The sequence below is a fragment of the Numida meleagris genome, chromosome 3, assembly GCF_002078875.1.
Source record: "Numida meleagris isolate 19003 breed g44 Domestic line chromosome 3, NumMel1.0, whole genome shotgun sequence".
Classification (NCBI taxonomy): Eukaryota; Metazoa; Chordata; class Aves; order Galliformes; family Numididae; genus Numida; species Numida meleagris.
This window is the reverse complement of record NC_034411.1, coordinates 79,448,584-79,520,672: the sequence shown is the minus strand read 5'-3', so window position 1 is coordinate 79,520,672 and position 72,089 is coordinate 79,448,584. Positions and strand designations below refer to the sequence as shown.

Here is a 72,089-nt window from a genome sequence, read left to right as displayed (position 1 = left end):
AGCCCAGTTCTGCTAGCCTTTCAGGGGCTCTGGGGATGAACTGAGCCATCACGGCCCTGCTGGCCCCATTGTCACCCTCAGGGACTGAGTAACTGCATGTGGCAATGTATGTGGGGCAAATGCAAGCCAGGGGGTCATGATGGAGAACAGGTTGAACAGGAGTCAGTGATGGGCCCTGGCTGCAATGAAGGTCCTTTACATGCTGGATAGCATTAACAAGATGGTAGCCAGGAAGTCCAAGAAAGTGATTCTTAATCTGCACTGTTTTGAGACTGCATCTTAAGTGGTATGTCTGGTTTTTGGATCCCTGGTAGAAGAAAAACAAAAACCTGCAGTGAGTTCTTTAGAGGATCAGCAAAGAACTGGAACACACGACATAGAATGAAAAACTGAGGCAGCAGCCTTTCTCAGGAGAGAACGTGCTGATGTTTGCTGTTACGTACTGGGAGAGTATGGAGAAGATTGATCCAGACTCTTCCCCAAGGTGCCCGGTGTGAGAACGTGAGGCAGGCAGACACACATTACAACATGGGGGATTCTGACTAAATGTTAGGAAAAAATGGTTCACCACGATTGTGATCAAACAGAGGAAAAAACTGCCCAGAGAGGCTGTGGAATCTTTGTCCTTGGAGATATTCCAGTCTTTACTAGAAGCAGTCGTGGGCATCTCAGTCCAGCTGGCTATACTTGAACTTGTCTGATTGACGATGTCCAGAAGTCCCTTCCAAATTGTTTTACTGTGTGAGTCTGTGACTGTAAAATTGTGTGGCTGTATCCAAACTGCCAGTGCTCCTTAGCTTGTGTTGTCTCCCATATCATGCATGGAGATTGTTCAGGAGAGTGCTACCTGACTAAGGGGAGAGCCATGCCACTAGCCATGGCTACATTTTCACAATGTAGGAGACTGATATCCTGGACTCTCGAATAGTTTAAGTGAATAAACTGTTTCCAAAATTAGAGACATAAAATATAAATATTGAAAAGAAAATCTCATTTAAATAATGTTACCTTGTTAATTCCATTCATTTGCTTTGTGGCAATAGTCCCAGATGTGAAATCCTGATCCCACGCAGGCTGCACATTGTATACACCATAATGACTTTAAGCAAATGTATTTTTATTAGTAGTGGTATTTCATTTATACTTATGTAGACTGAAAACCCTTTTGAAAATGAAAAACTAAATATTGGAACCAAACCAAAGATTTCTTACAATATTTGACTGATATTCTATAATAATACATATACCTAATTAATTATTCCCTAGCTGTGTTAAGATCCCTTTGTATTAAGATTTATAGAACAAGATGGCAATAAAGATTGCCCAATTTTCTGCATACAGAAAAAAAGCATTTACTTCATACATACTTTTAAGCAGGTTTCTTGCAAACCCTGGAAAAAGAGTATTTTCTGTGCCTTCCAGGTTCACAGTGACAGTCCTAGAGGGAGAATATAATCCAAAGCAACTGCGAATGCCCTGAGATCAGGCTTTCTCTGTTTAATCTATTAGCCACTCAGCTGTATGATGTACTATCTGACACACAGTGATAATCAGCTTAGCTGTCCACAATCATATTAAATATGTTTAGTTTAGCCTAATTCTACATCATGAGGAGACACCCCGATGTCCATCTGGAACCCTTTTGAAATCAGCACAGCTCTGTATAGGTGTGGACACACCACCATGAACCTCATGGCTTTGGTGGAGAATATATTGTCCAGTTTCTCCTTCTTTGTTTAAAACCCTTTCTTCAGCTCCTGCTCATGCAGTTAAGAAATGCAACATTCGAGTGAGCCCATGCCCTAGAAAACAAAAATATCCCTGTAGCAAATCATCCAGAAGTTTGTAGGTTATAATGGAACTGCCTTGACGTCTTGTTTAATGAGATCTGCTGGAAAAACACATTTTAGAAAGAATTCCTACCCTGTAATTTTCCATATGTTAAAACCATTTCTTTTTAGTATTTTGTTAATAGTTCATTGGAATTTGACAATCACATCTACTCTCTGTAATCTCTCTTTAATGACTGGTAAAATTAACAGCACCTTGAATAATCAGATTTCTCTTCAGTCTGCTGAAAGCCTGAAAGACTCGACACTAAAACACAGGCGAGGAAGCAGCCACTGCCTCTTTCTGATACCTCTCTGAGGTCAAAGAGATCAAGACTCCGTAAGGACAGATCTTCTAATTCACCTCTCCACTGTGGCTGCAGCTGTTACTGGCATGGATGTGTCAACTCCTTTTGCTGTACAGGGAGCTCCATGTGCAGCTCAGTAAGCACAAGCTGAATTTTAATCAACAGATATAAATAGACTTTATGTGGATAGTAAATGTGGTAGTCATCCCTAGACAGTCACATTCAAGAAAACAGCAGTTATTTTTAAAAATCCCAAATATTTGGCTTTTTTTTTCTTTTTCTGTGAAGTGGGGACAAAATGAGTTGGAAAGGAACAGCTAAAGCAAAAATATAACTCCAATATAGTTTTATATGTCACCATTGATATCAACATCCGCTGAATGCAACAAACACAGGATTTTTTAAGTGTGGGTCTACTGGAATAGGTGGGTGATTTCGATAAAAGAATTGGTGTATACTGCTTGTGATAAGAAAAGAGGAACAAGCAAAATGCTCTACGTTTTTAGCTTGACTTTCTGTTCTATTCTTATTTTTTCATATTTTTAAGCATAATCACAGCCCTCAGCTCATCAGCTTCAAAACAGTCTGCTCAGGCTTCTCCTTAAAAATTCTAAAAATCACAGAAGTCTCTTTGAAGGGGATTTCTTGTACTTTTTTTGATGGCAAATTACATTTACCATTGGAGCTGAAGCTCTAAAGTTGTGACCTCTAACAATATGAGTTCCAGTGCTGAGAAAACTGAATAGACTTGTACCATTTCCACAGGGTTTAAATTTAACCTCGTTGCATGATTGGCTTACATTTCTAATCCGATATATCAGGCTAAATATATCCTTTGAAGACAATTTCTTTCCATGCAAATAAACACTTCAGGCTAAAAATGAGTAAAAATGTAAATTAAGAAAAATGTTAAATTAAATTGTAGAGAAACTCATCTTACTGGAATTAGACCTGAAACTGTACAAACAGAAGAAACCTGCAGAAGAGAGAAGGCAAAAGAGAAAAAATAAATGCAGAAATTAGAATGTTTGAATATATATTTATAGAGGAAGGTTTTCAGAGGCTGTCAGCAATTTCTATCAAAGATTTACCTTCAGAGGCATCACTGTTGGCTTTCAAACCTTTTGTGTTTTATTACTGCGTTTTAATCTCTAACTATAAATGGAATCCCTGGATGATACCAAGGAGCTATGAATCATTCATTATAACTAAAAATCTCTTCTCCCCCCTCCCTCCCCCCCATTAAAATATACAAATATTAAATATTTTCCAAAAAATCAAGACAGCAAAACCTTTAGGAAAAAAAATATGTTAGGAAATGCTATAAATCAATACTCCAAAAAAATACAAGGTCAGAGAAGGAACCATCAAGCAGGGAGCTGAGATTAAGACTGCGTGTAGATTTTTGTTTTCTCCTCAAGTCTCCTAAATTCCTGGAGAATGTGAGTATCATAAAACTTATTTAGTAGGCAGACATAATTCCAGTTTAGTAAGTCTGTGCTAGTATTTTGTATATAAGAGAGCTGCTCCTAGCAAGAACCAGCTCTGTGGCACTATAAACGTATTAGTGCAAGACGTAAATTTCCATGTGAGACACCAAAAAGATTTGCCTCACTTAACAAAGGTTCCTATCACTGTTGGAATTCAGTGAGGTCTAAACATAGAAGAAACATTATAACCCAGATCACTTGGTTTTATTTATTTGCAAATGTAACTTGTACCAAAAGGTATAAATAGCCCTTAGTTCCTAGGGAAGTTCATGGCACTGTTTTTGATAAGCCTCACAAGAAATTTGCTCTGTATCCCTAAGGGGTTTATTCTTAATACATGCACTCCAGCTTACAAGAGAAACTAAATCTTCAGGCATGGTCTTTGTTAAATCTAGGTCCCACAGAAATCAGTCTCAAGGGTACAACATCTAAACGCAGCTTTCAGATAAGCACATGAGACAACCCAGGTTTGGACGTGACAGCAACATGGAGATATCATGAAGACACCACTAGTAAAATGAAGTATGAGCAAGGTGGGGGTGTCTGTATGTGTGAAAACTGATTAACAATTATCTACTGCTTGTCATGCTTAATGGCTGCATCCCAGTGGCTGGCAAAATGGCAAGATGCCCCCCCAAAATACCGAGATACTATCTGTTAAAAATGCCTTTGAAAAAGTACAGACGCTATACACTAAGTTAGCTGCAAAACTCAGAACCGCCACAAGATTCTTGTCTCATAGGTTTGTAAGGCACTCACCAGTCATACACTGAAGAGAAGTCTGCCTTTTGAGTTTTATAAGGCCTTTGCTGGACCTTCCTACTCTCTGACTCAGTAGTGACCTAATGGATCCCTGACACTTGCCTCAATACAGCCTGTTTTGAAGTCCAAAAACTCCGAGAAAGGGTTTACTTCACAGCCTTTTATTTATATTTCTGTAAGAAATGTTGCAACTGATTAGGACACCAGCATATCCACAGTGGTGAGAATAATCCTTAGACTATCCCAGAATGCAGTCATCAATGTTAGAAAGTCAGTACCAAATCAAAGTTATTTCATGGCATTTTGAACAGAACTTTTTTTTTTTTTTTTTAAATTAAGTCTGTAGATTATACTGGGCATCATAGCTATTAACCTACTTAGGGTCTGAAATACCTTTGGTGACATATGTGTCCATTTGTAGGTAAAAGAGAACTTTTTTTATACAACTAAGAAAATCATCCATAATGACAAGTCTTTTAAAATTGTCACTCCTCTTTCAGAAGTTATTTAGAAGCAGTCTATGCAGACCATTAATGGCTAAATTAGGTCATGATTCCAACAGTTATGCTGTCTAAAACAGGCTTGTTTGCATGCATTCGTCTTTTAAGCTTTAAGATTTGGGATGAATTTCTGTCTGTTATCCAACTTCCTTAGTCATTTTCCTTTTTAAATTTTAGTCCAATCTTCAGCATTTTTACCTAGTCCAGGGTCAGATTCTGCTCTCAGACTCATCACTGAAAGCACCTGAGAGCAAAAGGTTGCTATTGGGTTTAGTAATATAACTGCTTGGCCATACTTTTATAATTTATTTTTTTATCAGCTATTCTGAAAGTGATTTTAGTTTAGTCCAGCTGCATTTAGAAAAGATCAGTTACAGCTTTGATGTGCTCACTCTTGTCATGTCATTATTGCAGCAGCAGGCCTGACCCTGCTGGCTGCACGATGGGTTTGTTGCTTAGTGAAACAGAAAGAGCATGTATCCTGGGAAGTCTGGTCTGTGTGCTTTGATGAATCAAGCAAATAATATTTATTGCAGTGAGATTTATTCATCTAACCTCTTGTAACTTCTCATTTGGCTTGCCATGTTTGTTTTATAGTTTTCCAAAGAAGACTAGTTGTGTTCTTTCCACCATCCATTTCCAATTAATTAAAAAAAAAAATGAGTTGAATTAGTTTTTGTTCTTGCTATCCAAGTCATGCTCTGAATAGCCTGGAAACTGTCCTAAGCTGTGCCTTCACTGACAAAAGTAATACAAACTCATTGTGTCAAAGTGCTAGTCCTCCCAGCAGAACAGGCATGGACACAAAGATGTCAGTCTTCCTGCAAAGAAGAGCAGGTAAGGTCAAATGTGACCATAGGTAACAGCACGGGGTTTTGTAGCTATCTTTTGGGAAGTGCTAGAATTGCCACTTAGCATTTTCACCAGTTTAGATTTTAGAACTGAACAACAGTTGCAGGTTAATTATTCCTCTATGGAAAATATTACTGCCCATCCACTGCCTCCCCAGCATCTTTATAGTAGCAGAAAATACATCTCAGATAGCTCTGAGACCAAACAGCAGCTGCACTGGCATTTGGAAAACATGGTTCAAGATCAGGGCATGAATACAGCAGTAAGGAAATGTAGAATATCACAAACATAACGCTCTGAAGACATACAACTCTGAAAGGAATAAATAAATATTACGAAATTCTGCAGGGTTACTGTACCAAAAAATTCAAAAGTGTATCCGCTTTGACAGGCAGGTGCAGAGTCAGCACAGAAGAGCCTGAGCCAAGATGAGCAAGATGCACGGAAGGGCAATGATTCGTGTATGCAGCTTTTAAGAAGCTGTATGACTTCTCATTTCTTGCTTGAAATGCAGTGCACACTTCATCTTTATCCTTAAATTTACGAGGGCTGCTCTGAAAGTAGTGTCTCCTATTTTATCACACTGGACCAGGATGTCAGAGGTGGATGTTGGTGGTATGGCAGTAGAGGTTGAACCTTCCCACCGATATTAAATTCCATTCTGTTGCCATGTGACAAATGGCGGCTGTTGTGTATTAGGCGTGTTACGAAGCACTCAGGCTGTAACGCGGAAGGCCCTTCCCCGTCTCACTCTCTATTGGGTGACTTACTTTACTTGAACCCGTGTCGTAAGATGGGGAGGCTGTACTTCTTTGTTTTCATAACAAGGTGTATAACTACCCCGTATATGGCCTTTCGGAAGTAAGAGGTCAGAAGCGGGAGATTCAGTATGATTGGCCAGAAGCCCGCATGAGCTTCTGGAACAGTCTAGTAAAAAGATAAGAAATACTATATAGTTCTGTAGCTTTTACCAATAAACGCCATTTTGCTGCTCATCATATTGATGTGCTTTGTGCAGCAGCTGATCAGGACCAGGTTTTGGTTCTCTGCGTGCAAGGATAATACGAAAAGGGTCGCCGGAGTTCGGTAACAGGCAGCGGGGGGCCATCTAACAAAATGGCATCTCACATGGAAATGCATATGAAGTGAAGGCGTGGAATAGAATTCCTCCATGTGGGAAAAATGGAACCCACTGACATTCATCCATGCTGGCTGAATGTTTGTGGAGACTGAAGAGTGGATGTGAGCACAGTGAGGCAGTGGGTGGTGTAATTCAGCAGTGGCAACAGCAATATGGAAGATAAAGCCATGTTCTGAATAGTCACGCAGATTTTTATAAGCGTGGCATGGAGGCTCTTGCTCTTCACAGGTGAAAATGCACAGCTAATGGTGGTGACTACAGTGAAAAAATAGTGTTTTGTAGCTGAAAATTTGCTCTGTCAAACAGTATTATTGTGCTCTTTGTAACTCTCGTAGTTCCCACATAAATAAATATGAGGCATTACTTTTGGAGCAACCTATTACCTTTCCAAGTTAGAGATTTTTTTCCTCTGTTCTGTGAAACATCTAAAGAATTCACAAGTACTGGAAAAATAATCACTATTCTTCATTTCTGTCATGCACAGTTGCCAGTTCTCATGTCTTTAGCTGCTTCTTATTCTCCACATAACTACTCATTATTTGCCTTTGTGTACATAAACATTATTGCTGATCCACTTCTCCCGCATGCTGGAAGAAGTGAATCTAGAGTGCCCTGCCAGAACAGAGCTGGAGCACTGCGGAAAACCAGCTGAAGAAAATGGTCAAATTGACTGCGGTGGTAGAAAGCTTTTCCGAGGGCTTGGCAGAAGGCTCCTCAGAACAGGGCTGGCAGGAGTGTAATGCTGTGTGACTGCTTCCTGAGTGCACTTTGCACCTAGAGGGCTTGCTAACTTAGGTTTTATTGGAAATGCTGACGAGGTTTATGTGGGCTTTAATTCCTTACCCCTCTGCAGTAATGTTGATTACTAAAGATTGTTCAAGTGAGCAGAGATCAGGACAAATCCTTTCACAAAGTTGTGAAGACAAAGAAAGCTGCTCAGAAGTTTGGTTTCACCAGGGACAGCAAGCCTGTTGGGATTCATATTGTCGGGCTTGATTTATTTGTGATGTCTTGGGCTGGAAATGTGTATGGGGCAGAAGGCAGGACACTGACTGGCACCTGCCTGGATTCCTGCTCCTCTGCTGGAGCCAATGACTCCAGGAGTAGTCAGATCTTCAAAGGAATGGATGCAAAGCAAACTAGCATTTTTGCAACAGTGGAGCTGTAAGCCTAAGGAATGATGAATGATTCAATACAGAAGACATTTTTACCTTCTGGATCAGTTACTGCAAGTAAGATGACTGGATTACATCAGATGATGACCTTTACAAGAAAATGTTTTTCTTTTCAAAGGTCCTTAGTATTATGGAAATCACAGAGAGAATAAAAGCAGCCACAAATAAGAGTCACACTTCATCTGAAGGGCAGAAGCTGAGAAGAATAAACTCTTAGCTTTGGAACTATCTAGCTATGTTTAGATTTAAATGGCATGGAAAAAGGTTTACTTGGCTATAGGTGGTTTGTTTTTTATTTGCTGTCAGTTATAAGGAGATGGCACAAAAATAATTCCAAAACCAAGAACAGCAATGTCTTTCTGCTTTCTTCAACATGCCATAGGTTTGCAAATGTTTTTTATTAATCAAATTTAAAACCTTTGTCAAAATTGTTTCAGGTCTATCTCCTTTCTAAGGTGCCTGTTATAATACCTGCAACTCTGTAGTAGCTTTCTGTGGTAAGAATATCTTCTGAGTAATTCAAGCCAAAAGAGAAAGATGTTATCTTAGGACAGTGTTAGTTCTGTTGATATTATCTCTAAAATTTGACTGTGGATAAAGCTGTGAAATGCTCTGAAACTGATTTTGCTATTGGGAGAATTTGGTGTGATTTACAAAACCTCAAAGCTATTTCTGAAAGGGACAGAGTGAACTTGACTGCTTGACCTGTTGTGGAGTCAGAACATTATGCACAATCCACATCTGCAGACATTAATGCACCACTTAGAAAATGTACCCTGGAGATTTTTTTCTGTGATTAAATTGGTACCTTAAAAATCCAGTGATTTCTAGGAAGTATGTTCAGAATCTGGCTCCAAACTGTCTTTATCTTGTATGCTTTTGAGCTGTATCTAGCTAGCATATTAAGTGCTATTTCTCCACTAATGGATCGATCATGTAATTATATCAGATTACCTCAGCCATTTTGTATCTTTTAGAGCCTTTTAAGTTACCTGCTTTCTCTTGGGATTGGCAGTGTGAGATCAGCTGATGATACTCTGCATCTCTGTTGCAGCTGGAGTACTGTTTTCTCTATTATTTCTCTTCTCTTGCTGCTTACTACAATGATGGGCATGTTTCTTCCAAGGACAATTGCTCAGGATTCTCAAAGCTTTTAATGACACTCTAAAGCAGGGTGGGTTTCTTTTTCAATATTTTGTGATACTTAGAATTCTTAGAAAGTACTAAAGATTTCTTTAAGAAAATTCAAATATGCAGATTATTGCAAAGCATATGTGAACATACTAATTCTTAACAAACTTTTCCAGGCTCCACAGAAATAAATGATAGGTACCAACAGTCTTCAGATCAGAAAACTTCTAAAATGTCCTAGACAAACAATCTGCCATCTTATCCCCTTATTCTGGCCTAAATATAATATTCAGTTTCTCCAGGATTTTTCTTCTGTGCCTGTTGCATCTTGCTAAATAAACAGTCTTTTATCTTTTTTTTTCATACATCTGCAATCTTTGGTTTGTGTGTTCTTTGTTACCTTAGTAGCAGTAAAGTTCTGGATAATCTTCCATGAAGGTCTGGCATAACAGTGAATCATTCTTACAATTAAAGTTTAGAAACTGCACCTCTCCACCATAAACTCAGATTTTCAACTCCAATCTTAAGATGTAGTGTTGCTGCACCTCCTATAAACATGGAAAACTGCTTATAAATCATTTTAATGTTGTTTTCGTTTAGCACATTTTTTATACTTACCTAAAAGTTTGTACAACTTGGTCTTCAAGTCTTTAGAACTGCATAGTAGAAATGAAGTTAAAACTGTGGTCTAAGGACATTTACCAACAACAGATGTAGAATTCTGTGGTCAGTCTTAACCTATACACCATTTTAAAGTGCAAAATATCATGTAGCAATATCTGATGGCTTTTACATTCCACAAAATAATAGTTCTCTGATTAAGACCCATGTAAAGTAAGATCTAATCTACAAGCTTTGAACCCTTTAACTTAGAAGTGTAGGTCTTCTTTTCCCTAACTTTCTGCATTACTTCCATGGCAGAACTATCTTCTTAGCATATGTGATCTATAATGAAACACTAACAAAAAAGAAATTGAAAAGTAGTATCTATAGTTCTGAATGTTTTCTCGCCCATGCCACATCACATTTGATCCTGAGAAATAACAGATTGTTCAGCCTGGAGAAGAGAAGGCTCCAGGGAGACCTCATCACTGCCTTCCAGTTCCTGTAAGGGGCTGATAAACAGGAGATAGGCCAACTTTTTACACAGACAGATAATAATAGGACAAGGGGGAATCGTTTTCAAGCAGAAGAGAGAAGATTTAGATGAGATATTAGGAGGATTTTTTTTTCTCAGAAGGTGATGTGGCACCAGCAGAGGTTGCCCAGAGAAGCTGAGGATGTCCCAACCCTGCAGGTGTTCAAGGCTGGGTTTGATGGGCCCTGGGAGTGTGATCTAGTGGGTGGCAACTCACGGCAGGGCAGCTGTAATGGGACGCACTTCAACGTCCTTTCCAACCTAAGCCATTCTATGATTCTATGAAAATCTGTTCCAAATGATGTTTGAAAGGATGTTTTGATAAAGCTGATCCACTCATGGTTAAGTAGAGTGGAAGCAGGCAGAATGCCCCCTTCCCTGTCTTAGATAGAGTCTATAAATAACTGTGGAATAAGGAATTGAAGTATTGGCTAAGCGTGTCAGATATGATGGATGGATGATCTTCATTAGCTTTGACACTTTAGCTCAACTTGGAATATAATACCTGGCCATGAGTTTGGCAGCTCAGATTCTGTTTTGAATCGGGGAACCTACTGACCTGAGAGCTGCAGGGAAAAAAGAGAGACTGTAGAACAGTATATTGGCTTGGGTGGCTTGGGTCAGTTTGGGGCATTCAAAATGGTGTAGTGGGTTTGCATGTTTCTGACAGGTGTTTGTTCCACTTTTTCCATAGCTTTTGAGAATTTATGCAGCTCAGTCATAGACTCACGCAGATTGAAATGAAAGTTGTTTGATTTCCAGGTGGGAAAGGAGACAATAGTTTATTCAGTTTCCAACAAGCATTCTCATGAAAGCAAAGTAATGCACAGTTACAAACCTTTTCAATGTTGGCACCTGAATTCTTGTTACAGGACAGCTCCAGAGGACAGTGGATCCAGTAGAAAGCTTTCATAATGACTTCTACAGGACATTAATTAAGCTCAAAATGAGCAACTGAGTGTCCTCATTATTCTGTATAGCTCTTGTTAGCTACATTCCGCAAAACAAGTCATATTTTGAAAAAAAAATACATAAATATTGATTTTATATATATAATTTATATATATACACAATTAAAATGTAAAGGAAGCTTTAAGAACATAGTTGGCACTCAGAGTTGTTTTAGTAGGAAACAAAAAGCTAAGTCATTGTCTGTGCTTAGCTCAGACAGTGGAAATTTACTGAGGCTGGTGACAGGGCAAAGATCTGGGAGACTCCACCATTAGGGTAAGATGGTGGAAAGAGAGAGTTTAATCGCAGGAAATGAGTAACCATCTGGCTGTATGTAGAGAATTAAGAGGATGAAGGTTACAACTATACTAACACATTTAAGTCTACCAACTATATGAGTCTGAGTCCTTAAATAAAGCCCTCACAGACCCCAAAGCTTAAGAAGGCCACAAGGTTAGAGGAAACCTTACTGATGAACTGACTGATAAAGAGCGATTTGGGGTTTTTCTGTTGATTAACAACATCTGTTCTGTCCCTGCCAGTACTTGACAGCTGTACGCCTGCACCAGTGAGTGAAAAGAGAAGATGGTGTTAACTTCTCTGGGGCATGCAGGTGTGCCCCACCTGCGCAGGAAGCTGCCCCATGTCCCACCACTCGCCCTGACACGAGCGCAGCGCTGAGGCCTGCTCACATGCGTGTTTTCCACCTCTTTGCTGCTGCAAATGGCGGACTGCGGAGCCAGACCTGGGCCTGCCAGGGCAGGAGGACCAGGAGCAGCCAGGTGGCCCACCATAAGGCCTTATCGACATAAGGTGGCCCACGCATTGAGGCTGTGTGACATAGCAGTGAGTGTAAACGTGCTGTGCACCATGCACTGGAGCTGACCCGCGCACTGTGCCCACGTGCAGCCAACACACAGGCAGGGCACTGAAACACGGCGCAAGCTGCGTGGCAGCCTTCACGCGCGGACTGCGGCGCTCGCCACCGCCGGCCGTGAGGGACGTTCAGTTAATCCCCCTAAAACGCAACAGCTCCTGCGTACCTCCATTTCCCTCACAAAGCACAACAAACGCTGGGCGTTCCCGAAGCCCCGGAGAACTACATTGCCCGTCGGGCGCTGCGCTCCGCCCCCACCTTTCCCGCCTCCCGCCGTTATCGCCTCTCAGCACCGAGCAGAGTGGCGCGGCGCGCCCGAGGGCTGCGAGCCGGGGAGGCGTTGCCGGCCGGGGCTGCCCGTGGGGGGCGGCGGTGGAACTGGGCGCTCCGTCCCGTCCTGTCCCGAGCGGCGGAGCGGCGTCCCCGCAGCGCGCTGCCCGTCGCACCGTCCCGTGGCCGCGGTGCGGCTCATGAGGTGAAGATGGTGATCCGCGTCTTCGTCGCCTCCTCCTCGGGCTCTGTGGCGGTGAGTGGGAGCGGGGCTCAGCTCGCGGGGCTGGGGCCGTGCGGGGGCTCGGGCGGAGCTGCCCCGGGGACGGCACCCGGCAGGTGCGGGCGGTGAGACAGGGGAGAGCCGGAGACAGGTGAGAGGGGAGCTTCGGGCAGGGAGAGCCTCTCCGAATGAGCGGTCCCCCTAGGGAAGGTACAGCTCCTGTCCAACTCTAAAACGCAGCACTGAGTCCCTCTGCTTGACTGAAGCTCTGAGAACATTAATTATGCCCGTGACCTATGGATGTCCATTTTTTCGTGTAAACTGACAGCTCTGGTTTCTGTGAAGGAAGTCTGAATGTAAGCTTTCAATTAAATTTGTTTTTCACTGAGAACCATGCGAAGGGTTCAGATACAAGTACTGTTCTCTGTGCGTCAGTAGTGAAGGCAGCAGCGTTTTTACATGAAGGAGAGATGCAGCACTGTGTTTGCCCATCCGAAAGCTTGCTGTGTGCTCCCTTCTTTTCAATGTGCACTGTTTGCTTGCTCTTCGGTGGCATGGTGACAGGTTTGTGTCCTGATATGTTTTGGCAGGAAGGGTTCCAAATGCTTAGTAATTACGTTACAGCTAATAACAACTCATTTTCCATTTCAATGACCAAACAAGTAAATACAGAGCATCTTCAGAATTCTAAGTTGTGTTCATGAGGCATCCCTAGCAGAAATGTCTCCTTCCCTGCACATGCAGGTGGTCCAGCACTGTGAGGTTTACTTTCTGTTTTGTGCTCCTGTATCAAACAATACTGCATGGTGTTATCATTTGTTTTTGTTGGGAGCTGTGGGAGGAATGGGGCTGCGTAATTAGCTCACCCATATCTCCTGATCTGACCACTCTGCAAATAGGTTATTCATTGGAGTTTTTGGTTCTGCCCTCCCCTTCCAAGACCTGCTTGCAAGATGTATATGCTATTGGTAGCAGCGCTGTAGCCCATCTGCCAACACACCAAAGCTGAGCATGAAAAGAAGTGCATATCAGTGCTGACTTCTTTCCCCTACAGCACAATGACATATAACAACAGTTTGCATACTGGTGATAATCAGCTCATTTCTGTATAGTCATAGTATGTCTGAGTGCAACCCAGCCAGAGAAGAATAGGTAACGGAGGGCTGGAAGGTACAGTTACCCAGGAGCAGAGCTGTGACATCTCTTTTCTGTCTGTTTTTCTTTCTTTTCATCAGTGTTGCCTTAATATTAGGAACCTTCACCATGGGTTTAGGTCCTGCTGTGCTCAGTGTTGCATCACAGGGGCTTTATTTCTGTGGGTTTTGTGCGGCTGTCTATAGACTGTGGCTTGCTGACCTAGAAAAATGGCAATGAAAAACTATTATCAGTGGGTTGTGTGGGAAACCACACCTGGAGAAAAAGGGGCAGTTGCTGTGTTTGTACATCTTAAAACAGGGACATTTTAAATATATTTTTATCCTCCTAAGCAGAAGAACTATAACCAAGCAGAAGTGAAGGGAAACAAAAAATCCTGTAATTCCTCATCTTCTACTTCAGCCTCCGACATAACTACAGCAGCTACTTTTTGGGATGCAGCTCACGAGACGCGATGGTTTCCCTGTCCAGAGAGATTAGTACTTCCGATAGATGCTACTCTGTCTTTTACAGAAAAGCAGCATCAGAATCCATGGTTTAACTTCTGCCTTTTGGTCAGGTTATATGTCAAACTGTAGGATAGGTGTTTGTGAGAGTGCATGTAATTGAGATTGTTATCTGAGACCTAAAAATTCCATATACAGTATTTGCTGATAAACTAAAAGCAATATCATAGTGACAGGATTTTTCTAATCTCAATAGAGAAGTTTTGTTAAATTACTCTTTATTTTAAAACAAAAAGCTCAGCTAGTCTCTAGTGCAAGCTTTTGGATTCCTTTGTTACCTGCAGCGTGCTGTTCAACCAGGGATATTTTTCTGTCCTTTTTCCTCTTCGTGCCTGGAATAGGTCTGCTTTGAATGTGTTTGCAAAAAGGGAGGGGTGAAGACAGTTGTATATTACTTTTATTTAAATAAACAACTATTTACTTATACAACTGGGGAAAGGGCTGATGTGAAGTAGTAAATATAATGAGATAAACCCTTTTAGTATGATTCCTTTTGAATACCCAGGTTGGATGATACGTGTCTAGCTGTGGCATTCCTGAGAAATATACCGGTCCTGGAATCAGCAAAGACTCCTGTTTCCATAAGTACTGCCTTTCTTGGCATCTTTGGTATGTTTATTGATCCTGTTGCTTGCTGCAGTTTGTTTCAAGCTAAAAACATATGTGATAGTTGCATCTAGTTCTGAGAGTTCAGTGCACAAAGAGGTTTGGGAGTGATTATGGAGAATGAGGAAGGGAAGTTATCAGAGTGGATGGGGAGGGACTGAGAACAATGTGAACTTTCCCTCCCTTTGGTCACGGCCTTCTCTCTGCAACACCTTCCTCACATCTGAAAGCTCTTAGATCACTGAGAGGTTAATATTATTAGCTTTACTTTTCAAGAAAACTTGCAAGTGTAAATTCCTCATGAGCTTAAAAGAGCCCATGAGTCACAAAACCTAGTTATCTAGTTTCTGCTTGAGTGGAGACACTCCTCTTCAGTGCTTTCTGAGGCAGGACTGTGGGTTTACCCGGTGGGGATGCTGTAGGCAAGTTCCTGAGATCTCGTGGGAAGGCAAGAGAGAAGTATGAGGCATCGTGTGTATGTGTACTCTTGTAAATAGCACCATGTTGTTTTAAGCATGCATTAGACAGATCCAGCTGAATCACAGTGGGAAGCTTTTGCTTAGGCAGACGGGCATGTTTTTACAAGCTTTACCATCTTCTGCTTTTTCTGACCTCAATTTCTATTTGTTGCTGGCCAGCTGGGTCTCAAATTCCAGGCACTTTGTAGGCTCTGGTGGCAGGCTTTGCTGCTCCTCCTTAATGAAAGCAATGAGCGTTATTTCATGTTTAGGAGAAAGGCTACTTTAAAATTAGTCTTTACTTTTCTTTCCCAACAGTGCTTCAATATTTTGAGGAAATAGTTTGTCCTTGTTTTTCACCAAATAATTCTAAGGTGACTGCAATTTAATCCACTTCACGTTTTCCATCTATCAGTAAAAATCCACAATGCAGTATGTATTGACTCAGCTAAATGGTTTTCAGTGTTTTAAAGTTAATCCACCTTGGACAGGAAGCTATAGCATGACCAAATTAACAAACTCTGCCTGGAATTCCTGCAGCTATCTGGAAATACTGAACCGGAGGGGACTTCAATCCTCTTGCAGTCAGAGCACTAAAGATCAGGCAAAAGGAATGTTGTTGAAGAGCTTTCAAATAATGGAGAAACCCCAAAACAACTGTCTCACTTGTACTTTCTTCTGTCTAGTAATAATTTATTGCCTTGGAACTCCCTTTAAAGTGAAAAGATACTCTGGGGGGAGTTACTGAAACCGTGGAACAGAGTGTAGAATCTCCTCTGACTAGTGAGAGTTGCAGAACACTTTCCCATCAAAATTTTTGTGTTTTCTTGAGATGCAAAAAGCAACAGATATCAGTTCCTTTTAGTGTGCAAGAGCAATCACTGCTCAGATGTGTTCTTCATGAGAACATGTTTAGGAGAACTGAAAGTTTGGAAAAATATAGCATGATACCTGGAAAAAAATGGACTTTAAAAAATTTTATAGGATTGAACTTTGACTCTTGCTACTGAAGAGAATTATGGATTTTTTTTTAACTAGGAAGCTTGATAAGTGTAGCTATAGTTACATTGTTTCTGTAGTAAATATTAGCTTTATGAGACTACAATTCTTTTGTTTGAGCATATTATGTGGATCAATGTATAAATGCAAACAAGTTAGAATTTTTTGCTTTCTGGAATGATTTTAAACTACAGTATAAAGCATCATAATGCCAAAGCAATCACAATCATGTTTGGTTGGCTGGATAATACAATTGGAGACAAATCAAAAGCTAACATTCTTAAAGTGAAGCTTATCTCCTAGCAGTAATGAGGACTTAAGTCTCCACCCTTGTTTGTACAGTCCTTGTAACTCAACATCATTACGCTTCTCAGGAAGAACGTGCTTCTTGTTCAGTGGCATGCAATATGTTAGCTTAGAATATATCACTTCTAGAGTATTTACCATCTCACCAGCCTTGTTTTTGCTTCTCTGCGTCCCCAAAAGCACAAATGGCTTCGCTGGCTTCTGTCAGCCCTGACTACAGGTTGCTGTAGCAGAGGGAGCCTGAGAGCTCATGACTGACTTCTGCCAGGTGGGGAGGTCAGTGCTGAAGGCTTTGTCTGGTCTTCACCTCAAGGACCTTCAGTGGATCTTGCTCAAGCCTGTATTGCAGAGAATCTAAGTTCCAGGTACATCCTCCTCCCCTATGATGAAGAGCACCAAGAACCTCCCAGCAATGGTTCAGAGAGCTGGAGGAATGTGTCTGGCAGGGAGCTCAGCAAGAGCCCTGGACACGAGTGCAGGTGGAATTCAGACCCTTTGTACGTGGATTTCAGAACCCGACTTTTGCACCATTCCTAGGCGCTCCAGTGCTTTTCAAATATTTACCTTTCTTCTAGGCAGATAGATTATGTCAGAAACAATGTTACCTGGTAGAACGCATTTGAAACTAACTACATAGTAACGTGAGCAGTAGGACTATCACTGACCTTTATTTACAATTGTAGCTGTTATAAAACTTCAAAGGATGTATTGTTCCAGCAGGGTTTCTAAGGTCTGGAGGGCGTGCTTTGGCTTGCCATATACTGATCTGCTTTGTGTAGACATATGTTTAAATGTCTTTAACTGCTATATAATGCCATTCTCATCAAGGACTTGGCCCACTGTTTTGAATATATTCAAATGGTCAGGAAACTAAAAACAAACAAACAAACAAAAGGTAATAAATTGTAACTTGTTTATTTTAAGATGCTTCCCTTCCCTCCCCCCCCCCCCTTTTTTTTTTTTTTTTAAAATAGAGCATAGTAGTGTGAAAGCGATGATGACCTGTTCTCCTTAATCTTCCAGCTATACCATCAAAGCCTGGAAAAGCATTTTTGTAACCCTGGTCATTGTACCATTGATCACAGGTGATTGCATGCAACTGAATTTGGTTACATTAATTAAGTTGAAGTAATTTAATTTATTGAAGTAATAACTAACTTACATGCAGTTTAGTGGTATGAATGAATATTTTGGAATATTTTATTTTCTGCATTGTTTTGGGAACCAAAAATCAATTTGTGCCGACAGCTCACCTGCCTGTATTCTGTAGAGCACAGCCCAGGAGGAGAGGCAGGGAATGAAGCATATGCCACTCTTCAGGCATCCTGCTTTTGTGATCTGGAGCTAGGACACCAGCTTAGAAACTGCCACATTTACAATTGTCATCATCGCGTTATTCTCTGCCAGCATTGCTCCTGCAGAGTCAAGCTCCAACGGAGGGGCAAGTCAGGCAGCTCTCGTGCTGTGAACACATTGGATCACTGCAACTGCTTGCTTCAGTGAAGCTGAGCTGGAGCTCTTGGTACCAGAAAACCTCATCTGGTGAATTCAGATTGAAAGCAGTGAGCTTTCTACATGCAGTTTACTACAGGCTCAGTGTTTGCCTTCTTGTTGCTACACAGGTCACTCAGCCAGGGGACAATCAATTGAAGTGGCACTGCAGAACTACTTTTTGTTTGTTCAGCCATTCTGTAAACCTAGGTCTGATGTCTGCTTCCTTTCTAGAAGTTCCTTGCAAGATAGCCTGCATGGAGAAGATATGCTAAGCACTACGGTGTCATTTTTTTTCCTTTTGGAGCTAAGTTTTGTTGTTGTTTTCTAAAAGAGGGTTAAAAAAAAACAATGTTGAATTAAAATCACTGCTGGACTAATGTGAAGCCTGTATTTTGCAAGTGTTTACTAGGATGTGGTGTCTAGTGCAGTAAATTGGTGTAAGATATGATCTAAAGCTTGTTGGTCAATGAAAATTTATTCACCTGGTCTTTTGTTGAAGTCAGGTGGCTTCCATAGTTACCATTAAGCCTAAATGGTATCTTGTGTGTATGAAAGCTCAGGACTCAGTGGTGTGTGTCATTCTAGTGTTTTTATTCATATATGTAAACTGCACACTGCTGTTGGCTCCAGCTTTGAATTGCTCTAATACCATCTGCAAACAATGTAGTGTCCTCCCCAGCACGAAGCAGAAATGAACCTCAGGATGTAATCTTCTGTTTAAGCTGAAAGAACTAGAGTGCTGGTGGGAAGGTTGTATTGGGCTACTGAGGCTCTGTCCATGTGCAAACCATAGCAAAAAGAAATGCTGATTGCATGATTTAAAGGCTGCTTTCTGGACGAGACCTTAATTTCCTGTAAAGTGCGTGTTCTGGTGGACTAGAAACAAATAACTGCAATTCTTGTGAAAACACATTTTCTGCATTCCTAAAGACTTCCCCACTTTTATTAGTTGAAGATTTGTAGGTAAAATTCAAGAAACACGGAGGGCGTACCAGTAAAGATAAAAGTGTGCAGCTGAAGTTAGTGGTAGTACCAAAGCTCAGAAAACAGAACTCCGCACTGGAAGACAACAAATTTGTTCAAAGTATCAAAGTATTCAAACCTTTCTTAGTACTTGTAAGTACTTTTAATTACTAAGAAAGTACTACCTAGTGTGTTTAAAAAAAAAAATAAATCCTTGCATTTTAATAGACATGTTGAATATTCTGGTTCTAGTATTCTTGTCAGAGGTGAAGTGAACTGCTGTGTAAGTCCATTTCACATGTTACATGAATACTATTGATTTTAATCAAAATCAAAGCAAAAATCAATTCTAGAATGCATTCTGTCTCTTGCCCTCACTTAGAGGGCACAATGTGTACAATGTGTTTTCCAGTTCGTTTATTTCAGACAGTTTATACTCATATTTACCCAAAGAGGAAAATGTAGAGAAATTAGGATTTGTGGAGAAATAATCAACATTTAAGAAACTTCTTTACTGCAGAAAATCAGGACCTCTTTTGTCTTCAGTAGGTTGGAGATATAGAGTTGTTACAAATCTGGTAACCTAGGCTGTATCGTTTAACCAGCAAATTCACTAAGGGCAGTGGTTTCCTCTGCTGCAGCCTCCAGTGCTGGCTCCTTAAGGGATCCATCTCAAATGAAATACTGCAATCTTTGTTTTGCACATGGTGAGAAAACTTGATAAGAAAAGTAACAAGCACAGAAATGTTGTAGTGCTTGGAAACTATCCCTAGTTAAAATCGACTATGTTTGTCCAAAACCACTGTCGTGTTTCAGGAGGTCAGCATTTTCTACCAGCTTAATGTTTAGCTAGTTTTCACAGAAGATGGTTAACATTTAGCAAGTCCCCAAAGCTGGCATGTTTCATTCTTGATGGGGTGAAGGGAAGCATAGAGGCAGTGGTGGTGTTTCCTCCCTGTGACTATTGATGAAATCAGCCTGCAATTATTTTTGACTCTTGTGTCTGAAAACAAAAATCAGATTAATTTCAGTGGGACTTATGTAGATGAGCAGCATGACCTGATTTTTCTTGAAATGCTGGCCAACTTCAAGTGCTTTGACTGGAGGCAGGGGTGACTGAAATACAAGAGCAGCAAGGGGAACTCACTGAACATGGTGCTTGTCTCATAGCGAGGTACCATGAGCACAAAGCAAGCTCTCTTGTCTTTTAGACCAGCATCTCGGTGTGAAATCTTTTGATTCTTGTCTTGTGAGGCTGTGGCTGTCCTTCCATTTGAGCGTGCTGCTGTAAGAGCTATTTGTCACCAGTCAGACTGAGCTGAGTCTAGAGCTTGTAATATCATACTTGTCAGGTGATAGGTGCTGTAGCGATGAGGAACCTTCCAAAAATGAGTTATTTCTATCTTCCTGGTAGTGACGGAAGAGAGAAACAACTAGATTTTAGATCAGTAAACAAGTGTATTTCACCTACATTTAATATTGTATGACACTGCAAAGTAACTGAATTTGGCACAGAGAAAAGGGTAGCTGTGCTGCTGGCTAATTTATGAGGAGAGGCTCTTTGGAAGCACAGGTTGTTCAGTGACTCATGCTAATCATCAATAACAGCATGCCCTTCTGTTGCTGCCCATCTCCCCTGGGTGGTAGTTGTTGTTGCTGGTAGTTTTGTTCTTTTACCTCAGGATAACTAATCTCCATCACTCCTGCTAAAAGAGTGTGGAAAACTGTAGGATGTTTCTCATTTCAGTGCAAGGAGTAAACTTGTCGAGGCTAATGCCTAGAGAAACCTCTGCAAGTCTACTGGTCTGCCTTTTGAGTATCTATACAGGAGTGTGGATTTCTGAATGCACACAAATTTATCTTGGAGTATGTAGTATGCATATTATGCACATATGTATCTGCATATAAATGTGTGTGTATATGCTTCTTGGAATTGCTGATAGATGCAACTTACTAAAATCTAAACACAGATTTTTACATCCTCAGAAGAGTAAAAAGAATAACATCGTTGTGCCTCATGTTGGTTGCCCAAAGATGCACCAGCATCTGTCTGGGCCCTGCCAAGAATGGCCGTTCCTTTATTTGAATAGCTAAACCTTACAGCATTGTAACTGTGGATGCATGTCTTCTGTGTAAACTACAGTGCTAAAGCTGAGATGCTCGCTCAGCTCTCTTATTCTGAGCGTCTGGCCTGCGCTTAAGAGCTTTCCTTATGTAACTTATTTCAGATAATGAGACATCTTCAAAATGTCATAATAGTTGCACAAGCTTAAGTAATTCGCCGATGTAATTGTAGTAGCTGATAGGGACCTATGGTGACATAACTATTTCCCTTCCTCCCTAATGAAAGGATACCTCAGCGTTCTGAAGAGCTCTGGCAGGGCTAGTAGTGGTGCTTTCAGGCCTTACTGCTGATAACTTCAAGGCTGTTCTTCTGCCTGTTGCAAAGCCTCTGGAGAGGAAAAAGTGCCTCTTTGCTTGCAGCCCCGTGTGTCTGCCTTTGTGGCTGTTGAAAATGGGCCAGTGACACTTTGGGCTGTGAAACTGAGCATCTGAGTACAAAGACATGTCCGGTTTTGCCACTGCTGCAGGGTAAGTGATAGCTGTTGGCAAGAGGGGAGTAGCAAGCTTCTGCTTGCAACAAAGCCTTCAACAACCACCGCATCTGGCTTTCTGAACATCCCATTTTAGGGACTGTTCTGTCTCAAACTCTGCTGGCAGGGTTACTGTTGGAGTTTTTGTTTGTGGGCAGAGCCCTGAAACTACAAACTTGTACGATGTGTCAAATCCAAATCAAAACACGTGATTGTGTATGTGTCCTTCACGCATGCTGATAAGTTTTTCCTGTTTGCTTTCAGCTTTTCAAGCTTCTATAAAGAGACCAGGTTTTTTTTTGCCTTTGCGTACAGGAGGTACAGCCCCCTGGGATTCTTTTTACCAGTCTTTTAACATGAGTCCTCTGAATTCACCAGACAGATCCCTCTGGGAGCAAGAGAACACGACAGGAAAAATATTCACAATTATTCACTGATTGAAGTTCCATCACAGCATTCACAAAATAGTTTACATTTTTTCTCAATATTTTCACACATTGCAGAGTATGGTATTTGGTATTATCTGTGCTTTCAAATTTTTTGAGTGATTATTTGAAACACTTTCAAACTCAACGCTTACAAATTAATTAAAGTCTGGTTTCTTAATCACTGAATTGAGTCTGTGTTTTTCAGACAAAGGCAAATGAATTTTCATATGCCAATTTGAAAGAAAGCTTTCTTTGCTCTGATGAACAATAAAGCATTATCATCCAAAACCTGTCTTTATGTCACTGTGGGGCTAGTGAAGTTATCACCCTTGTCTGACCTAAACAAACAAGTATGCATGAAAGCTTTCATCTGGATCTGCATCTCCTGAGGTCAGACAATCTTCCTGAAGCATCTGTGTTGGAGTGAGCTGATGCGTTCATATGGAAGCAGAGACAGGAGTGGCATTTGACAGAGTTAGATAGTATCAAATTCTTCAGGTGGAGCCTTGTAGGAAGCCAATGCTCACTAGAAAGGAGATACAGAGCTAGCCACTGATCAGAGAAGGCAGCTGCCTCGCGGCCCTGCTCTGCAGGCAGTCCTTCCTGCTCAGCAAGGCTGACTTGCCTGCGGCAAGGACTGGTTTCTTGGCAAAGGTGCCCTGCATCAGGCCCTGGGGGAATCTGAAAATATTTGGGTTGTACTGAGACAATACCTTTGGCTGTGCGGATGCGACTCTAGTTGGCCTCACAGGAGGTGTATCTGCAGTTTGCGGGATAGCAGTCAGGTGGCTGCTGTGCTGGGGGGATTGAGAATGGAGTCTGCAGACGTGTGAAAGAGAAAGTAACATGCACGTCCAGGAGCTGTAAGAAGACATAAGCTACGTGGGTACAGTTGTGTTTGTTAATAGAGGAAAAGCATTGACATTTGTTAATAAAGTTGGAAGCCTCATTCTGCCCTCAGTTGAAGCAGAGGTAATTTTGTTATTGATCTGAGTAATAGCAGTGGCAATCAGCTCTTGTTTAGAGACTGATATCAACAAAATCCATCATCCTAGCTTTGTGAAAGCATATTGCTGGAACTTTTCAGTAATGCAGTCCAATTTTATCTAAAACCTGACATTCATCTGCAGCAACTAATGCATTTTTTCTGTTACTATTCCACATACTGCTGGGAAAACCTGTCAATATCCTTAAAAACTTAGCTCAAGCGATGCCGAATGACTGGTGCTGCTGCTGCTGTCACTTTAAAGTGCATTATCAGGGGTGTGTGTATCTAGCTGGCAATGGCATGTCTGTGCTGTGCGGATAGTGGCTCTCAGAAGAGAAGGGCGGGAGTACTGACAGCTTCGTTGCACAAACTTGTTTTTCACATTCTTCAGAGGATTTTGGAGTCCTGATGTCTCTGATCCCTCAGGATCAGACAGCAAGTAAACACAAGCGTTGTCTTTCTGAGGGAAAGGTGAGATGTCTTTTCTAAATGTTTGAGGTGTCCTAGGCCCTTGAATGCACAGAGGAGGATTGGTGGCTGTGTGGGAGAAGTACGGATATTGATATTGGTATTGATGTGGGAACAGGGTTCTCTGTGAAACTGAACGTGTCCTGCTGGGCTGGGCAGTATTTCAGCCTGAACAGGCCCACTGGTCTTGCGGTCTCTTAATGTCTCTTTGAAACTCTTGGAGACTGTGAGGATGCTTCTGTTTGTGACATCATGTGTCTCCATACTCTGAGACAACAGCGAGCTGATGAACAAACAGCGAGAGCTGCAGCTGGCTGCTGCACTGAGAGTCCTGAGAGGCGACATCCGGAGACCCTGCCCTGGCAAAACAAAGCTAATTTAATTACTTGTTCCACCTCGGGAGCAGCTAGGTGCTTTTATGCATTCTAATAGATAAATATTCCTGCACCACTGGGTTTTGATGCTTAAAGTTGATGAGAAGGAAGAAACATGACCTACTTCTTGTTGTGTTCCAAAAAGTTTGCTTTTATATCTCGTCTACAGTACGTACAGAAAATACAGCTGGGAGTGCTTTCTCCATTGTTACAAAACAATGTGGCTGATAAATACATAGAACTAGTTCACAACACGTTCAGTGCTCTGCTGACTCACCATGTCACAAAAAAGAAGCGTGGAAAAAAAAGACAATTGTGTTTTTTCATCTTAAAAGTCTAGGTGATAAACATATTACATAACAGGAACTGTATGTGGGTTTGTTAGGGAATTCTTTTGTTTGTTTTTTAAGGTAAAAACTTTTAATTTTCTTTGCAGAATTTGAGTATTATAACACTTGCATACCTTCGAAAACTTGCTTATAAAAACTGCTCCCTTCAGTGCTTTTTCACTCTAAACAGCTACCAAATATTTAATACATTTTAAGAAAATAAACAAAACATAGCTATCATGTTTTATTTCCCACAAAATAATCATACTTCTACCAAGTAAGCATGGTTCACACCTCTAAAACGCTGCAGATTTTCAGCCATAGCAGTATAGGACTTCTGTGCACCAAACTACTACTTGCTTTACCAGCTGTGGGAGGCCCTGTGAGATTCAAAGATCACAAAGTTTTCTGTTCTGTGCTGTAAGGCTGAGAGCTGAGCTTACAATAGTTCCTAAGCTGGCAATTCTCAACTACCTTGCTGAACTGGGACTATACTGGGAAGAAAGGATATCCTTCAGAATCAACCTACAGAAATCAGAATAAATAAATGTATGAATAAACATGATATAATGCAAAGGTCAGAGAACAGCTTACATTTTTTTAGGAGGCAAACTCTCCTATCACTAACGAGAGGTGAATGGGTAAGGGTTTCAGTTGGCATACTTGCATTTATGCATACATTTTGAAAAGGAAGATAGATGTTGCTTGTTGGAGGAGTTTCTTTCACAATGCAAAAAACTTGCTATAAACATGCCAATTTGACAAAAGAGAATAGCACAAAGAGGAGCTTAGCGTAGAATGCTAAACAGGAGCTCTAAATTATTCTCTGGCAACTTTGAGAGATGTCTGTTGGAAAAATGCATGAAAATAGCACTTTCGTTTTATCCAGACTCTTGAATCACTGAAACATATGGTAAATCACGAACAAAACCATCTATCTATTGAAAGAAGTTAGCTGCCAGCCATGGTTTGAAGTGTTAGTGTTTTGAAATGATTCATTCTAGTCCTGCAGGTTGGTTCCAGCAGGACGATGGAGCTGAGAACATGCTTTATGAATCCCTGACACCTTGCAGGCTGCTCATAGAACCACAGAATCATTAAAGTTGGAGAAGACCTTTAAGATCATCAAGCCCAACCATCAGCCCATCCCCACCATGCCCACTAACCACTCATGGTGTCTTCTGTTCTGTGCTGGCCACCAGGACGCCAGTGTCATTGGGACTTCCAAGGTCTGGCTCAGTTCCTGTTGCGAAGTCTCCAGGTCTCACTTTGTTTTTGCCATTTCTGATTTCCACAAGCAATGCTATTGTTTGGTTTTGCATTGATGCAATAGAATACAGCTTCATGTCATTAACTGGAAGATAGATCCAGCTGATGGGAAGTAACAAGCCAAGATTTGGGTCTCATACCATCTAGTTTCATCTGCTCTGTCACAGATTTGCGTGTACATAGATTTTCAACACTGTAGGAACACATAGTTCCTACTGCAAGAAGAAAATTATGATAGAATCAGTTACTTCATTCATGTACATCACTGATAAGTCTTGTTTCCTCAAACAGGAGAAATCAAAAGAAGTAGACTTGGGAGTGACTTGGAAGGCTTTCTCAGTTGCATGCAGCTGAAAGGTACTCTGCATGGCTGTGCTGATAGTTGATATTTCTGATGTTTCTTTCCCCTTTCTGTTTGGTCTCTGTCTGTCTCTGCTTCTCCATTACAGACTCATTGAAATAATGAACCCCGCTGAGCAAATGCTCACCTGCAATCATTTTGAAGACTCCTTGTGTTACTTGAACAGAGAATAAAAGCTTCTTCCAAACCAAGAAAATGTCTTTTTCAACTTGTAGTAGAAATGTGTCTACACAAATAGATTTAAATGCATTTTATCACAGTTCCTCATCTATCAACACAAAGATGAGGCTAGCAGGCGTTGGGCATGGAGCAAACTTTACGGTCTGCTATGATTTTACAGAAAAAAAAATGGAAGAAGATGTTTTCCTTTGCTGACTGGTTGTGGTGAGGAATCTTAAAACCCAAACCTGGCTCAAACTGTAATTGCATTTTGGAAACGCTGGACCCTTTTGGAGGTAGCCTACCACAAACTGCGCAGATGTGGAAGTGTGCAGATTGCCTGGCAAAGCGGTGTTTCAGCAGCTCCCAGGGATCTGCAGACTTATTTTACATTAAGCTGAGCAGATTGCCCTCCCAGCTTCATAAGTATTTCATATGGTATGTCCTTAGTTATGTCTCTGTATGCAAGTAGCTGATTGCTGCTAATGTAGCCCAGGGCACTGGAGGCTGCGTGTGGCTGCTGCTCAGGGACTGCTCTATTTATTTTCAGGCTGAAAGGTTCTGGGGTCAATTTTTAGGGTTTTGAAATATGAAGATAGAGCTTTTCTTCAAGATGAATAGTTGAGCTATGTGGGGGGTCTCTTTTGAGGACGCTCTTCTAATATGTGCAATGCAGTTTGCTACAGCAGTTACCCGCTTACGTAAGTATTCCCAATTGCAAAGGAATGCTGACTTTCTGTCTTTTTTTTTTTTTCCTACCCTTCTCCATCAAGCCACAGTTTCTCCTCTCCTTTTTCCCCATGCATGAGGCTGGGCTCTATTTTCCTGTGCCAAAAACAATGAATTAATCGTATGAATCTTTGTGTCACAGCCCTGCCATCTCTCTGCAATAAAAATTGCCAGGGCCACTTGTGCTTTGCAGGCAGGCAGAGAAAGAGATATTCAGCAGAATGTCAGTTGCTGCATGTTGCAAATGCAATGGAACTGCAAGGGTCTGCATGTCAGTCTCAGAGCGCGTGAGGTGACACCGGCATTTCACAGTGCCACAATCCCTTTGGTTATATTTTTGTGACTTAAAAAGGCAAAGTCTCCACATCTGGTATTTTCAGCTGTGGCAGTGAGCTGGATCATGTGTTTGTGTTACAAAATACTGTTTTTTCAGTTTGTATTTCAGAGACCTGTAGCTTGTCATGCTCTAGCTTCTGCTGAGCCTTATTCTTGGGGTGTGGTTTTGCTGTTGATACAGACTGAGCAGATGGTGGTATGGGCATGACTGCCTCTCCCTCCCTTGTCCCATTGGTTCCTGCATTACGCTGGTGCAGGGGAAGCTGCAGGAGCTGCTTGACCGGAGGGAGCAATGTTGCACCACCTCTGTGACAGCCAGCAGTGAGATCTGCTTAGCTGCGTCATTGTGCTGCACGCTGAAGGTGCCCCTTTCCAATGTAGTGCGTTCCATTCTCAGCTGAGTCAGAGGGGGCAGTGGCTGTCGCAGCGCTGGGGTAAGGGCAAGGATCAAGAGAGAGTGAGCAGGCTTGAGGAGAAGGAAAAGAACAGCAGAGACCAGTGGCTCTGGGCAGCCTGGTCTAGTGGTTGGCAACCCTTCACTCAGCAGAGGGTTGAAACTCGATGATCTGTGAGGTCCTTTTCAACCCAGGCCATTCTATGACAACCTCTGTCTCAAGATATGCAGGTCTCAACGAACGTGTTTCAACTTTTTAAATGTCAGACTTCTAAAGCGTGTTTGTGGTCTCTCATCTAATTTTGCTGAATTTCTAGCCCGTTGGACATGGTTTGTAATGGTAACATCCTCATTTTGTTAATCTGCTGTCAAGGGAGTAATAGGTATTTTATTTTTACTGGAGGTCACTCTTCAGGTTAGCTGGGAGATGGTGAAGCAGTGACTTGAGCTCATTTAAGTTGTATGGGAAAGAGCAATCTTTTAAGTGAAGACAATTAATTAACTTTGGGGACAGTTTAAAAAAAAACTGGTAGGTTCTCTGTCATTAACAGTTCAGGAATGGAGCTTAAGGGAACATAATTTGCAAGAAACTTCCTTCTCCTAAGAGAAATTAATTCAGGGATGCTAAAGGTCAGACTGGATAATCCCAGTGGTCCCGTCTGGCCTGAGAATGCCTTTGAGGCATTTCTGCAAAGCAGATTGTGGTGTAGTCCCCTGTACCTGCTGCACATCAGCATGAAGAAGTGAAAGCTAGGGGAGAAGGCCTGCATGCATTAGTTGAGGTGGGTTTTCTTTGTAAATTGAGCTACTGAATTAGTGATTAACTCATTTCATCAGTTCTGTATATCAGAATGCATAGCCTATTATTGCTTTTTTTTAATCCATCTAAGCGAACTGTCTCCAGTGCTGGAATAAAATGGAGATGTCTTTGGGTGTTTCTTTCCTGTCTTGTGCTTGTGAATAGAAATGTAAGTTAAAAGCAAGACTAAATCCATGAAAACAGAAGTTCAGAAAACAATCAGCCTGCTTAAAACGCGGAAGACAGCCATTGGATTATAATAGCAGACTGTTATCTTAGAATTTTCTCTACAGTGCTAGAGAGAGAGTAGGATCACATCATGTAAAGAGATGCTGATTTTGTTTCAGAATCGGTGTTGCTGCTTAAAAAAAGAGATGATACAGCCCATTCCTGTTTGTACTTATGGATAATATAGTAACTTCGTGACTATAAGGGAATTAAAAAAACAAATCTATGTTGAATTGCATGCTTGAGATGAGATACATAGGTTGCATATGCAGTCTGGAGTCTCATGGAATACAGAATGAAGGGTGGAGGAGTTTGAGACTTCACAAGGGGTGTTCATTTTGATGGTTTAACTTTCAGCATCTTCTGATATGTTAAGATGTATTAAACACAAAATATTTTGGTGCTAAGGCAGTCTGTCATGTAAGAATACAAATGCTTTCACAAATTGGTGTATAAATAGCCATTAACTATCACTAGTTTTGTGATCACAGTATTTCTGATTGTATGCACACTTTTTTTCAGGTTTCTTTAAGTTGCATTGAGCTCCAGAAAGCTAAGAAGAAGCAAGGAGTTGCTTAGTTGTACCAAGAGGAGGAAAGCATGCACCTCAACAGCTTGTCACCTGAGGCTGCACTGATCTTCCCTGGGCTGTGGGCAGGAGCTCAGATCTTCTGTATAGACTAGTGAGGAAGGAGGAATTGACATTACCCTTTGGGGCATGTTGGCATGCTGAGGGCTTCATTTGGTTGAATGCTGGAGGTTTTTAGCTCAGAGTAATTGCAAATGAGAACTACAGGCGGGATTGTGAGGCTGACACGTGCCTGCGGCACAGATCCAGTTGTATGAGAGGACAAAGATCCCGTGGTTTTCTTGGAGAACAATCAGATGGCTTTGGTTGTGGCAGATGCTCTGGGCATCAATCTTAAACAACAAGGCACAATTTAATAGGATTTTTAATGTAAGTATTTCTCTTGCTTCAGTTTACAAACTTCAATCAAATCACTTGGGGGAGGAGATGATGTTGCTTTTCTGCCTAAAATTTTTCAGGGCACTTTGTTTCAATTTATACAGCTGGCACATCCACAGCTGATAACTCCTGCAGATGTCGTGCGCAGAATTGCAAAGCTTCTGGCTCAAAAACCCCCAACAATTTATTTCCCTTCAACATCTTAATTAGTTTTATAAAAATAAAAGGGAGAGATTAGGAAACGTGTGATTGTGGGAGAATTCTCATGGTGTGAAGGGTAAAATGTGAGGAAACTGCTTAAAGCTGCGCTGCAGTGAAACTTGTGCTCACTTTACAGGGTACTGGAAAGCAGCAGATGAAATGGTTACTTATACAGCAGTACGTGGCCTGGGCATGGGGAGCTTTGCCCAAGGCTGACTTAGTCTCACAAACAGCTTACGGCAGTGATTTGGATGTCACAGCGTGCCAGGGATTGTCCCCACTATACAGTCAGTGCACAGCCACTCTGAGAAGTGCAGGTGCAAAAGACTTGGCTAGGGCATGCTGCTGTGCACCAGGATGCTGCTCTGTCATTTGCTGGCTAGCCCAACCTGTGGAGCTGGTGAATGCCATAGGGTCAGAATTCAAGTTGGTTTTAGCAGTACTTCATTGCAAACAAATGGCCTCTCCACGCGTTGCTTCAGATGTCTCATTTTTATTTAAATAAATGCTTAATAATCACAGCATTAAAAAAATCTGTTTCTTTTTTGGGCCTCTCCTGAAGCTTTGCTTCTGCATTGACTGTAGATTTCCTTATCACAATTTTTAGGGAGGCAGTAGAAGCCATGTTTTGGTGCCAGCAGTGATGACAATGCATTTATTTACCTGCTGTTGATAAGGCATTACTTTCATGCAATTTTTGGAGTTGGCTTCTGTATGAAAGAGTGATTATTTCACAGTATGCCTAAAAACTAATAGAGCTTATGTAAGAAAGGGAGGAAAAAACACCAACAAAAGAAACTACAAGCCCACTTAGAAAGGCAGTAATCATTTAAGACTTTTGTCTTTTTGGTTTGTTGAGATGGTTACTACCTTAGTTTGAGTGAGCAATGATACCATCACTATCACCTCCAAAAGCTGTGTATTTTTGTGCTGCATTTAGGTGGATGGAATGGGCTGTGTGATGAGAGCAGCTAGCACGTGCACTTTAAAAATCCCGGTTTCGAAATAGTATTTGGGTCGTATGATGCCTGCAGGCATGATTCATCCACCTGGGCTTTATGCCAATCAGCAACTGTGTGGATACAACACTCCAGGAATACTGTAAAATTATTAAAGTGCTATTTTTTTCTTCAAATCATGCTATTGATTATAGCTATAAAAATACAGCATATAGCTTCCTTCTGAAGGAAATCTTTTCATTAAGTGGATGCAAAAAAAATACAAAATGAACTGAAGAGAATGCAGAGCAGATTGAGACAAATGAGTGCAGCCCTGCAGACTTTCTTTTCAAAGGCCTTGATAGCAAATCCTGTTTGAAGCAGAGGTAGTCTTCACCTGATGTATCTGCTTGAAGCCCTGCGAGAGAGCTGACCTTAGCTGCAATGAGCTAAAAACTGCCAGCGTTTTGCTTCTATTAGGCTTTTGTATAAAGATGATAATTACTTTGAATGGAATAAACCTCATACATTTAGTATGTACCTAATGCTTTTTTTGTGTGCTGAAATTAATTTTCAAGAGATGAAATCATGCTTATTTTTAGACATGTGCATTATGCAGACAGACACTCCTAATTAAAGATTCAGCATGCCTTGTTCAGGGAACCATGGAGCTGCATTTTTCAAAGATACCTAGGTGTGTGCAACTGAGGGGTTTTTTTCACATGTACCAATGTATCCGTCTCAGTGGTCACCTATAGGAGTGGACTCTTCTCGGACTTGTTGGGTTGCTTACCTTACATTTCTAGCTGCCTGTATGCTTCAAAATGTAGCCACTAATGGTTTTGAAAACAAAATATATCTTTTAATTTTTACTTTTTAGTCTCACACAGTTCATTCATTTATTTGTTTCAAAGCTTCATCTGGAGAGTAAAGGCTGAAAATTCCACAGTGGAACTCAAGAGACAGCCTTCTAAAAATGGGATGAGGAAGTATAACATTTATCAACATATACAGAAACAGCAGCATTTAACTTCTATGAACTTAAAACTGAAAAATGAAAGTTCTTCTCTGTCTTCCTGAGTTCTTGACTTTCTGTCATGTGAAAGTGGGACAGGAGAGAAGGAATGTACTCAGGTTTGTAAACGTATCTGGGTTATGGTTGACTTGCTCTGATGTATTGTGTTTTTGATTTTTCTTTCATCTAGATAAAGAAGAGGCAACAAGATGTGGTGAGGTTTCTGGAAGCCAATCGCATAGAGTTTGAAGAAGTTGATATCACAATGTCAGAGGAGAAAAGACAGTGGATGTACAAAAATATTCCTGAGGACAGACAGCCTGCACAAGGCAATCCATTGCCACCACAGATATTCAGTGATGATCGGTACTGTGGAGTAAGTAACTGCTACAGTTGTCAACAGACAGTGTAACAGTATACCATAATACTTTAGTATGTTAGAATCATAGGTTCGTTGATTGGCTTGAGTTGGAAGGGACCTTAAAGATTATCTAGTTCCAACCCTGCTGCCATGGGCAAGATTGCCAACCGCTAAATCAGGCACTAGAACATTTTGCCCAGAGCCCCTTCACCTGGACATAGAGCAGCTGACTACAACCCTGTGGCTTCAGCCATCCAACAAATTCTTTATCCACTGAATAGTAAACCTTCAAATCCATATCTCTCTGATTTAGAGATAAGAACATAGTGTGGGACCACATCAAGGATGTTGTATACCCTCTTAGCTATTTAAATAGGCAGAACTTGCTGTTGAGCTTCTTCAGTAGTACCTGGATTCATGTACAACATGTTGATGGTAAAATTCCCTTGTAAGACCACCAGAATCTGGTGATCTCTGGTTTTGCTACTTGAAGCTAGCTCAAGCATGAAAATTCAGAAGGAAATCTTTGGTACAGCAAATGAGAACATTGACTATATTTGAGTCATATTGTCTTTATAATTAAGATCCCTCTGTGTTGCTGTTACAGTGTAAATATATAGAGAGCCTTTGTAGTCTGAGTCTCTAGGAATAAATGAATGCTATTTGCTACTTGATTTGTGAAATTGTTTTGTTTTTCCCTTAAGAAAAGAAACTTGACACTTCTGCTGAAAGACTAGTAAGCTTGAGAGCTTGTGAATCTGACAACAGATTGATGGGTGGACTGATTTCTCTGATGGTGTGAGCTGCAATAATATCTCTATCAGCTAGTGCAAGCTGAAGTGGTAAACTTGGAATGATACATTAAGCATCATATGGATCTTTTACTTTCCTACTTAGCCTGCAGCCCTGAGTCTTAGACACTCTTACAGTCTGGGAGAATCTTCCCAGATCTTAGGCTCTCCTTTGAACAATGTGTAAAAAGATCATGGCTGGGTCCTCTCTGCCTTGCTACAGTCTTTTGTTCTTCAACTGTATGACTTCAGGAGGCAGGTTTTGAGGTACTTACTAGGCTGTCTGGTGGGAGACAGGGAGTGCCACACTAGATGCATCAAGAACGATTTTGTAAGGTTTGTATGTGAATTCAGCAGGAGAGTGAAACAGGAAAGTTTGTGTCTGGGTTGTAATAGATGGACTGGGGTAAACGTGGATACAACGAGATGAAGAGACATCCAAGCTACTTCTAACTTACCCATCTGACTCTAATGCAAGTAAGCTGCTGCTGGCGGATGGATCATTCAGATCTGCTGAGAACCCGTCAGCTGCACTGTGATGGCTAGCTTAATGCAGGAAGAGCATAAGAACTGGTTCAGAATCCTCTGCAGCAAACAAATTACACAGAATGACAGAATTTCAGGGTTTGGAAGGGACATCAAGAGATCATTGAGTCTAACACATCTGCTAAAGCGGGTTCCCTACAATAGGTTGCACAGGTAGGCATCTAGATGTGTCTTAGGTATCTCCATAGAAGGAGACTCCATAACCTCTTTGGGCAGTCTGTTCCAGTGCTCCATCATCCGTACCATTTATAAGTTCTTCTGCATGTTTGTATGGAACTTCCTATGTTCAAGTTTTAGGCCATTCCTATCGATACACACCACTGAGAAGAGCCTGGCCTCATCCATTTGCCTCTCACCTCTCTTTAGCTATTTATAATCATTAATCAGATCCCCTCTCAGTCTTCTTTTCCCCAAATTGTATATGATTAGCAGCTAATTGGCTTTTTTGAAGCAAGATATTTAACATTCCTCTGATATGTAAACAAAGCCAATACAAGACCTCCTACCTCAGCTATTTAACTCATACCTTCCTACTTTAGGATAGAAAATTATCTTGAACACGGAAGGGATTTTGACACTCGGGTAGCAGCTCCTCACTTGTGGATAACAGCATTTATATTGTTCAGCATAGTTTTAGTGAACTTGGGTGATACAATGTTCTATGCAGTTGTTTCTTATCAATTCTGCATCTTTGCAGTTTTTCTTTGCAGTTTTTCTTTATAGTATGCTTTAAACTAGTATGCTTTAAACTTAGAAATTGCAGTTTGGAATTAGCAAGGCAGAAGATGTCATGCAACGTGAGAAGATCTTGTTAATCTGTTTGCTCAGCTGATAGCTCTTTTGGTTGAGCAGAGTTAATCCTATTACTAGACCTCACTGGCTACAAGAACCCCTTCAAGGAGCAAACATGCTTTGAAAAAAAACCAATGTATTTTCTAGGATGAAGGAAAAAGTATGTGCTGGATCTCCAGTGTTCAGCACTTATCCTGCTGGTATGGCCAGTGGCGTTCTGGCTTGTATCAGGAATGATGTGGTGAGCAGGACTAGGGAAGTAATCCTGTCCCTGTACTCAACACTGGTGAGGCCCCACCTCGAGTACTGTGTTCAGTTTTGGGTGCCTCAATACAGAAAGGACACTGAGGTGCTGGAGCATGTCCAAATAAGGGCAACAAGGCTGGTAAAGGGCTTGGAGAATATGCCCTACGAGGAGCGACTAAAGGAACTAGCGCTGCTTAGTCTGGGGAAGAGGAGACTGAGGGGAGACCTCATTGCTCTCTTCAAATATCTGAAAGGTGATTGCAGTGAGAGCGGGGCTGGTCTCTTCTCAGTGGGGACAGAACAAGAAGAAATGGCCTCAAGTTGCTCCAGGGGAGGTTTAGGTTGGATATCAGGAAAAACTTCTTTACAGAAAGGATTGCTAAGCACTGAACAGGCTCCTCAGGGAGGTGGTGGAGTCACCATCCCTGAATGTGTGCAAAAATCATCTGGATGTGGTGCCTGGGGACATGATTTAGTGGTGGGTTGTTAGAGTTAGGGTAGTACAGTTAGGTTGCGGTTGGACTTGATGATCTTGAAGATCTTTTCCAACCTGAGCAATTCTATGATTCTACGATTAGTTAATGAAGTTCTCAGGTAATAGAGGGGAGGCAGAACACTAGGCAGGAGTGAAAGGAGATCAGTGCTAGAAAGGAGGTTAGAATATCATAGAAGTTAGATGAAACCAGCAGGTATTGCACATCTTGTCTCCTTTTTGAATTCCACAGTGAGGATTTTCATTGATTAATCCTTACACAATGCAAAACAACAGCAACCAAATGCTATTATATAACTTAAAAACCAAACTAAAAAATAACCACAAAAATTTCTGTTAATTCTGTTAAATTGAAGCTTATCGTTCCTGATTTGTGTCCAGACAGTTTCTAATCCAATATGCTCTATTAACAAACACTGTCTGTTTCTTTCCCTGCCAGTTCTACAGTCTCAACATGCTACCAGGAGTTACCCATGTACTCATTCTGACTTGCACGTTATTACTGACAATGCAGACTTAGAATACCTACTGGTCAGATAGTTTGCTCATAAAAATATGAGTGCTAGACAAGGAAAAGCAAAACATATTTTTGTTCACAGTTTCAAGAGAGATTCATGAGAATATGGTGTAGGAGCCTTGAGTACATGTCATGTTCATGGCCATACAGGTTTTTTTTTTTTTTCTGTGAAAGGTCATTACTATTTGAAATAAGCACTTTTCAGAATGTAACTGAAGTTTACCTTCAGTGTTTTCGGTTAGTATCCCCAAAGTTTTGGTGTTGGTCATTTGATTATGGGATAGCTGGTATAGAGGGAAAAAAAGTTTGAAAAGGTGACTCTTCCCCCTTTCCCCCCCCAAACAAACACACAATACAGGGGGAGGGATCATTTGGGCACTAACAGACAAATTCCATGTTTTGAAGTGTAAGTGAGACAGTGACATTTCTCTGAGCTGATGTAATTGCAGATATGATCATTAATCTATCTTTTTCTTAATCTTCTGATATCCACTCTCCAGTTTTTCAGTAAAAAGCTTTATTAATGGGAAATTGAAATAGGATTTTTTTCTGTGAGAATCATTTTTTATTTCCTGTGAGCAAGCTAGATAAGAGCTGTGAGCACACAATAACACAAATCATGTTACTGATAATCCAGTGTTATGTCATAGCAATGACACTATGAGAATTTGTGTATTTTTGTGACTCTACAGACTGTTGTTTCATCTTAGTGACATTGCTGTAACATTGTATGTCTGTGAGAAAAGAAGTCTATATTTCAGACACTGTACACATGAGCCTCATTTAATTTACAGTGGTGTAAATCTGAGATGACTACAGTGACCTTGCTCTAGCTACTACCATGAAAGTGTTAGGAAATGTCAGTGCTCGAGTGCACACTCCTGATGCACTTTGCATATGGAAAAGTAAAATTGAGATGTGTTGGGAAGACTATAAAACTAAACATTTTTTTCTCCAGAAGGTACTGTGCGGCTTTTTGATAGCACGATTCTTTTTCTCTCTGTTGCTAGGGTGTAGATTGACATTATAATTTTACATTAAACATCCTTTTCTACCGTTTGTCAAAATAATTTTACCAGAGTCCTTGTGTACGATAATGGAGGGCAGAACACTGACCCCCTCCCCCCACCACCAGCTAAGAACCCACACAGATTCTTCCTCACTCACCTCCCTTTCCTTCTCCTCACCCCCCCGCCCTGTCAGCTTCCTTCTCAGGGCAAGTGAGTGTGGAATTGGAGGAACAAGAGTAAAAGAACTCATGGGTTGAGATAGAGACAGTTTAATAGGTGAAGGAAAGGGGAGAGGTTGGAGCAAAAAACAAGTGGTGCAAAGGTGATCACTCACAACCTTGAAAAGTGAACCAATGCCAACCTAGTCTAAAAGCAATAGCTACCTTGAAAGAAGAGCACTCCCTCCCCAGTTTTATTGCTGAGCACAGTGTTGTATGGCATTCAGTATCTATCTGGATCAGCTGTCCTAGCTGTGTCTGCTCCCAGCCAGTTGCCCACCCCCAGCCTACTCGTTGTGGGAGGTAAGAAGGGAGCACAATGAGAAATGGAGAAGGCTTTGCTGCTGTGCAAACACTGTGGAGCAATAACAAAACACTCATGTATTCTCAAGGCTATTTCAGTCACAGACCCAAAACAAAGCACTGTAGGATGAAGACAATGAACTCTATGCCAGCCAGACCCAGTAAAATCTCTGTTCCTTATTCTGTACTATTTGTCCCCCATATCCAATACATCTTCATCACTCTCCCCCTCTCTAGTCATCTGATGTATACATAAGTATCATTCACTTAGTCTGTGGGCCATCCCCATCAGATGTCCATTCCGTTCATTTTTCCATGACTTGGAATCCATCTGTTACAGTGGTCATTCAGGAGAGGGGTTGGGTTGGATTGTTGGGCACTAAAACTAGTTCAGGTTTGGTCACTGGTGCACTTACCCAGTCCTTTACAAGGCTTGCACACCTTGCCACCCAGGAATTGATTTTCTTAGACTATATCCCTGGGCAGCATTTCAAACTGGCTGCTTAATTTTATGTGAAGTCATAATCAGCTTCAGTGCATGCAGCAGTACTTAGCAATCTGGTTACTTAGGGATGTTCAAGAAACTGGAGGGCCGTTGTGACATGAGTGGAAGCATCTGCCCTGGAGAAGCAGAAGATTTCATTCTTCCTTCTGTCACAAAGTGGCTCCTGGATTAGAGGAGAAAGAACTATTTGCTAATTGTCTCTACAAGATGGTTCCCAGAGTACTGGGATGGCAGCAGTGCAGGGACCACATACTAGATTAGGCTTAAGGCCAGTGCTTTTGTCATAACTTTCCCAGGCAAAGCAAAATTAAATGATAACAGCAAAAGCTGAAAGCAGCTATTAACAACCCTTCACATTTGATGTACAGAAAGAAAGGGAGAAAGCAATGGAGGGAGTGAGGGAACAAACAACGCTGACAACAGACAAGTCAGCATTGTGACCAGAAGCAGCAAGAAAGAGCCTTCCAAGTAACAGCTAGGTAAAAAGGTTTAAGGTTATTCTAGCACGCTATTATCAAGACTGTTGCTGTCTTGAACCATCTCAAGTCCCTGTTCAGGAGCCAAAGCAGACTGCTATGTGTTGGCCCCTGTCAATACCAAGCAACCACACAGCTGCTTGCTCATCTCACACTCCAAGCAGATCAGAGGAGAGAACAGGAAGAGCAAAAGTGAGAAGAAATTGTAGGTCAGGGGAGATGGTTTAGTAAGGGAAGGAAAGGTGAAAAAACACAAGATGGTGTAAACGCGGTCACTCACCACACCCCAAAATCAGACCAATCTCCAGCAAGTCTCTAAGCAATGGCTAACTTAGAAGACAACACTCCCTGGTATTTATTGTTGAGCATGTAATTATATGGTATGGTATATCCCTATGGCCAGCTTGGGCAGTTGTCTCAGCTAAGTCTCTTCCCAGCTTCACTGCAGGTTGCAGGGGAGAGCAGAGTTAGAAACAAAGATCTTAATGCTGTGCAAGCACTGCTGGACAATAGCCAGAATACTGGTATGTTATCAAGGCCAGACCCAAAGAAAATGAGAAGTTAAAGACTGTAGTTAATTTTCTAAGTTTTCCTAACTAAATCCTTTGCTTTCAAAGTTAAAGAAAAATTCTAAATGCTTTACCTCTCATTGTGTATTTCTCTAACAGTCAGATCAGTAAATTTGCTTCTGAGATATTCAGATTCTTTTCTAAAGAACCAATGATAGCATGGACCGTGGCACTAATTATACAGTATCCTGCAGGTTAAAGACACTATTTAAAAAATGAATGAATAAATAATTACCCTGCTTAGTGTTATCTTTCTCGCACAGACCCAGGAAAGTCCAGACAAATGGAGAGGTCCTTGCAAACTGGTACATTTGGGCCAAATTCCCAGGGGGAATATAATATGATGTCAAGAACTGAAATGCCTTAATTTGGGGCTTGTGGCTTCTGGAGTGGAATTTGTAGACCCTGAGCAGAACTTCAGCTTCTTCACTTGGCTGGCGAGGAGCCACAGCTACACAAATCCAACCAGGATCATCAGTAGCCAGAACATTGGGTGTGGAGAGTTCTTAATGCTGCAAGCTAGAAATACTGAAAAAGCAGTGTCTGAATTTAGTCTTGTGTCTCACGCCTCCCTCTTCTGTTCTCTGATATCTCCACAATTGAATTTGCAGCCTTCTTAGGCTAGAAGTGAAGCCTACATCTGTTCCAGAGATCAGAAATCTCCCCTTTCCCAGTGAAGCTGCGCTCTGATTGTAACCTTCTTAAGGTTCAAGTTAGCACTCTGAAACAGTGATAGTTTTCTATATAGAAAATCTGCCACGGCTGTGATATTGTCTGAAATTTAGGCTAACTAAAATTAAAAGGAAATCTGTTTCCAGGTGGGAGTTAGAGTTGAAGGGAAAATATTTACATAGCTGACTGACTCTTCTTTCTCTCTCTCCATTTTTTTTTTCTCTTGGAAGCTGCTCAGATGGTTTATAGTGTTAGGGTAAGCACTGATAGGCTCTCTAGTGGGCACAGCAGTAGAGACAGAGATATTTGATATTTATTGTCCTTCCCTGAAATGTAATATGTGACTATCAACTCCATCAAAGCAGTGAAGGCCTGTAGACAAGAAAGAAATAAAATAGGCTGCTGAAAGGGGGACAGTGTTCTTGAGAAACTATTCAGTGCACAGGCAAATACTGTTGCAGTGATTTCTCTGCACTGTTAAATTTCTGTCTTTCTTTTTTAAAGATGCTGAAAAAATGAGTACACATTTCTTCTTTTCTATGTGTGTAAAATGACAAACCGGTAACCACTCTCTGATAAGAAGAAAAATGGTGGTTCAAGAAAACTGGCTAGAGATCATTCCAGAGTTTCTGCCCTGGCCTGCCATTGTGGAGTTTGTTATGCAGAGCTTGAATGCTGTCTCTTTGGATCCTCAAGCAAAGTGACATAATGCCTTCTAGCATGACTGCTGTAGGGTCTTTAGTTCAGGAGCCCAGGCAGTTGTGAGGTGAATGTGGTATCCAGCAAGGCTACATATGGTTTCTTGCACCCTTGCACAGATCTTATCCAACTCAGCAACTTGCTTGTCCAGTTTAGCCTTCAGAAGAGGGATAATCTCACTAGATAAAAGTTCGAGTTAACTGCTCAGAGATCATATAATGTCTATTTAGATTAATGATAAATGATGCCGAAATTTTCTTTACTGTAGTGGAGAGAGTAAATGTCTGCAGTTTTCACCTGAACTTTTTGCTCTCTAAACTTTACATATAGCTGTTTCAAGGTAAAGTAGCAGGTACGTTCCTGTAAATTATCCCACCATTTAAAAGTAATAGCCGTCAAAGATTGGATACATCTTTGGAGATACTTTAGTCTATTTTCAGATACCATTTCTTAAGTGCAGTAATATAGAGTGTTTATGTAGTTTAAAGGAATTAAAGATGACCAGGGTAAAATTAGAACTTTTACTTTATTATATTTAAATGTATTGCATTCTTTTTTTTAAATTACATTGATGTTCTGCAGACATGTGTCACTAGCAGTTTTGTTTGGGATCCTAGTTTTTCTTTTCATGAAACTAAAGCTTCATAGTGTGCCGTGCTTTCTTGGAGAAAAAGGGTTTATTCTTGAGTGGGTCAAGATGACTTTGGCTATTTACTTTTGTAAAAGACCTTGGCTACTAAAATATGCTGAGGAAAGGATGAGAAAGCTCATTAAGTGGCAGTAATACTTTGAGAGTACATAGAATAGTGCGGGATATGGATGTAGCAGTGTACTGGAGCAATACCTACAGAAGGTCATGGCTGTGGTGAGAGAACAAGAAGAATAAAACATGTAATTCATTACACCATTGTACCTCTTGTAATCATGCTAATCTAATTAAATTCTAAAAAACACTTTGAAAATGCAGCAGTTATAGTCTATTTATGAGTAAACACTATGTTAATTCATTGCAGTACTGTTACAATTTGTGTGGTTTTCTTCTTTCTTTAATACCTTAACATTTCTGTTCTTCTGTGAAGAGACCACAGAAAACAAGGAAAAGGCAGAAAGATTTTTCTGACAGAATCTAATTCACAGAAGAAACAAATGGAAGAGGGGAATCCATTATTTTTCTTTCAGTGCTCTGAGATGTCACCTGGTCTCAGTACAAATAAAATGTCCTAAGACAAAAAGCAACTAATGTAGTAGTCACATCCATTGTAAAGTTACAGCTGCCTTAAAGCATGTCCAACTTGAAATATGTGCATGCAGAGCTTCTCTGTAGGATTGTTGATTTGTATCTTTCAGCTGTGGTTTCTTGTAAGAGGACGACTACCACAGTTCACTCCCTGGTGTTTTAGTCCCTCCCTCCTTTAAAACTCCTGTCATTGTCAGATTTGATAATATTCATATTGTCCAAACAACTTAACAACACGATGAATCATAGAATCATTAAGGTTGGAAAAGACCTCTAAGATCATTTAGTCCAACTGTCCGCCTACCACCAATACTTCCCTCTAAACCATGTTCCTTAGTACCAATCAACATGTTTCTTGAACACCTCCAGGGATGGTGACTCAATCACTTTCCTGGGCTGCCTGTTCCAGTACCTGACCACACTTTCAGATAAGTTTTTCCTAATCTCCAACCCGAACCTTCCCTGGTGCAACTTGAGGCTGTTCCTTCTAGTCCTATCACTAGTTTATGTGGGAGAACGGGCTGACCCCCAGCTCACCACAACCTCCCTTCAGGTAGTTGTTGAGGGCAATTAGGTCTCCCTTGAGCCTCCTTTTCTCCAGACTGTACAATCCCAGTTCCCTCAGCCACTCCTCGTAAGACTTGTGCTCCAGTCCCCACACCAGCTTTGTTACGCTTCACTGGACACACTCCAGGGCCTTGGTGTCTTTCTTGTACTAAGGGGCCCAAAACAAGGTGCTGCTTCACCAGAGCTGAGTACAGGATGCTCACCTCCCTGCTTCTGCTGGCAACACTATTTCTGATACAAGCCAGGAGACCATTGACCTTCTTGGCCACCTGGGCACACTGCTGATTCACGTTCAGCCAAGAGTCAATCAGCACCCCCAGGTCCTTTTTCTCTTCCCAGTCTTCCAGCCATTTTTACTCCATTGCCTGCAGTTGTTGTGGTGCAAGTGCAGGACCCAGCACTAGATCTTGTTGAACTTCATCCCATTGGCTTCAGCCCAGCAAAACAGCCTGTCTAGATCCCTCCATAGGGCTTTCCTACTCCCAGGCAGATTGACACTTCCTGCCAACTTGGTGTCGTCTGCAAATTTACTGAGGGTGCACTCAATCCACTCATCCAGATCATCAATAAAGACATTAAATAGGATGGGCCCCAGTACTGACCCCAGGAGAACACCTCTCATGACCAGTTGCCGGCTGGATTTAACTCTGCTCATCACCGTTCTCTGGGGCTGGCCCTCCAGCCTGTTCTTTACCCAGCAAAGAGTGTTCCTTCACTTCTCCAGGAAAATACTGTGGGTGATAAAGTCAAAGGCTTTGCTAAAGTCTAGGTAGACTACGTTAACAGCCTTTCCGTCATCCACCAGTTGGGTCACTTGATCACAGAAGGAGATCAGGTTGGTGAAGCAGGACCTGCCTTTCATGATGCCGTGCTGGCCAGGCCTGATCCCCCAGCTGTCCCGCACATGCTGTGTGATCTCACTCAAGATTATCTGTAAAGGTGCTGGATGATCTGTAAAATGAGCCAGAAGGTGCACAAAAGTGAGGTACCTGTTGTCATCCACAGTCCTTGGATGTACACTCAAATATTTTCCTGCCCAGGTTTGCATTGTGCCACTTAGATATCTTAATTTTGAGAAGCTCTTCTGCACTTGGACTCCCTGTGCAGAGGTGAGGGATGTCCACTCTTGGATATTTGATGACTGTGAATCTTTTCATGGTAGTTGAATGAATAGAAAACATAACAACAGCCTGATTTTGGCATGTAACTGTCCAAATAATAGAGCTGTAGCTGACATGGGCCTCCTTTTTATAAAAGCCTTTGTTTTTGGAAGCCTACAACTGGAGAGATTACCGAAATAAACATTTTGCCCACAGGAGAGGAATAACAAATTGCTTTGTAGAATCAATTATATACGCTCTTTAAAAATCCTGTCCGGAGATCTTATCAGAAGTTTAGCTAATGTTTAGACTGTCCCATACTGTGCAGACAAGATTTTCTCATTTTTATGTATTTATATAATACTGAAAATACATGTGCACATATGCTCACTCTCCAAGGAGAGCTGTGCTGAGTAAGGCTTTCCATTGTAATCCTAATCAGATCAGTGAATGAATGTCATCTGTCCCAGAGAACTGAGCTGCCCTTTTCAGGAAGGATGCTAACAGCTTGTTCTCAATGGCATACAGTTTTCACTTGGTCAGTAGCAGAGTGCTCATTCAATGCATTTAAATTATGAATTGCCCATTATTTCTTTTAAGAGTACCTTGCCCTTTTTATAAGAATAGAGAAGTCGTAATCATATATAAAAGATGATTGCTAAAGAGAAACAAATTCAAAAAGTATGGCAATGGAGGTCTTTTTAAAATGCTGTCCAATGACGATTACATAAAAAAAAATCTGCATCAAAAAGCAGTGCAGGCTACATTTGGAAAAGTTACTTGTTTTTCTACTTCTTTGTGTGGTGAACACCTGATAAACAATAAGAATCTGTCTGAAATGTTTAACAAATTCCTTCTTTCTCTTCTTGCAAGTTAAAAGCAAATGCGAACAAACCCAACTTGCTCTTTTAAAAAACTTGCTGAGAGGAATTTTATTCAATGTCTTTGAAACTACAGTAGGTAAAATGTTCTCTATTCTCAGTTGCATTAACATATAGAAGATATCTGTATAATTGCTGACTGGTAGATGAAATCTGCTTTGTGTTAATGTTTTACTTTGGCCCAATGCCATCACTCTTTTGTTATTATCCTTGAAGGACAATTATTTATGTTGATCTACAGTACTGTCAATTTTTACTTGGATGTGCAGCAAATAGTTTCTAGCAGCAATGACAGTGTTATTTTAAACAAGTCTCAGTTTGCCTGCTTAGCAAATGGTAATCCACATTATTTATGGCAGTGTCTGTAATCTGTAATCTGTGTCACATCACTGCAATGATCTGGTCTCCTAGCAATAGGAATACAGCACACATAAGGAGTCTGCATCATAGTCAAGATGCAGCTGCCCCTGTAGCCAGTTTGAGCTTTGTGAGCAACTTGGTGGTTGCTACTGAGCGAAGAAGAACTACCCTGGAAATGGAACTTCTAAAGAGCAGAGAATTCCCAAGGGCCTGCAGCTTTCCTACCAGGATAAGTTGGCACAAAACCCACACAAATACCAGGATGTTGTAAGGCATTTGTGTCGTAATAAGGCATCAAATCCCAATTACCAGAATTCCTGTCCACCATGTCAAAGACTAAGCAGCTCGTGCTTCATGGTAGCATTTGGGCAGTGGATAGCTGTTGGGATTTCTGCATGCTCTAGATGTTCATAGAATCACAGAATGGCCTGTGTTGAAAAGAACCTCAAAGATCATCTAGTTTCAACTCCTGTGCTGAGTGCAGTGTTGCCAGCCACTAAACCAGGCTTCGCAGAGCCACATCCAGCCTGGATGTTAATAGAGGTTTCTGACCTTTGACTATTCTGGCTTTAAATAGATGCAAAGCAACCATGGCATCTTTTAGTTTCAGATGAACTGCAAGAACTCATATTTTGAAAGCAAAGCTATGTAAATGTTAGACTTGCTATTTATTTTTCTTTTACCAGAAAACAAAATGAACGGTAACTCTTGACTTTGCTGATTGTTAGAAAAATTTTTGTAACGTACAGCCTAAGATAATATCAGTGACTATAATTGTGTGGGACTGAAGGTCCATCCAGCCTGGATCTGTCCTGGTAGTTGCATGTGCCTAGGAAAGACTGTGAAGAAGTCAAATATATAAAATACTTCTGTTGAGTACTCTCCTTGTCTCTAGCTATTTTTCTGAAACAAATATATCACTTTAATATATTTAGTAATTCTTACTGCATTCCTCTTCCATGAATTTCAGTAAAGCCATGTACGTATTTAGCATGCTTAGCGTGTTTTCTCAATGACCTTGTGAGTACACTGAACTCTGCATCTAGTACCAACTGTCCTGCTACCAAGATGAGCTTCACAGTCTTCCTTCCATGGCAACTTTCCATGCCTTCCTTCCAGGGCAACTTTGCCTCTGAAAACCTTTTCAGCCACAGTCTGCCTCTGTCCTGCTTTGGAATCCCTCGACAGGAGCAGGGAAAGCAAAGATGAACTGTATGCTACTGTCATGAAAGGCCAGCAAGATCTTGCATTGCTCTGAAGGTGAGCAGCTGAAACTTAAATGTTGTTAGCTTTGTTTATTTTCAACAAAGCGAGAGCTCATTAGGTCAGCTAATCCGTTCTCCAGTAGCTCTTCCAGCATCTTTACTGCTGTAACTGCTCTGGTGGTAAAACAGAGGGGCTGTATCTTGGTCAGACTACTTGGTGATCAAGCTACCAAGGCCTATACAGGTGAGAAGCTAAGTCTGAAGCAGTCATATGGCTGATATCCTGCTAAGAAACATTTTCTGCCTTGAAAATATCCTTTTACCGATCTTGTTTGTTGTCCCATTGCTTCTCTGTTCCCTCAAACCATCCTGAAATCTATTTTTTATCCTGTCTGGCATTCCTCGTTCTCTGTAACCTTTCATACCCTCATCTTCATGATTTGTCACTGATATTTTTGTGTCTTTTCAACTTTTCCAGGGGGACTGAGCATCTCTATGTCACTGATGATTCATGTCCCCTTTGTTTTATTAGCTACTAAATTTGCCGTGGTTTTATGTGTTAATATAAGTGTAATTAGCAGCTCTGGGAAGCACCAAGGATCATAATAAGTAATATAGCCACATTTCTGTCTGTGCACATAGTTGTCTTTTGCAGTGGGGCAGTGGGGGCCAGTTTGCCACACCTGTGCATTTTTTAGATTACTAGCTGATTTCTAAGTGTCCCCGGGGCGTGGCTGGCAGCTACTTCCTTGTACCAGGGGCAAGACAGCACTGCTCTGCTGACCCCAGCAAAGCCACTGTGCCTGTGGGCTTGGTGGCGAGGACGTGGTAGTGACTTGATACTGACAGTGGAGCCCAGTGCAGAGCAGAGAGCCACTGCCTTGCCAAAAACAGCAGATGGTGAATTCCTTCATCTGTAGGAGGCAATGTGTCCCATGGAGTTCTTTCAAGGGGAACCCCTTAGCTTACAAGTGTGTTGGGCTTCTGCCTCACCTTTGCACCATTTTCCTTTCTCAGCCTCAGTCACTGTCTTTCTATGTGGCCCAAATATCCACAGACCTTCTCCTTATAAAGGTCAGGTGAAAGGTGGGATGTGTTTGGAACATGTTATCTTTCATATATTACCAGGAAAGCCAGTGTCATGGTTTTGTGATTTTCAGTTATTGGTATTCCACATCATAACATCATGTAGTGGACATACCTAGTTCTCAGAAGAGAAGGACTACTACAGTCCCCACGGTACTTTGCTCCTTTGTTACCATTTTCCAGCCGGAGGGAAAAGATAGAAGCTCACAGTATAAAAACTTGCAGATCACGAGACCTCGTCCCTTTTTCCGCCGTCTCTCGTCTTGGCAGCACCTCGCTCTCCAGCCGTCTTATCGTCGGTCGTAGAGTAAGGCCTACCTTGACTTTGGGACATTCTCTCTCTCTGTGTTGGATTTATCAGCTTAAATTGTAATTATATTGTATTATAGTGTGTTGTTTTGCATTCCGATATTTTATTTAGTAAATTAGTTTGTTTCTCCTCAGATTGTTGCCGCTGTTCTTTGCTCTCAGGGCCATCTCCCTGGGTGGGCCCTTGTGTCCCCCGTCCCCTTTGTCACGGAATCGGGCCTAACGCCTGTAAACCGTTGACAGCCAGAGTTGCTCACTTTGAACTCCTGCCACACACAGGAGTAAAGCAAAACTGATGAGTCCTTGTTATTGTAGTACTTGAGATTCCGTTTCTCAAAAATCTCCTAAGAAACTACCTTACCAAAGTGATTTCTGTTAAATTTTATAGAGCTATTATGCATTTTTATAACATTTTTTTTCAAAGTATTTTGAGGTCGTATGTTTTCATTGCGGAGATTGATAAGAAAACCTCTATTTGAAATTTTACTGCTGCTTTATTTGAAAGTATGGTGCTTTTTCTTCCTAACCCTCAGTAAACCATGAAAGTGTCAATAGCATTATGGTAAGCTTTGCAATGCAGATATTTCAAAATATGGGAGAAAATTCTTCTAGCTGATCATCTTTTGGTTGTTCAATGTTCTGCTCATTTTAAGATAAATTATAAATATATATATATTGTAAAAATGAATTTTGTGTTCTTTCAATCATACTCTTTGTTCAGCTTGTTGGTCAACCTTCAGGGTCTTTTCAGCGAGTGAATTCAGATTTGACAGTCAGCAGAAATGTGGGAAAAACTTATGGGTTCTTCTAGAAATAAAAATTGATAACTAGCACTTGCAGAAAGCTTTTGATGGTTGGTTTCTGGAAGTTAATGTTCATAGATACTAGTGCGTGAGCCAGTCACAAAGTCACTGTCAGAGCAAGGAATGCAGCTCTAATCCTTATGATGCTATTTTCAGGCTGTGACTATTTCCACACCCTGGTTTTTTTCACATTTCGTATGAAGCGTGAAAAGAACATGGTCTTAGAGTGATGATGGATTTAAAGCTAATTGAAACATCAGGATTAGGGAAAAAACAGAACTTGAATGCAGTGATGCAAGATGATGACTCAACTGAGCAGAGTCTTCTCTTGGACACAGCTGAGGCAAACAGGTCACTGGGGGCTCATGAAAACTCTTTGTGTTCTTGAAAGGAAAGGGAATTCCTGGTGGGCAGTGAAAATGTTGTTTGCCTTCAGCCGTGCAGCTGCAGAAATGCTTGCAATAGCTGCTTGCCTGCAGGTTGGCTGTGTATAGTCTGCAGGTTTGTAAAGAGTACTAAGCCTAAGCCAATTTAAACCTGCCCGAATGCCAAAAGGGTGCCCTTATTTTACTCACTGTGGGTTGTGCTTATCCACTGCTCCCCTACCTTCAGCTCCAGAGACAGTGCAACACACCTGAGGATAAAACCTGGGGTGAAAATAAATGCTACTTCTCAGATCAGATGCTATCTTCACATGTGCTTGTTTACATAGCTCACGTTCCTCATAACTTTTCACCTGCTTTAGCAGAGCCAGGCTAGATCTTCTTCCAGTTTAACAGCATTCGTGCAATTTTCTGGTTTTATTCTTAGAGATCAAGGACTTAACCAATCATCTTTTGGCAGAGCTTCCGTATTGCTTATTACTCATCCAGTTGTTTAATGATTACAATATTCTCTTTTCATGGTATTGTTGGGGTTGCTTTCGGTAATGTTTCAGCTCATGCCATGGCCTAGTTGTGAGATCTGTCAACTTTATCTGGATTTACTTTGTGCCTATTAATTTTAGATGTATGTTAAATCAGAAATTGCTATCAGCTCATCACCCTCAATGATTTTTCATTGATGGAAGTGTGTCTATATCCTCTGTTTAATTGTATGTTTAATGTCAAAGTTAGGTAGAACAGACCATACCTAAAAGTAACGAAGACGGAACTTATAACTGTCGCTAATATTTTCATATGTTAGTATTTCAAAATGTAATGGTAATAGTTCTGCACTCATAATGATAAGCAGCATTTGTCTGCAAAGTCTGTTTTCCAATCTGTGATGCTGATCAGTGCAGGAGATTGTACCTTCCTATGCTCCAGAGTGGCTTTATTCCTTGAGGCATTAAATTCCCCTGGCAGTGAAAGCAAATAAACTTAGTTCTTCTCATAGGGCTGAGTGAGTAGGTGGCATTCATTGGAAATTATGTATCACCCTCGGAGAAACATTTTTTTTGCTTCCTACTTAGGAGCTGAGAAGCAAAAATGTAAACACAAGAGACTGCTGGCTAGACTTCAGTAAACTTTGATTGGAAGATAGAAGGTTCCTAACCTTACATATCCCATTATGCAGCCAGGTCAAAGAATGATTCTACTCTCAACTAGAGCTTCTTTAGCTTATCTTACATGGTCCCCTGTGATTGCAGGTGGCTTGTGAGGTTACAGGTTCAAGAGAAGGCAGAAGTGGGAGGAAACAAGCAGGCAAAGCAGATATTACGAGGCAAAAATTGAGGCTGAATTTCGGGGAAAGCACCTGTAACTGTTACAGTGAGAAATCAGTCTGAAAAACTAACAAGATCAGAGGATAAGAGCAAAAGAGGTGCTAATGTTTGAGGTCAGGAGCACTGCAAACCACTATTACGCAGGTGGCAAGTATGTGGAGATCCAGAGACTGCCTGTTACTAGTCTGTATTGAAAGTGTATATGTGCACAGTTGATATTTAAAGGGATTTATCTTACTGAATGCTTTTATGTTAAGTGTAACTACAGATTTCAGATATTTAGAGATAATTGCTATGTAATGATGAGCTCATACCTGAAATTTCCTGGCATTTACAGAGTATTTTGCATGTCAGAAGTAGTTAAGTAGGGATTAATATTTCCACTTTACAGTCATGTGGAGGAGGAGAGGAATCTGAACTGGGTACTTTTAGTGTTTGACAGTGGCCATAGAGGGAATTTTTACTAAATTACTAAGAGAACCTGAAACTTTCTGGCTTCTTGCTATTTGGCAAATCAGTTCACTAAACCGTGCTCTGTTCTTCACTGTTTCCCTTCAAAACTGAAATCTGTCAGCTTATCTGGTGATAGAAGAGTAGCAGTTGTCCGATGCAATAAATGTTAACAGTAAAAGCAGTAGTAACACTTAGAGATCAGAACCTGATTTTAAGCAGCTAAAATCTAGGAGGAACGTAGTTATGATAACGAAACTTGGTTTTTTTTTAACTTTTCTATAAAACAAAATTCTTTATGGTAACATTTCATTTATAACCATGTGGGATGTCTAAATCTGAGATATGATTGCTGACATCAGAAGATGAGACTGGGTGAAGTCTCTTCCACCACAGAAGAACTGAGGTGGTCAGTTGCCTCTCCTTGGAGGTTTCCATGTTAGTATTTTGTTTGCTGAAATGCAAGTTGGAAACCTCATCAGAAGCTTTTTTGCACTGTTAGGCACCTAACTACTTTTAAAATATATCCGCAATAGATTTCCTGTTCATGCAAATCCATGCTTATATTTTTCTACCACATAAATTAGTGAAAGGTGTTTCAGTTAGAGAATCTATGCATTTTTCATTTCCCTTGGAGTTGGTGATGACGTTACCTTTGAGAGTAAGTTTGCATAGGAGAAAATGGGTAAGTATCAGTATTTTCCTGAGCTTTATTACATATCACCCTTTACTTTAATACATAGTGTGGGCAGATCAAGAAGGAAAACATGAATACAGATTCATCTTTTTTTTTTTTTTTCCCCCTCTAGGATTATGAAGGCTTTTTTGAATCAAAAGAGAGCAACACCGTCTTCTCCTTTCTTGGACTGAAACCTAGTTTGGCATCAAAGGTCAGTGTAATATGGCAGACTTTTCATGGGATTCTTGAAATATTGAGACAGAACTTTCCTTAGACTCAATGAACTTTGCGTCTAGAGCACAGCTATCATGGTGGCTATTCCTGCTAATGAGGTAACTGAAACAGTCACAATGAGAAGCAAAACACTTAAAATAAAAAATAAGCATACACATGTGAGGTAATTTGAGTCTACACATAAATGAAGTTTGAAAAGTATATTTTGCTTCACATTATCAATGTAAATTGAAAGCAACTGGCTTTTTTAACTGGACAGAGATAGTCTTGATCACTGGAATGTCTGGAGCTTATCGTTGTGCTGGGCCAGCCTGGCTACATGGCCCAACCAGGACAGCATTCATTCATAATGCATTATTATTTTATTAAATGCTGACACAATGGAGCCGCCAGGAGTTGTAGAAATGTTTTGGATCATAATTAAAATTTAAAGAATACAAATTTGCAAAACAGAATACAAATCTAGTAAACATATTTCTGTTGAGGACAGTATAATATATGAGATTTTTTTGCCACCTGGATGCCTGAATGACCATGCACACACTTCAAACGGCTATAAAGTGCCCATTTGGACATTAAATTAGAAACGTAGGAGAGGATTTTCTTCCCTTTGCTGCTGTAAAATGCTGCTTCAGGCTGGATGGTAGCTCTTGGGTATGTACAGAGTTACGCTTCTGTCAGGAATTTATTTCTGGACTGCCTGGAGGAGAGGAGTAGGAGGGAACTTCAGCAGGAAACCACAAGAGCAGGTTTTTTTGGCAGCCTGCCTTGCTTTGGAGCTTGAAGAATTAATCCTAGGAGAAAGATGTTCTGTTGCAATCAGAAATAGCAGCTTGTATGCAGTTATATTCCTGGGGAAGAACCTACTCTAAACCTGGAGGATTGTCATTATAGACTTGGCTGGAACACTGTATCAGTCTGGTATTGTTTCAGAGGGATGTGTCCTTAGCTGTTTTGTGGACCAGGGTTAGGAACACCCTATCAGTGAGAGTCACAGACACAGAGAATGAGAATCTATTCATAGCATTAATGATCTTTTTTTTCCCTCTTTTCTTTTAAATAGGAGTCATAATCCTAGAAAACCTATCTGAAGTAACAACAACTGCATCTTCTGGATGAATGACCCTGTTCTTTAGCACATGACAGCTTCACTTATGGATCACTGTGATAGAGCAAACATGTATCCTTAGTAGTAGTCTGCTTGCTAGAAGACGGTGCTCTCCCACCAATGTGGAGTTAACAAGATGTATATGAAATTGGATTAATGCTGGGCTACGCATCTTCCTTTTTAAAAATACTCATTGATGGTATCACTTTTATCTTTGGATTGCATTTGCATCTAGCACTGATATCCTAATAGACACATAGGTTTAAAGATAAGAAGTGGAAGTGCAGGGCTTCTGTCATTCATGAATAAATTCATACAGACAGGTCCCTTATGTTTTTAATTCTAGCAACTACTGTTTTTGAAATTACCTCATCAGCACAGTTAAAATGCTGGTGATTATTAGAATGTTTGTGCTAACTACTATCCAGAAATTAAAAACTGTTGATCTTAAGATGTTAAGATCTCAGTTCAAGCCAATAACTGCCATAACTGCTGTATTTTTATTCTACATTTATTTATTGCTATGTTTATGCTACATCATTTTTATTGTAAGAAATGTGAGTTGCTAACCTTTTTCATGAAAACTTGATTTGCCTCATGATGTCGGTTCTTTAACAGCAGCTGTTAACACGAACGGGGTGCCAAAGCAAAATATTTTGACATGATTCCTTTTCCAAATGAAGGTGAAATGCATGTGAAATCATGTGGTGAATCCGTACTGGTTAGTTTGAAAGGAGAGGTCTCATAGCTAAAGATTACATCGTTATCTCTTTACTGAGAAACATTTAACAGCCAGAATTGGAGCTCTATAGTTGGACTGTCTAAAAATGAAATTTTGCCAAAACTTTGAGTTGACCTGTAATCAAACACAGCTCCACCATTAGCCACATAACAGTCAAAGGGATACTTGTAGAGAAAGCACTCAGTCCCCTATACTGTTAAACACTCTGCCATTGTCTGACAGCACATCTAACTCGCCCAGCTGTTGTCCTACTAATGTCCCCAGATACGGAAATGTGGAGGTGCCTCAAAGACAGTGAGGAAGTTGAGCATGCACTTTGCTGGACAGGGCCATGACAGTCAGCTCAACTGAGGATCAGGAGCCAGGTGGAGTAAAGCCTGTGACTTGCCAATAACCATTACAAAACATGTTCTGGAAGGAAGTCAGATTGAATTCTGCATTTTGAATCAAGTCTGGCTGTTAAAATAAGAGCTATGCTGTAACGTAGCTTATACTCAAGTGACTTCATAATGACTAGATAGTGCTACTCAAATACACATCCTCATGTCTTTGCATAAATGAAGGACAACCAATCAGGTGGGAAAGCCTTTTTGCAATCACAGAATCTCTGAAGCCCAACTTCTTCTGGAAGGTGTCAGAAATGAACCCTGTCTGTGTAACAAATCACATGTTCTCTTAAAGTCAATAACCATGGCATCCAAGATGAGTTATTTGGAAAGCAAAACTAGCAGTAATCTGGTCCAGCTTTCTGTAAACCAGGGCTAACACCAACACTAACTCAGGTCAGATATGGGTTTGTTTAGCAGTGTTAAAAACATCCAGAGATAGAGATCTCATAACCCTCTATTTAACCAGTGCTGATGCTGCAGTAATCTCCTAGTGTCCAGCCTGCATTCCCAGGTGGTAACTTATGGCTATTCCTTTGCTTTCTTGTCTAGCTCTCAGAGGGAGAGTTTGGCACCACCTTTTTGTGTCCCCAAGATAGTTGTAGGATACCGTTAGATCACCTCTTAGTCTTCTTGCTAGACTAAACAAACAGCTTTGTTAACCTCTGCTCATAGAGTCTGTGCTTCAGGTCCCTGGCTGCTTCGGCTTGGTGGAGGGCTATTCTTCCCAGTTTCTTCAACTAGAGAAAAAGTGGATAAAATGTTTCAGAAGTGGCACTCATCAGTACCGAGTAGTGCATTGCTGGCTTATCCCCAATTTGACTTCCACCTAATCCCCCAGTCCCTTTCAGCGAGTGTATTACTCAGTCAGATTTTCCCAGCCCGTGCTGATGCCTTACCACTCCAAGGACAGAACTTTGCATTTGTCCTTTTCAAAATTCAGGAGGTTTCTGTTAGCCCAGTCTTCATGGCTATTGAGGACCCTCTGGAATGAAGCTCTGCCAGCTGTTATCAGCCACTCTAGCTCCCAAGATCTATGTTGTTTGCAGTTTTACTGAGGGTACACGCTAGATATTTCTCCAAGTCCCCGGCAAAGATGCTGAATGATAGAACTTTAGCCTCTCAGATTTTGGACAAGAGCCTACTCAAAACTATAGAGGTATGACTTGAACAATGTTCATGATTACCAGTTTCTGGGATAAAAAACAGGTTACCTTCATTTTGGTGTTGCCTCAGCTACAAGCTGCTTACAGCTGTGTGACTTTTCCCTTTAGTGCAAAGGCAAGAAAGCTTTATAAAAGGAGATGTTAAGCTTTAAAATGATATCCATCCATAAATCTTAGGACCTTCTTTGGTCCCTCTTTGGACCCTTGGGTGCCTCGTCAGCTCAGCTAGAGGGGCTAGATGGAACAAGAGCACACACGGATTTCATGTCCATGGTGGTATTTACTAGTCAAAGTCTTTGTCAGAGCACCTTCTCTAGAGGACTCCTTAATGGGGGTTGATAACATTTGTATATGTGTGTGTGTGTGTGTATACAAGTATATGTACGTGCATTTTTAGGATTTATGTTGTATGTAGTAAGTTATTTTGTCACTCTTGTCACCAATCCCATATTTTCATGAGACTTGAGCTTTACTATAAGAAGGGAATGTGACATGAGGTAGAGCTGTACATTAACAAGTTCTATGTAATTTTTTTTTTTTAAGATTCTTTAACTTTGAAAAAGGATACAGATATAAATTTAGATTATTACACAGTTAATTACAGAGAAGCCATCCTGGATTTATCATGTACTTGATATGTTGTGAACTTAGAAAGCTGCCTGGAGTCCCAGTTTTGAAAAATTCAGACAAGTGAGTAAATCCACTTGAATAATCCTAGGTGAAATCACTGGCTGTCTGATGCAAAAGGCAAAATCTCACTGATTTCTCCAGGGATGAATTAGTTTTACAGAATTCCTCTTGAATTTTGGTAATTGTAGAATAGGAACCTCCAGCTCAATGGAGAGCAATTTCTGTTGCAGCCAAAAGGTGAAAGTAGCTTATTTCAGAGCATTCCTGTGGATATAATCAATTGTATGGAGGACAACACTAGCTCCAAAGATATCCTGCTTGTTTGCACGGATTGGCAGTGTAAATCCCTTAGAATGTTTGCTTCTGAATTACAAGCGGCTAGCTAAAAGCCAGAAAGTATATATGTTGCTTGAATGTGATTTTTGTCTGTGGTGCAACAGCCTTATTTTTGTAATTAAAGCAAGTAGAGTTCTAGTTTGTTACACGAGATGATCTGGAATTTTTTAAACCAGTTTTGTAATAATGAGATGTCGCTACTGGATAATGGAACAGTTCTGTGGAAATGAGACATTTGATGAAAGAAATAGGAAATTCCTAATTTTGTTTAAAATATTTTGCATATAAAGGTATGAAATGATCCCAATTTTTAGCTAATATTTGTAATTACCCCACTTTTTAAAGGAGAGAGTAGCGTGAGCTAAACTTTAAACTTTGTACCTAGCTGAAGTTGTAGTGTGGGCTTATGTGCACGCACACGTTCACTGTATCAGTGGCTTTAGAGAGATGTTTTTGCTTGTGCCACACTGCTGGATAGTGCCTTGCAGAGAGGGGACTGTTACTGTAGGGTCTTCTCAGATGTGCTCAGCTTTGAACTCACAAAGGGGTAGTTTCTATTATCACTATTTTTTTAATAATTCATTAAGTTGATTTTGTGGCCTGAGTCAAGAGACACATGCTTTGGCTGTTTAGAATCAAACCTTCCAAGGAAGTAGACGTGGAATAAAGCCCCTAAATCTATCTCGATGCTTTAAAATAGCTCTCTTATGGAAGCGTTGAGCAGCCCAAGTGTTATCACCAAAATGGAGAGGGGCTGCCAGCTCTCTATGGATTTCTTGGTTGTCCCTCCCAGTCCCCCCACCCCAGTCAGGCCATTCATTTAGGGAGTCCAGTTCTTGTTGGAATCCCATGATAGTGAAGTGGGAGCCTGAGACTTAGGCAGTGCCTTGTGGCAAGAGAACTGCCTTCACAGGAGCACGAGAGTGGGATCTTCACTGGGTAGTGCCAATTCCCATCAGTTTTAAGCAAATTCTCCACTGGTTTTCACCAGAGCTGGGTGTGCACAGTGGGGGGCAAAGTGAGCAGGTGCTGCTCGCCCTGCACAGAGCACCATGACCTGCCCCTCACCCTGAGGAATTTGGGAGGGGAAATGGAGAGCGGCTTCTTGAGAGCATTCCTTCAGCTGGGGCAGATCCACCTCACTCCCTTCTCCCTGTTCTTTGCCTCCTCCTCATGTGCTTCATCCTGTCCTGAGCAGACCTGTGTGCAAAGCTCCTGCTCCCCACCTGTCATGGTTTTGTAACACTGCAAAAGCAGAGCCGGTGCTTGCCTCGACACAGCCTCGTTGTTCTGCAGCTCGGTGCGGAAGGGTTGGGAGGGAGCACGTTGCATCCTAGACTGTGTACGCGTGGAGTTTTAAATTATGTATTAAAGCTGTGCTCGTCTAATAAAAAATGTAATTCGGAAAACGCGTTTGGACTGCGTTGTGCGTGCCAATGAAAACAACGGCGAAACGCCGCTCTTTGTCCTTGCTGCAGCTCCCTCTGGTGACAGCCCGGTGCTGAGGCTCTGGCGTCGCAGCAGGAGGTCCTGCATTGCTCCTCGGCCCGAGGCTGGACCTGGTGCTGAGAGGTGCCGGGCAGCTTCGGGGCCTGGTGCCTGGGTGGGAGTGGTGTCATGCAGGGCACCTGTGGGGCTGGGGTTGGGCCTCACCCGGTACACAGCAGTGAAGGAAAATAAAAAAGGATGATTTCTTATTTTCTACGTTTTCACTTGGGATAACTGATAGATACTACAGAAATGTGGTGTGGCTTGGGCCTGCCGCACCTCCCCGTGCCACAGTGTCTGGAGGAGATATGGCTGAAGGCTTGTTTTCTTTTTGCTGCTCTTAATTTGCATGCTAAACGAGGAGGGAAGAATGTGGTTGCGAAAAGGCAGAGGTGGGTGATGTACTGATCAGCTTTTTGGCTGTGTGAACTAATACAGCTCAATTACTTTTAAGCATGGTATAAGCAGCATACTAAAATGTTCATATATACAGTTTTTCTCATTTAATTATAAACTTTCTAATTAAAATTATATCTGGAGAAGATATAACTTCATGATAGAATCATAAAATCCTTTGAGTTGGAAGGGACCCTTAAAGGGCATCTAGTCCAACTTCCCTGCGCTGAACAGGGACACCTACAGCTAGATCAGGTTGCTCAAAGCCCCATCCAGCCTGGCCTTGGATGTCTCCAGGGTTGGGGCATCCACCACCGCTCTCTGGGTAACCTGTGCCAGTGCCTCACCACCCTCATCGTAAAAAATTTCTTCATTATATCCAATCTAAATCTCCTCTCTTTCAGTTTGAAACCATTTCCCCTTGTCCTATCAGTACTTTCTGCCTCAGCTTCCCTTTCCAGTATACCTGCAGTGCCCTCTCTTTAACCATTGCGATTCTCTCTGCTTGGACGGGCATTGCAGGGGATGCACAGCTCTTTCCTGCTCACTATGTTTCTTTCTGGGTGTGGGGGAAGCCCAGACTCACACAACCCGAGACGTGAAACAAGTCTGGCAGAACCAACCTGCTGGTGAGCACTTGTCACAAAGTGATTTAAAGAGTGGTGGTGGCAACAGGAGAAGCCTTCAGAGTTATTTTTGGCACCCAGATGGCATGGCAAAGCTGCTCAGGGAGCCAGTGCAGGCAGGCTTGGGGTCTGCTTGGTGACGGGACTTTCCCTGTGGCTTATCCCTGGTCTCTTGCTATGCTGAAGACTCTCAGGTGCCCCATGGTATCTGCTATCCCAATTGCTGTGACCCACTGATATGGGCTGCGCACTATAATCGCACAATTGTAGAATCACAGAACAGCTCGGGTTGGAAGGGACCTTCATGCCTACCTAGTTCCAACCCCCTGCCATGGGCAGGGCTGCCCCCCACCAGCTCAGCTGCCCAGACCCCATCCAACCTGGCCCTGAGCACCTCCAGGGATGGGGCAGCCACAGCTCTCTGTGCAGCTGTGCCAGTGCCTCACTGCCCTTTGGATGAAAAATTTCTTAATAAAATCTAACCCCTCTTTTAGTTTAAAGTTTTTCCCCCTTGTCCTATCTCTATCAGATGGTGTAAGAAGTCATTCCCCTTCCTGCTTATAAGCTCCCTTCAAGTACTTCCAATACTTGCAATTCCAGGTCGCAGTGAGGTCTCCCCAGAACCTTCTCCAGGCTGAATAAGCCCAGCTCCCTTTGTCTTCATAAGAGAGGTGTTCCAGCCCACCTTTACAATCACAAGCACCACTGATATAAGTTTACTTCACCATGTTTTCTCCACAGGGTTTTTGTTGCCTTTAAATTCTTTCCATTTTCTTCCTGATTTTCTTGGCTGTGCGTTCCCTTTCAGGTGTTCTCTGTGAGTGGCACACATTTTGGTTCAAGCTGTGAGGGGTCTTTCAGGTCAGACTGGCTGCACAGCATTTCCATGAAGTGCACTCCCGTGTCATGAAGGCACTTTACTGCAGCACCAGCGCTGCTCCAGCAGGGCTGAAACGCTTTGGCCCTCAGAGGTCATTTCCAGTCCTTTGGAGCTCTGAGCAGTTTGGGGATCCATCACACAGCTGTGGACATCTGCAGAAGTGACTGCATTTCAGGGAACAAACATTTCACAGCCTGTGTTAACCAGCCCACCAGGAGGCAATTGCTACTGCTTCTGGTGGCTAAGCCCGTTACGGATGTCACGCACTCTGGCCCTGGTGTCATAAAACAGGTGGGCACCACCCAAACTCATTGGTGGTGCCATAGGAATGCTACATGTGGGAGCTCAAATGATGGTGGAGGAGGCTGATGTGGTGCCGGGGCCTTTGGGCAGTGGCAGCCTCTGGTCCTGCAGTGGGCTGCTGGCTCCTCTGGTGTCTGGGGGAAATTAGATCCCCGGGATGAGGAGTTCTTCTTTGTACAACAGTAGCACCACAAAGCACTTCTCAGTGGGTGCTTTAATTACTGCAGCGAGCAGAATTCACAATTTAGAGATGAAACAAAGATAGAGACGGTATTGGTATTTGCTTTCAGCATTTGGCAAAAGCCTTGTCACTTAGCAGTTTCTCATTTTAGCACTGATGGAGCTAATGCTCCAGTTTAGCATATTTCCCGGGCATATTGTGTGGGCAGATGAAAGACCTGGACTTGCTAAATACATGAATTAAACATTCTCTTGACACACTTTAACCTTTGATTAATTCAAAGTGTCAGAAAAATCGATAGACGGGGATGCGCTCCTTGAACTTACACCAGCTGCAGGGCTAAAACGAAGAACTTGGGAAGACCTGAAGTAAGCAGCAATTTTTTAAAAAGCCCTTCAGCTCTTCCCAGGCGTGTACCAAACCTGTGTCTCTCTCAACAGCCAAGCGCTGTTGGCTCAGGCTGTGCGGAGCTCCACCCCTTCCTGCTCCTTGGCTGTCTCTCCTTCACTTCCTGCCTGCCTGTCAGGCCAAAATCACTGTGTTTGGTTCAAAATTGCTCTTGCTGTGTTCGCTCTAACCTCCCTTGTCATGTCTGAATCTCCTAAGTGGGCTTCCAGCATGTTTATTGGCCCGTTCTCTCTCTTTTCCTTGTTTCACTCTCGGTCGTGGCTTCAAACATGACCTCTGTGCGGTGGTCAGGCCCCTTCGCCACCCTGCATGCCCATCTCCCCGCCTGGTGTCACCTGCTGGGAGGCAATGAAGGCAGGTGAGATGCTGTGGGATACCTGGTAGGTAGAAATGTACAGAACACATTGACCACCTTCTTCCTGGGATAATTGGTGGCCATTTCAGAGCACCATCCATCAGAACCACCTCTCACTGAGGACTGGTCAATTGGCCATTGTCCCATGGAGCAGATACATCACTGCCTGTGGGGTACTGCAGGGTTTGTTCTCTCCAAACCCCACAGGAAAAAGTATTTCATGGTTAATAATAACCAAGAAAAGTAACATTGCAGATGCCCTCCAAATCCACCAAGAATAAACCACTGAATTAAAAAGAACCATAGCAGATCCTGAGTTGGAAGGGAACGACAGGGGTCATCAAGTGCATCTCCTGGCTCCACACAGCACCACCTGAAAATCAGACCAAACAGTGGCTACTTCAGATTTTTTTTCCCCAATTTATGAACTGGTGAGGGTTATGATTGCAGTGACTTTTCAGGTTCTGCTTTGCCATTAAGAACTGCTCAACACCTCGTCATCCTTTCACAAGTGAGTGGTCACCCACAGGAAAACCAGTTTTCTGCTCAGGCTGCCTTTAAGCATCCCACCTAAATGCTGATGTTACTACTTTTGGCCTGTGAGACACCAACACTGCTACTTCTTCCAGGGACCCGCAGCAGCCTCAGTGTCCTCTCCTGAGCAAGGACACAAAGTCTGAGGCCAACCAAATGAGCACCAGTGGACATTTCCTAATTGAATCCACTAAGACCCCAAAGCCCAAGGGCTTAACCTGTCTGGCTGATGGACACTGAACTTCAGGAGAGCTTAGGAGCACCTGCTTGGCATCATGGGCTGAGCATGGCGTCAGCAGATGGCTGCAGGGCAGGCTGGAGAGGTCCCTCTGTCTCAGGCGGCGGCCGGGGGTGCTCTGAGATCCTGTCACCATCCCTTCATTTGGCATATTTTATGCTTGCCTACAAAATGTCTGTAACAGCTGAGAGAATATATTGCTGAAGCCTCTGTTAATGGAAGCCAAGTGAGATTTTTAAATGAAAGAAAATAAGTAGAGAAGCTCCTGGGAAATTAATTTTAATTTTAGAGACATTTTCACAGTAGGCTCAGTACAGTACAGTACAGTACAGTAGGCTCTTCCTGGCACACCTAAGACGAAGACAAAAGTTTTTATAGCCAGGCCACTTCTCCATGTCTTTATCCTACATTTTGCAGATCTTGGAAACTACAGAAGAGGCTGAAACAGCGCTTCATGCAATTTCCAGAAAGCTTTGGTGTCTCATTTTAACTCTTTGAAGGTCTTTGGGGTGGGAGGGCTGGTTTTGCACCAGGAGGTGATTGGTAGTCTTGCCAAGACAAAGAGACACATCTTTATTCAGGACGGGGGAACACGAGCACATCAGCTCTTCCGATCGTGCCAAGTTGTGCCTACTGGGGTAGTTTGCTGGAATCGATGGATTACCTCACATCATTTTTTCTTCCAGCACTCATGAACAAGGTGTCCTCATAAGACAGTGTGAGTAGAATAGTAAAAGGATGAGTAAACCATTTTGCAGAAAGCTAATAAAATTTTTAGAGCAATTGTAATTGAACTCTTAACAGAGCTCTTCACTGTCAAGAAAGAGCAGGCGTGAGAGGCCACTCCTTGCACCAGCACACAGACATGGGGAACACCCTGAGAATCTCAGTGCTGCTGCTGTCAGGCAGCGGATTAAGCTGAGATTAGGCAGGCAGCCACTAAAATGTGTTGCTTCCGCTAGATGCATCAGGCCAAAATTATATAGTTTGACACAAATTCAACAGAACTTGAGGGATGAAGTTGTTTGAAAGAAAACCATGATAATAGCACCACTTTTGACTATTTAAATATTTAAATATTTGTCACCTCCCTTTAACATTAATGGTGCAATCAAGATCATAGCAAATCTGTAAATATATTCCCAATTCCAGGGTCCTAAAGGAGCTGGCTGATGTGGTTGCTGAGCCGCTCTCCATCACATTTGAAAAGTCATGGCTGTCAGGTGAAGTCCCCAGGGACTGGAAAAAGGGAAACATCACTCCCATTTATACAAAAGAGAGGAAGGAGGACCCAGGGAACTACAGACCAATGAGCCTCACCTCTGTGCCTGTGTAGATCATGGAGTAGATCCTCCCGGAAGACATGTTAAGGAACATGAGGGTTGAGCAGATGATCTGAGATAGCCAGCATGGCTTCACCAAGGGTTGATTGTGCCTGACGGGTCTGTTGGCCTTCTGTGTTGGAGTAACAGCATCAGTGCACAAAAGGAAGGCAACCAGTGTCATCTACATGGACTTCTGCAAGGCCCTTGACATGGTCCCACATCACATCCTTATCTCTAAATTGGAGAGACACAGATTTGAAGGGTGGACTATTCAGTGGTTAAGGAATTGGCTAGAAGGCTGCTGCCAGAGGGTTATTGTCAATGACTTTATGTCCAGGTGGAGGCCGGTCACAAGTGGTGTCCCCCAGAGGTCTGTCTTGGGACCAGTGCTCTTTAATATCTCTATCAGTGACATAAATGATGGGATCGAGTGCACCCTCAGCAACTTTGCTGATGAGACCAAGCTGAGTGATGCGGTTGATACAGCAGAAGGGGTGCCATCTAGAGGGACCCTGACTGTAGTGGAAATGCTAAGTCATGGCCTGAACCAGTGCTGGAGCACCTGGTGGGAAGGCAGAGGAACCCAGGGGAGCTCAGGTGCATGCAATGCACCTGAGTGACCGGAAGGGGTGGAGCCAGGATCCACCCCTTCCCAGACCTCATGTAAGGGTTGGCAGTGGAGGTGAGGCTATCTTGTTGGGGATTACTGCCTACCTGAGGCCTTTTGAAGGCAAGCAGCTTTTTTCCTTTGTTTCTGGACCTACTGCTGCTGCATTTGGGCTTATCTTCATTTGTTGTAGCCAAAGACTTTGCAACTCTGCTATTACCACTGTACTTTCCATCGTGTTATAGTGTTACACTGATGAACTTGGGAGGTGGACCCTTGTGAACCTAATGAGGTTCAAGAAAGCAAAGTGCAAAGTTTTTGCACTTGGGTTGAGGTAATCCCAGATATATATACAGACTGGGAGAAGAACACCTTGAGGGTAGTCCTGCTGAGAAGGACTTAGAGGTCCTGGAAGATAAAAAGCTTAATGTGAGCCAGCATTATGCATGTGAAGCCTGTACCCTGGGCTGCATTAGAAGGGGGGTTGCCAGCAGGATGAGGGAGGTGATTGTCCCCCTCTGCTCTGCCCTTGTGAGGCCCCTTCTGTATCCAGGTCTGAGATCCCCAACACAGAAAAGATGTGGAACTTTTGCAGAGGGTGTAGAGGAGAGAATGTAGATGATCAGAGGGCTGGAGTACCTCTCCTGTGAAGACAGGCTGAAGGAGCTGGGCTTCTTCTCTCTAGAGAAGAGAAGGCTCCGGGGTCTCTTCATTATTACATTCCAGTATTTAAAGGGAAATTATAAACAGGAGGGATGTCAGCTTTTTACATGGGTAGACTGTGGTAGGACAAAGGGGAATGGGTTTAAGCTAAAGGAGGGAAGATTTAGATTAGATGTCAGGGGAAGCTTTTCTCACAGAGTGGTGAGGTGCTGGAACAGGTTGTCCAGGGAGGCTGTGGGTGCCCTGTCCCTGGAGGTGTTTAAAGCCAGGTTGGATGGGGTTCTAGGCAATTTGATCTAGTATTTGATCTAGCAGTTAGCAGCCCTGCCTGAGATGTGGAGGTTGGAATGTGGTGATCCTTGAGGTTCCTTTCAACCCAAGCCATCCTATGATTCTATGATCTCCTTACCTCATCAGTTGAATTAATCACTGAATAAACACATCACCACTCTATTGACATTAATTACAGACCAGCTGCTGAGTGCATCCTTTGGCTCAATTGTTTCTTTTTTAAATCCAGTTTAAAATACATGCAAAGAAACAGGGATGCAAGTTAGCTCCATACTAAGATATCTAAATGCATGTTCTGATGTGTGAGCAAGGTAAAAAAGTTCCTATCACAGCCATTGGACTTCCAGGGAATGCTCAGTTCATCTGCCTGAATCTAGGCGTCTAAACCTGGACCCGAATCCTACGTTCCACAGGAAAGAGAGCTTATTATTGTTCTTTATCCCATGTCCATATCCATTGCCTCCACTCTCACTGTTCATAGACCTCCAGAAATACACTTTCTGCTTGTTCCACTACAGATGCTCTAAACATACTTCTAGTCACTGTGAAGGAAGGTCTTGGAGACAAAGGTGGATGAAGAAAACTTGCTTGTGGTGGTTTACCGGTCATTATATTTTGAAGGAAAAAAACTTACTTCAGCATAAAATAGAAGGCTAGACAAAGCCAAATTTTGACCTGCAGGAACTCTGAACGTCCTAGCTGTGCTCAGAAGATTTTCTACACACCTGTATGTTTAATTATATTAATCAAAATAATTTTGATCAGTGAAGATAAAATAATTTCCAAAAGAAGTTCAGAAAATATTAACTTACTTTACATTTACAATATTCATGAACTTTATTTTAACTGATGTATCTCTATCTCGAAAGTGTTTGATAAATAGGCCCCATCATTATCTTCTTCACATAAACATCTGTAAAAACCAAATGTGGCCTAGGGAAGAGTATTGAGCAGCAAAATCCACCAATACCAGGTGTGAAAGTATCTCCCTGTAACACTGCTAATGACTCTGACCTTTACCTCCTGCTCTCCTTACACCAAAACAAGCAATGCATGAACATGAGCAAAACGTGAACCGTGGCATCATTTGCAGGCAGTTAAGTTCCCAGCACTTGATTCCTAAAGCAGGACCTAAAATGTATGTAATGAACACATGTGCCTCTGCCCAGGGCTGAATTTCTATGTGACTTGTTTCCAATAAAGCACTAACAAAGTTGTGCCTGACTTCACATACCAAAGAAGAGCAGACCATCCTTGAAATGTTCTTGATGGGAGGACAGGAGAGCCAGAGAAAAGAACAATGCCAGCATTCCTTAAGCAGTTGCTTTTAATGAACAGCGTTTAATGGACAGCAAGCAGCATCTGCTACCGCCTCTGTGTGGTTCAATTAAAAGAGCCCACAACCCTCTGGAGTTTACAAGTGCTTTGTAGAAACTGAAACAATCCAGCTGACATCTGCCTTTACTGCAGATTTCCCATCGTATCCAGCCATTCTGGTTTATTCATAATTAAACGACATCAGATACATCTGCCTTAAATGTGGAAGCAAACCTTCCTGAACAGTTACAGCTATGTGGTCTTTAGTTTATTTTTGAAGCACTGGGACCATCATTTCAAAATGACCTTTAATTAATCTCCCTTTTCTGACTACTTCTATAAATACTGCCATTGTCTGTGTCTTGTTACCGCAGTCAATTACTGAACTAGAAACAATGCAGAATGACCTTCTTTTGGATGAGATTGCTGGGGACAGAGCTGCCTCTCCGCAGTGCATCTGTAGCAGCAGGAGAGGCAAGCAGAAATAACACCAATGCTAGCAGTGATAACCTTTAACATGTTTCCTGCGTAGAAATGGAGATCAGGCAAGAAAATAATCAGGTATTTATTGATAATAGATTGCTAAAAATAATCTGACGTGGGCAGAGCTGGTATTTCACCTGGTTTTTCTGGTAGGAAGGAAGATCAAGCATATGGAGCAGGTGCTCCTTCCCAGTGACCAACTCCCTTCATTAAATGCTTTATAAATGATGATGCATAGGAATAAAGTTTCTCCCTAAGAGAGCAGTCAAACAAAGTTCTTCCCACCCACACCTGGGAAATGAAATATCACCGCCTTCCTTTTTTCTCAGTTCAGTTTTGCTCCAAAGGAAGCCCAGTTTCACCTGTGTTTCTCTCTACTCTCCCATTGGCTATCATAGTAATAACCTAACAATGTTTTCAGCTTCATGTAACTGCTGGTCTCAAATTCGCTGTCAGTGGCATCACCCCTCTAAGAAGGTCACTGCTGATCTGCAGGGATGAGGGAGGGCACCCAAAGCTTATACTCCTACTGAAATTGCTGTAATAAATTATTTACAACCTGAGGAAAATAACTGCAAATAGAACATACCTTTCTCAGATACTTACAAAAGAAAACTGTATTGCTCCCATCAGACATCAAGTAATATGGAAAAATGTTTTGCTTTTTACTTCTCCCTTTAGTCAAACCCATTTGAGATGATGCATCTGCAGGAAGTGGGATTGTATCCCACTAACATATCTGAGGCAACAATTCGTGATGGAGAAGCTAAGGGAGAGCAGGATGCGCTGTGAGCACAAGAATGGAAAACCTACTACTGGATGAGCTTTGACACGTGGCTGGTTTGCGTACAAGGAAAGACTGTGCTTGAATTTAACTGGAACCAACCAGAGGCATCAAGGCTAAAGTACCATGCTACGTCTCTGAAAGCGTGTAATGCAAGCAATGTGAAACCAGCCAGGGGGAATTCAGAGGCCCTTTTAAGGAGTGGAGACTTACAAGAGCAGCTATACATAGGAAACCAAATCTGGTATTATTACCTTTGTTGAGATTGCATAGGAAATATCAGAAATACCAAAGTTAGAAATAGTATAGCAAAATAAGGGTAAAGTTTGGTTTTTTAGAAGGAGGCTGAGTGGAGAAAGGGATGTAAAGGTTACAAGAATAGGCTGAGAGAGCTGGGGCTCTTCATCCTGGAGAAGAGAAGGCTCTGGGGAGACCTGAGAGCGGACTTTCAATTTCTAAAGGGGGGCTGTAAGGAAGAAGGGGATGGACTCTTTAGCAGGGTCTGCTGTGATAGGACAATGGGAAATGATTTCAAACTAAAAGAGGGGAGATTTAGAGTACATATCAGGAAAAAGTTTTTTGCAATAAGGTTGGTGAGGCACTGGAGCAGGTTGCCCACAGAGCAGTGGATGCCCCATCCTTGGAGACTCTCAAGGCCAGGCTGGACTGGGCTCTGAGCAACCTGATGTATCTGTAGGTGTCCCTGTTCATTGCAGAGGAGTTGGACTCGATGGCCTTTAAAGGTCTCTTCCAACTCAAATGATTCTATGATTCTAAATAAGCTATAAAACAAGAGGCAGAACAGTTCATTGTGAACTGAAGCTGATGGGCACATCCTAAGCCCTTTGGGACACTGGAGGAAACCCCTGGATGAGCTTCTGGACTCTCCATCAGGTATGTTTGAGAGACTTGTGTGGGAGAGCAGGGAAAGAAGAATCTGAACTGCACAGCAGTCAGATGTGGAAGGCAGAGCTGGGATTCAGTGGTCATTGTGTTTGATGAGCAAGTATGAAGGTGATAAACTGTAACTCAGAAATTATATGTACCACTGTAAAGAATGATAGAACTGTAAATCAGTGAAAGTGCTGTGGTCTTCTTTAATTACTTTATTGATCAGGTAATTGGTTTATTAGATTATTAGTACTGTGATAGTTAGTCAATAAGCATTATAGTCTCAAGCGTGTGACCCAGTGGGGAAAGTTGGCCCTTGAGGCTGTGGTAGGCCAGCCAGCCCAGTGTTTGCAAAGCATTCCTGCAAAAAACAAACAAACAAACAAACAAAAAACCCTGGCAGCAGTAAGGACACATTATTTATTTCTTTATTTCTAGGCAGAATCAGTTTTGCATCAGCAGGATGGAGGCAGGTAGTTTCTATCAGATGAGGCAGGGATGCAAAGTTAAAACAAAGCTGAGAACAGGGAGACCAGAGCTACTGAGAGGTAGCAGGTGAGTCTCAAGTGTCTGAGCAAGCTGGAGAGGAAGTGACTGAGGTATTATTATCTGCCAGACAGTAAGAGCTTCCCACTAGAGCTTTCAGTCTCATAAATAGGTAAATAAAACCATAGTCAGTCACTGCAAAATCACAGTGCCATTGCTCATTCTAAAAAGAAAAAAAAATCTAAAAAAAACCATAATATCACTTATTTTAAGAAAAAATAGTAGGATTTTGAAGATCCTTCTTGTTGCTGAAAAAGCCATCTTGTCATTGAACACAGAATTCTAAATGCATAGACAGTTAAGGTGAAACATTTGTTGACAGAGACATAGTTAATTTGGATTTTTCTCTTTACCATGAACGATAGTGAAACATGGATGCATTTAGAAAGCATTGAAGTAGCATCCATTATTTATGAGCTGGCTGGTAAACAAATAACATAGCACGTTCCTTGTTTACCAGCTGTTCTGGCAGATAATGGTTCGGCGGTCAACATCATCAACAACACAAATGTCCCTGCAGTCTTGCACACTAGCATGGATCTGGGAGTGCAAAATGCTGCAAGGCTCTCGTTGGGTTAAGCAATAAGAAACTCTCCAAGCTTGCCCATAATCTGCTTACTGATTAAGCTGGTCTGGAATCAGGCGGACAAGTTCCTGCTGACCTTGCCAAGAGGGTCATCTCAGTCCACACACAACTTTTGGAGGGTCTCACTGTGCAAACGCAGCATGCTGGCCCTGCTCAGAACTGCTACCAGTGCATCAGTCAGGGATGTGTTGTTCTTTGGCTTGCATAAGCATTTAGGAGTCTATGTATGATCACAGAATTGTGGAGGCTGGAAGGGACCCTTGGAGATCATCATGTCCAGCCCCCCTGCTAAAGCTGGTACCTTCCTGCTAAAGCAAGTCCTGCAGTTAACTTCAGGAGGTTGACAAAATCGACTAACAAATCAAGACAAAGTCTCCTATCCATTATATTACATTCAGATTTTTTTTAGAAATATGTAAACATGTGATCCAATTCAAGGGGGCTGATTAGCTTGTTAGCTAGTTATACCCCCTAACCAGTTTGGTTAGGGGGCATAAAGATACAGCTCTTGAAAATTCAGTGTGATATGAAATTATTACATCACCAGCCAAGTTATTGCTGAAAATGTGACACCTTTCAATATTTTATTTCCTTATTTTAAATATATATTTATACTTCAGATGTGTAAGCTTTCTGAAGAGGTTCCTGAAGGCCAGTTTTACCAGTAAAGCTCAAGTAAGAGAAGTCATTGAGTGCCTCATCTTTTTTCATCACCTTCTTGGAGTCTGACCTGAGGCTGACCTGCTTATAGGTCCCTGGATGCTCGCTCTTGCTCTTCTTTGAAGACAGGAGTGGTACTTGTTCTCTTCCAGTCCTCAGAAAACTCATTCATTTCCATGATCTTCCAAGGATAATCAAGTGTGGCATTGCTCTGATATTGGCCAGTGTCCTCAGTCTGCTGAAATATACAATAGCCTGATTGTCCCCCATGGAGGGGAAGTCTTGCTCTAGACTTTCATAGGCATAGGACTCCTAGAGGCTGGTTTTACCATTATAGACAAAGGAAATAAGGCACTGACCTCGACTTTTTCCATGTTCTTGGTCTCGTTCATCAGCAAGCCTATATTACACTGGCATTGCTTTTACTGCTGATACGCTTTAAAAAGCCATTTATAGCTTTTGTTGCTCTTTACATCCCTCACTGGATTCAGCTCTGGAGGGGTTCAGCTGGTCACTCCTCTTTCCATCTGGGCTATATTCCCACAGAGACTTCCCACATTAAATATTAACAAAATCTATTTTTTTCCCAGTAAATCTGTATGATTTTCTATAATCATTTTTTTCTGTTACTCACTTACTCCGCATTGCATTTATTTTAAGTCGACACTATACTGTTGGCAGATAGTTGTATGTGATTGTTTGGGGTGATTCCTTACTCCTTTGGAAGAACTTGAAAAAGAAGCAAGCTATTACAGTTTTAAGGATTTCATGTTCATGTTATCATCCTTTATGCCTACTATGTTGGGGAAGAGAGAAGTTGAGAAAAATTAGAATTTCTTCCTTCACATATACCTTCACTTTTTGTAAAGTTGATCAAAATGGATTGGAAACACTCAGTAGAAATATTTTCCTACTTGAAATCATTTATTTTTCTGACTCTGAAATGTTGTTTTGTTTGTCTGTTTTGTTTTGGCTCGGTATATTTATTTGCTTTCTTTTATTTTGTTTGCTTGTTTTTCTTCCAACAAAAATGAAAAAATATTTATATTCTTACGCTAATCTTAGTTATAATTTTTCTCTGAAAGCACAAATTATTACGGAGGCACAAATTTCACTCTTGTGGGAGAATAGTAGACTGAAACCCTCAGATACGTCTGTGGCCCTGTATTGCTCTGACTGTGCGTGGATGGCCTTCATACTGCCGTGGCTCTTGAAGGGCCTTCTAATTTCTGTTTGTTTTTAAGATGGATTAGGCAAAGTTTTGGGCAAGATTTATTCACTGTTTTACAAGAATTATAACTCCATTCCCTATTTAAAAACATTGCTGTGCCTCATCCACTCACCTCTGGAAATAGATTGAATTATTTGTGCTCATAGAAAACTTCATCCATTCTCTCTCTGCAGACTTGACCAGACATTAACACAGAGCTCCTTACAGGTCCCTGTGGGGAAAACCTGTGCGTGCTCCATCAGAGAGGTTCAGTACATCTCAGTGCCGCATTCTGCCTGCTATGATTCCTGATGTTTCAGTAGACCTCTGGCCATTCTGAAATAGTGTCTTTTTTGTTGAGCTCTATTCTTTCAGCATCATGACAACAGAGATACTGAAGCCTTTTGAGAAGCCAAGTAAACCAGACTGCCTTGCTGCCCCTGGATGCATTCCTTTTTTAAAAATTACTCACTGGATTTTCTCCTGAAGACTCCTCATTTCTCTGAAAGAAAAGACTTCAATTTTTCTCAAGTTTTTGCTATTCTGGCTTGGCAGGACAGATTGGCCTTGGCCTGGTTGCCCTGAAAGGTGTGTCTGGTGTGTCAGCATGCTCCAGGCTCCTACCTGCCCTGGTCCGGGGCCACTGTCAACAGCACCACACAGCATCTCAGACATCCTGTTATACCTTGAACAATACAAGACACTACTATGTGGGCAACTGAATGGTACTACTTTCATCATTTCTGGGGCACTGGCTGATGGCCCATGGTCCTTTGAACCTTCTCTGTCGAGAGGCTAGAGGTGGACCAGGCATTGCAAATCTAGCTCTCTGAGGGTTCCCAAAAAGATTTTCTCTAAAAAAATCCAGCATGATGGGAATCTCTGATTTATCATCTGTATACGGACCCTGGGTTAGTTTAAGATTCACACTTGAACAGAAGCATATGGATTAGTTCATTTTAATCATCTATTGTTTACTAACTCTACATGTTCTGATATTCTATGTCTTGACATGGTAAATATGCCTTTCCTTGCAGACAGCCTGCACAGTTCTTCCTAAATATCCATGAGGAAGAGAGTGTTATATGTACATAAGTCTTGTACACTTGAATTCTGTGAACTGCTTCATTTCAATATTTTTTTTCTGCTGCTAATGACCAAAGCTACACACTGATGACTACTTTTAATATTTTTCTCCAGTAATGTTTGTGTTTTCACTACATTTCTAACCCTCGTTAGACTATTTATCAAATTTATATTTCCAGTTTGATTTTACTAATCTTGGTAGACGTGAACCTCATGAGGTTTAACAAGGCCAAGTACAAAGTGCTGCATCTTGACGTGGGGCAATCCCAAACATCAGTATGGGCTGGGGGATGCATGCATGGAGACTAGACACGTGGAGAAGGACTTGGGGATATTAGTGGTTGAGAAATTGAATATGAGTCAATGGCGAGATCTTGCAGACCAGAAAGCCAACCGTATCCTGGCCTGCATCATAGCCATCAGGTCAAGGGAGATGATTCTTCCCCTCTGCTCTAGTGAGATTCCACCTAGAGTACTGTGGTCAGCTCTTGGGCTCTCAGAACAAGAAAGATGTGGAGCTGTTAAAAGATAGGCTCAGGCAGCTGGGGCTGGTTAGCCTGGGGAAGGCTCCAAGGACACATAACAGCAACCTTCCAATATTTGATGGTTGCCTAAAAGAAAGCTGGAGAGACACTCTGTATCAGGGAGTGTAGTGACAGGACAAACAGTAATGGTTTTAAACTAAATGGGAGTAGATTTAGATTAGATATATGCCATGGATCTTTCCAGGAGCTTTGGAGCCGAACGCTACACGGTGCGGGAAGCATGACAATCTCAATATGAGTACGCAGGCTTTGGTTTATTGCAGTACTTCATAGCATATATAGAAACAGTGTTACAGTGGTGGCAAAGAACCATTGGTGGGGCTGCCCCCAGCCCTGACCCCTGATTGGCGATTACAACTTGTTGAACAGGCATAGTCGCACAGCAACCCACCCCCATGCCCTACGGCTAACTCCCTGATTCTTTTGTCCTTGGGTCCTGCTTTACTTGATTACTTCTCTCTCCAAGGACCCTCTGGCCTTGCTGACTGTTTACCCAGTATTATTCCATAGCAATATACTCTGCACTACTTCCCTGCTCGTACAGTCGCTCGAGTGAGCCACAGCCACCCTCATCCTGCAACAGATAGAGGGAAGAAATTCTTCATTATGAAGGTGGTGTGGCACAAAAGCAGGTTGTACAGAGAAGCTGTGGATGCCCCATCCCTGGAGGTGTTCAAGGCCAGGTTAGATGGGGCTTTGGGCAACCTGGTCTGGTGGAGGGTGTCAGAGACCATGCCAGGGCAGTTGGAACTAGATGGTCTCTAAGGTCCATTCCAATGTAAACCATTCTGAG

General features: G+C 41.8%; 1 protein-coding gene across 1 annotated transcript; it reads left to right on the top strand.

Moving 5' to 3' along the window:
* SH3BGRL2 (SH3 domain binding glutamate rich protein like 2) lies at positions 12,300-56,302 on the top strand (the record flags this gene model as incomplete). Its single annotated transcript, XM_021392011.1, has 4 exons — positions 12,300-12,680; positions 31,902-32,087; positions 50,422-50,502; positions 51,589-56,302. Coding segments are annotated over 4 exons (657 nt in total), but the record flags the coding sequence as incomplete, so codon positions are not given.